The sequence below is a fragment of the Nelumbo lutea genome, chromosome 2 (genome assembly GCF_056320005.1).
Source record: "Nelumbo lutea isolate HS-2025 chromosome 2, American lotus-T2T, whole genome shotgun sequence".
Classification (NCBI taxonomy): Eukaryota; Viridiplantae; Streptophyta; class Magnoliopsida; order Proteales; family Nelumbonaceae; genus Nelumbo; species Nelumbo lutea.
This window is the reverse complement of record NC_142685.1, coordinates 76,686,538-76,758,626: the sequence shown is the minus strand read 5'-3', so window position 1 is coordinate 76,758,626 and position 72,089 is coordinate 76,686,538. Positions and strand designations below refer to the sequence as shown.

The 72,089-nt window shown below is 39.6% G+C and overlaps 1 protein-coding gene across 1 annotated transcript; it reads right to left on the bottom strand.

Annotated features, from left to right (window-relative positions):
- Positions 1-19,103: 19,103 nt before the first annotated feature.
- EMB1241 (Co-chaperone GrpE family protein) lies at positions 19,104-65,184 on the bottom strand. Its single transcript, XM_088971010.1, has 3 exons — positions 64,296-65,184; positions 36,870-37,385; positions 19,104-19,565 (listed from the first exon to the last, which is right to left on the bottom strand). The coding sequence occupies exons 1-3, from the start codon at positions 64,533-64,535 to the stop codon at positions 19,338-19,340; spliced, it is 984 nt and encodes a 327-aa protein (XP_088827136.1). The 5' UTR covers positions 64,536-65,184; the 3' UTR covers positions 19,104-19,337.
- Positions 65,185-72,089: the final 6,905 nt, after the last annotated feature.

Genomic DNA, 72,089 nt, shown 5'->3' with positions numbered 1-72,089 from the left:
CTTCAGACTAAATTGTATACTCATAGAAGAAATTGCAATCCCCACATATGTGCTTGGTAGCACTAGTGTCCAATACCCACTCCTTCGTCTTATCAACTAAGTTTACCTCAGTTATCATTACTGCGATAACATCCTCAATCAAATTGACTTTCGGTTTCCCAGTGTCCTTCTTTCAGTACCGGCAGTCCTTCTTGTAATGCCTGGGTTTCCCACATACATAGCAGTTTCCTTTCTTTTGTTGCTTCTTGAATTTCTTATCATTTTAAACATTCAAGTTCTTTTTTAATTTTGCAATATTTTCCTCCACCAAATTGGTTTTGGAAAATTGGTCATCATCTTTCTTTCTGTTCTTTTCTTTTATCTTAATTCGGACCACTACTTGGTCTAAAGTAGTGTCCTTTCTCTTATGCTTCATACTGTTCTTGAAATCATTCAACGTATGTGGCAGTTTCTCTATGAGAGAACTAGCAATTAATTCATCTGGCAATACCATGTCTTCTTTCATAAGCATAATTATAGGAAGAATAAACATTGTACAGTTTATTGGACAAGTAGTTTAGGATATGGTTGGTGCAGAGGTGATCGACTGTAGTCCAGTGTTCTGCAACAACAAAATGGGTTGGTTCTTCCATGTTTAGTGGGTTCGGTTCGGTCAAGGCAAAAGCTACCCCTAATTGCTCTAAGCCAAACAGTAGGCGTTGTTTCCAACGCTTATAATCGGTTCAATCTTATAGAAATCGGGAACTATTGACAGTATTCGGTTCCTCATGAAAGGGTTAGCAGAGATAGGTTCCATAAATTCGGTTTTAAAATTGTTGTAAAAATAGTAAAGAAGGCAGAATGGAACTTATCAGTATTCACTTTCCAAACTAAACTTGTAAAGATGTGATGATGCAGAATCTCGAAACCAGGAATTGTAGGAAGAAGGAGGGCTGAGTCGTGCCACTTGGTCACTCTCCTTAAAACCGCATTTGCCCCCTACGGTGCAACTGGGTGACCACAAATCGGTCACCAAGATAAAATAGCCCATAGGATTTTGGTAGGCGTGCACTCGCTTACTAGACCTCTGTGAACCACAGAAATGATGATGCTCAGATTACAGAGAGAGAGAAGAAGACTGTCAAAAGAGAATGTTGTGTGTAGACTGGGTCAACCAACACTCTTCTTATAGAGTGCTCTCAAACCCGAATAGACGCAAATGTGTCCTTTCAAACAAGAGCCTCTTCAAAACAGTGCACTTGTTCGAAGAGGCACAAGGAGGAAGAAGAGACACAAAAAAGAAAATGTTTTAATTTAAAATTAAATTCAAAAATTGAAGAGACACATTTTAAATTAAAAAGTTGTAATTTGGTTAAACCAAAAAAGATCCAGTGCATCGTGTGTACACATTCACGTACATGCACCCACACCCGCACCCGTGCCCTCGCCCTTGCCCACGCCCCGACCCGGCCCGGCTCGACGTGCGCATGTGAAAAGCACTCCCAACCCCCCCCCCCCCCTCACATGCATGGAATATCTATAGTGCTCTCCCCCTTATTTGTGCAAAGCTACAAATATACTCAATTTCACTCCTTTCCCAAGCAATGTGGGACAAGGAGTCTTTCCATGCACTCAAGGGTGGGAAGAGGAAAAGACAAAAAACAAGAGAGAGGAGAGAGATTCTTGAAATTTTGAATCTCCCTCCAGTAGGTTTTCCAAATTCAAAAAATGGAAAATCCAAGAGGGATTGTGGGACCAGTTAAAAATGTTTTTTTTTTCATACAAAAGAGCACTCATCTTCTTGCTTCTCCATATCTGCTTATAGTCAGTTAACACAAATACAAAAACAAAAAATGCATGAAATTAGCAGAAGGGACACAAACCCAACACTACTGAACTACCTTGACTTCTAGTTTTCAATAGTTTGTATAATGAAATATGAAAAAAAAAATCTTTAGAATCCATTAGAATGGACAGATGAATCATTTACCGTAAGCATGGAGGGAGAAGATGGAGATGAAAAGAAAAAAGCAATAGTCTAAAGGTGCCCTTAACTTGTTGCTGAAATATCTATTGAGTGCTATCAACGAGGTAAATCACAGTTATGAGTGAACATACACTAATGTGCCAAAGGCTATGTTTGGAAACGATGCAAATATGTAGAGTGTAAAATGGTTCATATAAATTGCAAAATTGGGTTAGTTTTGTACTGACAAACTTACTTTCTTACCAAACAGGCTTTTAGCTATAATGGATGCAAACATGAATTCCAATAAGGCATATGCTTTCTTTAATCAAAAACCCACTTGAATGCAAATTTACTTCTTCTTTATTGATGTACTTTTACATCTTATTATCAATGTAAATATGCATTGGTTTGTCATTTGTCAATGCATAAATGTAATATTGCCAAACACAGGCAAAAGTGAACCAGAGTACAAATTTACCCTGAACCGGGATTTACACTCCATTTACATCATTTCCAAACACAACCAAACTTGCAATACAGATGAATTAAAATACAAATATGAACAAATAAATTAATAAGAGACCAGACAATGAAAAGAAAACCGGTTAGGCTTTATAAAACAAAAAGGAAAATCATTTAAAAAATAGAGAAGGAAGTGATGGATATGATTTAACTGGAAGGCACTCATTAAAGAAATGTTAAAAAATGTTTAAAACTCAAAAAAGTAACTATAATACTAACAATCTCCCACTTGGTTTGTTGCTTTAATTGTTATTATAAATACGTATTTTTATATAAGGAAAATATTTTCCACGAATATAGTAAAACTCTTCTAATGAGTAGTCACTCTAATTTGACGATAAAACAAGAGTTGTGATTGTTAATTGAAGCAAATATAAATGATATTAACAAACTTGATTTTAATGATTCTAATAAATACTTAAGCATGAAGGGTTCCCTGCTGGATTAATGCAAGCAAACATTTTCCATGTCAAAGTACTTAAAATCACACCATTTCCAAGTATCAAATGCAAATTGGTCATAATACAATGAGCTATATAAAAAACCCAGTAATAGTCAACAAACCATAATAATATGGGATAAGTGGACTGCAATCCACCTCAGAAATCCACTTAAATGCACCATCTAAATGACGAAGGACAACTAGCAGTGATCAACAACTCGAATCCAATGTGCACATGGTAATAAAATTAGAGTCAATTTAGCAAAATCATAAATTGCCAAGACAAGCTCCCACTAATTAAATAAATCCATTTACGTTATGGACTCCCATATCACTAACATGTTATTTGAATATTTTAATTGGAAATCCTTTAGACATTGGGTATACTAAATTAAATGACCTTTTGAGGCAATATAAGATACAATTATTCACCCATTATGCACTTTTTAACAAACAAAATGATATTGGGCACTAATATGTTTAGCTTTGTGATATCTTGAGACCTTCAAAAGTGCAATTACAGTGGAATTATCACAATAAAGTTATAAGGGTCTAGATATAGAATCAACAACTAATAATTCTCTTAGAAAGTTTTTCACCTACATGACATACCTTGTAGCCTTAAAACAAGAGATGTATTTTGCCTCCATGGTAGATAGAACTATGCATGTCTATTTCTTGCTCCTTCGGGAAATAGCTCCCTCAGCCATCATAAAGACATATCTAGAAATAGATTTTTTGGAGTTTGTACATCTCTTGTAATCAAATGCAACGTATTCGATAAAGGTATTTAATTACACTTTTAGCTATTTTTTAATGTTTTTATCTCGAATTGCTTTGGTATCTCCTTAGCATTCACACCTCAAAACTCAAGTTTAGCTGGGTGCAAATTATGACATACATTAGGCTTCCAACTATATTTATGCGTAAGGAATATTCTTCATTTTTCCCATTTTAGATTATTCTTAATACATTGATAAAGATTTGAAGTGTCCCCTTTAACAAAGAGAGACTCCCTAGGAGAACAAAAGTCCATGTCAAATTTCTTTAACATCTTCATTATGTAAATTGCTATCTTAATAGCTTTAGCACAAAAAGATGTGGGTAAAATGGCATTACTCATCATATTATGCACAATATCCATTAATGTTTTATTTCTTCTCTCTACAACACCATTTTGTTTTGGTGTCTAGGCTATTAAGGTTTGATGAATAATCCTATTTCTTCTCAAACTGACCACCTTTATTAGACCTTATAATTTTGATTCTTTTATCTACATGATTTTACACCTCAACCTTATAAGCCAATGTTCAAAGAACTGAACCGGGCATAGAACTGGAGAAAGGAGAGGCTCATAGGTTAAAGGTTCAATTGAAATCAAATCGGAGGTCGAACTGTAAAGACGTAGCATATACATATATATAATATGAGTCATATAATACTATATAATAATATATTTTACAATTTTTAATATATTTGAATATGATAGATGGATGGTAAGTTCTTTAAATTTTAAAGGAAATGACTAGGGTTCAAGTCTCGTAATGTACATTTTCTTTGAAAAACGTGAGTAATAAAGTAATATGTAAAACAATAAGTCATTAGTTAGCATAAGTAAAGAGGTGGATTAGTAGTAATTAAGCAATATATAACAAAAGAGGTCATGGGTTCAAGCCTTGTTAATAACATTTTAAATTTCAATTGTTTAAGGACCTTGGTAGTTTCATGAAACTAGGACCAGTTCACCGGTTTTTAACAAAAATAAGGTCACGGATTACATTGATACCGATTTAGTACAACTTTCTAAAAACTATTGTAAACTTTAAATATTTGTAAGGCATTTGTTTTGTTCTTAATCAGATTAGGATAACCAAATCTAGAACAATCACCAAGATTATTAAAATTTACACCTAAAAGTATTTCATCTCTTATTAGTCTATTAAGATGGTTTTAGGTTGTGTGCCCTACTAACCTTTAATGCTAAAGCATGGATGAAGATTTCATGTCTTTTCTTTTAAGGAGTAAATTATCAACAAGATAGGATTCAACATTCACATGTAATAAAGATTTTACGTATAGTTTATCAATATTCAATTTATAAAGCCCATTGTAAACACCCCATTTTTGTACCCTTTAGTCTTTCTGTAATACTTCAAGCTTCAAGCATAAGCTACCCTCTTAACCGACTTGGGGGCATTTTTATAATTTTATAAAATTTTGGACTTTTAGAATCTGATACCATACATACGTAGAGCCTAAACTTACAAATCCGACAACACCAAGATCATCGAAATCTGGCACCATTTACCCCTTCATCTTAAGACCCAAAGTCAGAACCAATTACAATCATCTGATAAGGATCATTTCAATCCTGAACCTTATCTCACATCAAATCAGAAATCCAATACCATAGGTACATAGATCCTAAAATACCAAATTCAATGGCACCAAAATCACCCAAATCCAATAATATTGTTTGCCCCTTCATTTTAATACTCGAAGTCAAAACCAATTCTGATTATCCGATCGAGATCATTTTAACCCTGAACCTTATCTCACATCAAATCATAAATCCAATACCATAGGTACATATATTTCAAAATTATAATCCAACGACACCAAGATCACCCAAATCTAACACTATTTATGCATTCATCATAAGACCCAAAGCCAAAATTGATTCTCGTAGTTCGATCAAGATCATTTTGATCCTAAACCATATCTAACATAAAATAAAAGATCCAACATTTTAGATGCATAGAGCTCGAAATTCTAAATCCAACAATACCAAGATCATCCAATTCTAACGTAGTTAACCCCTCTATCTTGAAACTCTATCTTTCTCCCAACCTCTAGAATCATCTTTAAATTTAAATTTAACTAGGTAAGTAATCAAGCCAATCACCTAAATTTGAAATGTTCATTTTAGGCAAATTTCTAAGACATTCCATCTATTGTCTTGATTAATTAAGGAGATCTCTCACATAGTGTCATGCCAGCCCTTTCCCACATTTAATTTCCCTCCAAAAATATTTAAACATCAGCCATTGATCTCTGAAAGCACAAATCTCAGCCATCCATTACTTTTTAGAATTCTCTCCAAAATTCTATAAATACCCATGCTTTCTCACACATTGGGTACATTCTAACCAAGGGAGAGAACTCTACAACTATTAACCTAGCTAACACCCCCTTCACGATAAAAGCAACTCTAGCTCTCTATCTCCAATGTCCTTAGCCTCATAGAACGCATATCCAACATCCATGGAGTCCTCCCAATGCCCAGTGAAGCCCAAAGAACATTCCTAAGCCCTCTAATGATGTTGTTATAGTTTATAGTACACTGGTGATTATTTGCAGCCTCTTTGTCACCTCTCAAGCCTTAGAAAACCCCCTACCATAGCTCTCTAGGCTACTCATCCTAGATTTGAAGTCCAAGAACCCCCTAGGTTGAGCCTACATTGAACAAGAAAACTTTGAAACACTCTTAAATCCATGAACGGTGTAAGAGAAAGAAGGGTAGGATCCATCTAATGGACGCCATGAAGGGTGCGGAATGGGTGGGCAAATTTCAAAAATTTTTCTACCTTTTCCCAACTGGAAATCATATTCCCTAAATTTAGAATAAATATTCAAGGATTCTACTTGAACCATAATCAAACCATATCTGAACCAAAAGGAAATAGGAAGGATTATACCTGATCCGGAGAAACAATATCCCCCAAAGTTGGTGTTCACACCCAAAGAAGATACCAAGAACCGCTCCTACTGAAGATGACACAGCTGTGAATGGAACGAAATCAATAGGGTGCATCCCACACACTGGATCCTTTGCAAGAACCCACTGGAAACTCTGAACACTGAATCCTTTTTCAGTCCTTTCTGCATGACTGATGTCAAGAACTGATTTCTTGACTTCTTTCTCCTACAAAGATCGAATCTTGCAAGAGGGGTTGGTGGCGGCTGGAGGAGAACTCCTGGGACGAAGATGGCTGAACAGTTTTTCTTCTCTCTGGAGTTCTTGAGATCTGATCTCTGTTGCAGAAGACTTTCTTCTCTCTTGAAAAACTTGGTTCGAATTCTGGTATATTCGAATTAGCTTTCTCCTCCTTTCTTCTTGATTAAGAAATCCTCCCAATTAGGAGTTATCCCAATCCAAATCAATATTTGGATAGGGGATAATCTTAATCCTATCTGCAGATTAAGTTAGTTTACTCCTGATCTTATCAGGAGGTTACCAGATTCAAATTTGATTTGAATTTGGTCTCCCAGAGTGGATAAGGTCATAAGCCCAATCCTTTTTATTAACATTAATCTCAGATTCGCCCCATGGATGGGTGATCATATCAGCCCAGCTCGTAATGGGCTTTTGGCCCATTAAGTATTCAATGTTTAATTAGTTTCCAATCTGCTGCCCAGTTGGGCTTCTTTGTATGGCGTGGGACCCAAGCATTGATCTACACACTAGCTACATGGGTTCGGCTCAACCTTTATTACAAGGCCCAGCCGAATTCACTGAAAAACTCAGTGACCCCCTTGAGCCCCTCACATGGATCCTATGGGCCCAACACTTACATTAAGTGGTCCTTAGGCCAAGCCATCTTATAAAAACCCAGGGACTGTGGGCAGGTGCAAGATTAGCCCATCAGGTATTATCCTAAATGGTCTTACACTTAACCTCTTAGCCCTTAATGATCAAGCACTGCCCGACAAGAGAAGGCATCTCTCTCGGCTGCAAAGAACAGTGCCGCACTCTCTACTCACAAGGATCCCGGGAATTAAAACCTTTTGCAAATGTTTTTGAAACCATACATATACATATATATATATATATATATATATATATATATATATATATATATTAATTTTGCAAAACAAAATTCCAACGATTGAAATCAACTGCCAGCAGTTTGGTTTCCATCAGAGAGAATGCATTCCCGATCATTACCATTGTCCGACGAAGGGGCTGATTCTGTCACTATGGTCACTCACTTAGATGAATTCTCAGACTACCCCAACATGTCCAGGTTTTGACCCCCACTAAAGATCTCATTGATTGACATATCAAAGACAGCCCGATCCGACACCTAGTGAAGTGCCATAATCGAGTCTAGGGGTCAGGTGTAACTTTCCAGTTTTGCCCATCTATCTCCAAGGTCTAGGGCAATACTGGAAATCTGGTCTTGTTCAAGGCTTCAAGCAATCCCATACTGCATGCGCCTTGGGTCTTACCCTGATGGCCAAGACAAGCCATCCCAACACTTGGTGGCACATCAGTATCAGCCTTGGCAGGATAAATCTCCCCAGAATTATCCAATGGCTATGAACATTTAAAACTAACACCAGTCTCTATAAGTGTCCAGTTTTAGGGTCTTACGCAAAAATATACCAAACAACATGAATCAAACATGTACTTTATTTATTTACACTAAATGTCAAAAGTACATCAAATTGGATTGAAGCTAAGGGCATACAAAACTGTCTAACAATTGTTATAGTTTATAGTACACTGGTGATTATTTGCAGCTCTTTGTCACCTCTCAAGCCTTAGAAAACCCCCTACCATAGCTCTCTAGGCTACTCATCCTAGATTTAAAGTCCAAGAACCCCCTAGGTTGAGCCTACATTGAACAAGAAAACTTTGAAACACTCTTAAATCCATGAATGGTGTAAGAGAAGTTCTCAAACATACAACAACATTCTTAAGTCATTTGGGCTACGTACTTCTTATCTTTGGCCCCTTAAAATGATCTTGTGCTCAATAATTTCTTTGAGGCACAAGAGGTGCTCAACGGGGTGCATTTGAGGAAGTTACCTAGGTTGAAACTGTTGGTTCAAAATTCAAGGGTTGCTGAACATATGGTTGAAGGAATGAGGTTAGCCTGTGGTAGGAATTGTTCTTGAGGTATGATTTTTTTAGCTTACCAATCAGCATATCTGTCATTTTGTTCATCATTTTAAATTCAGGCATCTTTTCAATAGTCTGGTAGGATTGGCCCAGCAGAGACCTAAAGACACACTATTGTTAGATCGTGCTTACTTTTTCCTTGCATGAGTATTCTTAGTCTTTATACTTCATTCATTTAGTTTATTCAAAAAAAATCATTCGAAACTTCATTCTAAAATTAACTTTTTCATTTTTTCAATAATCCATTCTAAAATTAGCTTTTTCATTTTTTCAATAATCCATGCATTAAAGTCATTGAAAGCATTACATGTTTAGGAAATGTTTAATATCATTTTAGAAAGTTGAATTAGAGAAAAAATGGATTATGACATTTTTTAAAATCAAAACCCAGTCTTTTATTAGTCATTGCATCCCTCAAGTTACAACAATCCCCCATTAAGAGACTCATCTTGTTTTTAGATATATTGGCCTGACCTATAGCCTCCATTAACTTGGTTCTTTTATATCTACATGCACAAGTTTTTGTTTTTACTTGTTTGCATTTTTTTTTCTGGGCATTAATAAAGTAGCTCATTTTAATCATCTAGTTTTTTTCTTAATTTAATTTTTTAGTTGTTCAATAGTTAATTAGATTCTTGTCTTTTCCTACTATAGTTCACCTCATCACTTGCTCACAAGTTTGTATAATTAGATTCTTATTTCTTCTTGTCATAGTTCAGCTCATCACTTAGTTAGTCCATTAATTCTTTACTTTTTTTCAAGTTTGTTTCATTTAGTTTGTCAATTACATCTTTGCATAAAATATTCTATCACTGCATTTAAATGCTAGACAATCATCTAATTATTTGTCTCAAATGTTTTATTCTTGTTCATTTTCATTTAACTTTGCTTCCCTTATTCCTTTCATCAGGTTTAGTGAGTGTTTGTTAAATTCAACAAATAATTCAAGCCCTATAAATTATTAAATATTCTTTGGAACATTGGTGAAGTAGATGTTAGTTTAACCAGGCATGTGTGGGGTGCCTAACACCTTCCCACCCCATACCTTGGATCCTGAACCCTAAGAATCCCTTATCTCCATAGGGTAACAAATCACCAAGAATATTTGTAACCCTATTCCCTTATCTCCATAGGGTAACAAATCACCAAGATAAGGGTAACAAATCCCTTATCTCCATAGGAAAACTTGGGATTTCTTGAAAAATCCCAAGTTTTCCTAAATTCCCATTTCCCAAAACATTTAGGTGGAAACTCTGTATCCCTTTGGTTCGAGTATCTACACCAATCTAAACAAGTTGTAGAGAATAATTAATAGTAACAATTCCATCAAAAAATAAAATGAGTATCCACAAGCATCTAACTTTGAAACTAAAATTAAGTTTATTTTAATAAATGGAATATAATATGTGTCAAGAAGATCAAATGTGACTCTAGATTTTAGAACAAGTATATGAGTGCCAAATCCTAATGTTCCCATGTGCTCTGCATTCCCCATATAGATGTAAATTCCCTTGAAATCAACCCTGCTTACATTCAGGAACCCATGTAAGTTATTAGAAACATGAACAATACACTCATAATCAATCCATCATGTATTCAAGGGTATATGACAATACTTAATTCTAAGCACCCTAGCTAAAGAGTTACCTTGCTTGTTTTCCTTTCGCTTTAACTTCCAACAATTAAATTTGTAGTGCCTTGGTTTCTTGCAATAAGTAATTCCTTTCACCTTCTTCTGCTTCAGCTTTCGTGAGCTTAAACATGTTATAAAAGTTAGGAAAATACTTAATGAAAGCCAAGGGAAGTGTTTCCAAACCTCTAGGCAAAATGAGCTTAACTCTTTTATTTAATGCTACATTTAAACAATATTCAAATTCAAATTTATCATATGACAATAAATATGCCTTAAATTAATCCCTTTATTTAATGCTACATTTAAACAATATTCAAATTCAAATCCGAATTTATCATATGCATTAAGCACACCTTAAATTAGTTGTAAAAACTATAAGTGATAGGATTCAAACCCTAGTCATTAGTTTGTAATGACCATAAGTCTACCATTAAGCCATATTATAGCTAATTGTTATAAAATATGCACATTAATTATTAAGTAAATTTTCCCTTCTTGAGGAATGTTGGGTATTGAATGCTAGAATTAATTATTAAAATTTATATACTAATAAAAATAAATACAAATTATATTGATTTTATGAAAATTAATAAATTAAAATTTATTTCTTTCATAATTTTTTAATAGTCATCAAATGTATTCCAATGTGTCACAATGTATATAAGCCATTAAAGTATGATTTTGTTATGTTTAAATAACTCATTTATTGCCATATAAAACATATATTTATTATTGTTATTATTAACATATTTTTTATGATTTATTTAATCCATGTGTATCCAAAGAGTACCTGATATGTCTCTTAAAATTTATCTACCGATACATCTTGCATTTCCAATACTTTAATCATTGGCTAAGGTTGTTTGACAGACCTAACTATGAGAAGTAATCAACTATCCAATCAAGGCATGCAAAATGCCCAATCTAAAAAGATGTGTCCACTACTCAATAAAAATGAGTTGACAATTTAGATTTATTGAAATCATAGGCCCACTAATTGATTGATAAGGAGGAACCAGTTGACTTGAAGAGAAAAAAATTCTTCCATTCGTGTTGCAGTCACCTGTCAGAAATGCATAACCATCTACCATGATGAAATTTGACCATTTAAAGGCTTCAAAGGGTACTATAATCTTGGAAAACCTTTTAACAAGTTGGAGGAAATTTGAACCAATTCTTAAAAGAGTAAAATCCTTCCAACGGATAAAAAATGGCCACTTGCTTTCAAATCTTCTATAAATAGAGGTTCTCAACTTGGTTCAAAAATAAGATAGCAAGAGCCAAGTTTTGAATTAAAGCTTGTGAAAAACAACTTATGCATATCTGCACATATTGCATATAGTTATTTTTCAAAGAAAGCAAGCTAGAGCTAAAGTCTATTAGGAGGAAGAGGTCCCTAAGCTTCATATATGTTAGAGTAGAGCTTTGTTTGAAAAGGCTTTGATCTTTTTTCTCACCCATCAATTGGGATCTTGTAATTAAGATAGGTTGAGTTGTAATCATTTATATTTGCTTATTAAGAAGCTTTTCTTGCTATAAACCTACTTCTTTGCTTAAAAAGTGAAGATCTTTGAGCAGGTAGGCGTTTACTATTTTGAACATAAGTTAAGGTCTTGTTTAGAGTTGTAAATGAAGGAATGTAAAAATCCATCATATGGATGACCAAACCATGTTGGATGGTTGGGCGAAATTTCAAAAATTTTCTTTCAACCTTCTAGGAATCACATTCCAGTTTTAGAAAAATTGCATTTTTCTAGGATTGATCTTGCACTGAAACTGGATCAGATTTGAAACAAAACAAGAGGGAGATGTAAACCTGATACGGATTCCACAAATTTAGCTCCTAAAGTGGTAATTCATGCACAAATAAAATCCCAAAACCAGCTTCCACAAAAGATGGCACAACTTTCAATGGAAGTTGGTTCAGCAAAATTGCAATCCAACACCTTGGATCGAATTGGGGAGGTGAGCACGGATTTCTCTATATTTTTCTTGAAAAAATCAAAGAGAGAACTAATCAAGATCAGTCCCAAAAATCAGAGATCGAATTAGGGTTTCTAGGGTTGCAAGAGTAGAAGAGAGAAGGCTAAATTGCAGAGAGACAATAAGCAGTTTGAACTCTTCTTTTCTTTATCCTTTAAGCAGCACCACTCCTAATCGAATTAGGAGGTTTGGTCCAAATCTTTATTTGGATCTAAACTCTATCAATAGATAGGTCTTATCCTCTTATGAGAATGGGTTCTCCAAACCCATATTCAAACCCAACAATGACCTCACATAAGCCCATGTAGGTTCGGCCCAGCCTCTGCAAAAAGGCCTGGCCGAATTCACTACTAAATGTAGTGAGCCCTTGAGCTCATCAATATGGGCTCAAAATGGACCCACCATTGACAACTAAATGATCATTGAGTCCAGCCATCCTATGAAGGCCCAAGGATAATTAACTTAACTAAGACATAGCCCATCAGGTAATCAGTCTTTAATGGTCTCTTACACTTAACATCTCAATCCACAATGATCAAACACTACTCGACAGGGAAGGACCTCTCCCCTAACTACAAGGTGCAGTCTCACACTCTCTGCTCAGATGGGTCTCGAGAATTAAAACCTTTTGCAAACACTTTTTCTTAAAACATAATATATATATATATATATATATATATATATATATGTATATATATATCATATAAATATATTTTGCAAAACAAATCTCAAACACGATTAAAATCCACTGCCGGCAGTTTTTGGTTTCCATTAGAGAGAGTGCAGTCTCGATCATTCACTTTGTCTAACAAAGGGGCCAATCCTATCACTATGATTACCCACTCGAGTGAATTCTCAGACTGCCCCAACATACCCAGGTTTTTACCCCCAAAGGATCTCACTGATTGGCATATCAAAAACAGTCTGACCCGACACGCAGTGTAGTACCATAATCATGTCTAAGGGTTATGTGTAACTTTTCAATTTTTCCCATGAGTCTACAAGGTCCAAGGCATAACTGAAAAATGGTACGGGTCCAAGGCATAACCCGTACCATAACTGGAAAATGGTACGGGTTCAATGCTAAGACAAGTTGCTCCAACTTCTTTGGCAGCACATCAGTGTCACCTTGGTAGGATAAACTCCCCAAGTCTATCCAATGGCTGAGAACATTCTAAACTAACATGAGTCTCTTAAGTGTTCAGTTTAAGGGGTATTTCATAGAAACATACCAATGGCAACATGAAACAATTATGTACTTTTATTCATTTACAATAAATGTATTTGTACATCAATCTGATTGGAGCTAAGGGCATAAACTATCTAACAGTAAAACAGGTTGTGTCACCCGTAGCCCGGCACGACCTGGAACAACAAAATGAGGGTTGTATCAAACATGACACAATCATGCGAGCCATGCCAGGTTGGGGGTTTCATGTCCATGGGTCGGCATGGCATGACACGATTGTACGTGTTGTGCCACCCATAGCCCGTGTGCCGATACGACCTAGCACATGGCACAGCATGACACAGCTCGCACTTCCCAATGGTCATTTTTATGTATTTTGGGTTTTTTTACAAAAAATACCCCCTCAATAGCTATATAGGGGGTATTTATGTATTTTGGCTTTGGAGGGAGAAAAAATGATAATGTCCTCCCCCCACCCCAATAGCTATATAACAACTAGTTTGCGGAATTTGGGTAAAGTGATAAATAACTTTATAATGACTAAAATACCACACTCGACAACTAAAAAATGGCTAATTTTTAGGGTATTTTGGGCAATTGAATTATTTTCAATTCCTATAAATAGCCCTATCCATCATCATTCTCATCACACCAATTCAACAATTCTATTCTCATACTCTCTCAATCTCTCATACATTCTCATACTCTCTCTCTACTCTCCAATTCTCAACTTCATCGAAGTTTCAACAAGAAGAAAGCTTGCTCAAGTATCTCAAAGTTAGCAATTTGGGAGGCTTAAAGGTTTTAACAGTTGAAATCAAGTTGAGTTTCCGAACCAGCAATCTGGGTAAGTGTAATTAAATTAATTTTTATTTTTTTAGAATTTAAAAAACGGTTGGCTCCTCTTGAAACAAATCCCCTAACATCAACATGTTCAATGTCGACAATATTCAATCGCAACATGATAGTGTTAGTACCGATTTGGATGCTATTGATATTGACGGAATTCCCGCTCCTAGTACTGATACTAGGGGAAAGAAAAAGAAGGCCACTAAGTTGATTAGCCCGGTTTGGAAAATATTTAAAGTGGAGTTGAGGGGAAGGTAAAAATAGTCATTTGCCAAAATTGTAGGAAATACTTTTGCTACTATAGTAAGGGTGGTATTGGCCACTTAGGCAGACATTTGCTCTCCCATGAGAAAGAAGAAAGAAACAACACAAACACAAATTGGGTGTGGGGTTTTTAGTACTTTTAAATATTCTCAAGAAAAAATGAGGCAAGAGTTAGCAAAATATATTGTACTAGCTAAATTGCACATGTTGAACAACCATTTTTGTTAGCTGAAGATACTAAACTTGAAAGATTTTTACATAATTCTGTAAATTCACAATTTAAAAAAGTTTCTAGGAATTTAAAAATTATTTATTCATATAAACAAAATTTAATTTGTATTTTGTCAAATCTTAATTCCAAAGTTGAATTACTTCTGATATTTGGACCTCTAAATTTAATATAAGTTATATTTGTGTTATCGGTCATTTTATTGATGAAAACTAGCTTTTACAAAAAATAATTTAAAGTTTTACTAGGCTTAAATGGCCACATATAGGCCCAACTATTACTGCAAGTATTTTAAATACTTTGCATGCTTACGGAATTGACAATAAACTATCTTTTGTTAGTTTTGATAATGCTAATAATAATGATTCGTTAATAAATATTTTAAAATATCAATTGAAATCATGTTTAAATGGTAAATTATTTCATATCAGATGTGCATGTCACATCTTAAATTTATGTATTCAAGATTCTTTAAATATTACTTCTAATCATGTTTCTAAAATTAGAAATTGTATTATATATATATATTAAAAGTTCTAGAGAAAGAAAACAAGAATTTAAATATTTATTCAAAATTATGGTTTAAAATATAAACATTTTGTATTAGACATTAAACATAGATGGAATTCTACCTATGCTATGTTAGAAAGTTGTATTTCTTACAAACAAATTCTTAGTGATTTTTATAATGCAAAAATACCACATGATATTATACTTAAGGAAGACTAGGAAATGACAATTTTTATGATACAATTAATGAATTATTGGGTGTTTATTACCCAACTAGTTATAATTTAACTTATCAATTAATGATGATTAGTGATTGCTTTGCAAAATATAGAAACAATTCACAATTTAAAAGTATTGTTGAAATAATGGAAAATAAATTTTAAAAATATTGGGAAAATATTTCTCCTCTTTATTGCTTAGCTACAACATTAGATCCTAGGATTAGGAAACATGATTTAGATATTTTACTTGAAACATATTGTGAAAATATGAATATTGAAATTGGAAATAAAAAAAGAAATTAATAGTTTATTATTTGAAACGTATAGTTTATTTGAATCTGAAATAATAGGGCATACTAAATCTACAACTTGTACAAGTGCATCTTCCTCTTCTGAAACTAATTCCAATAGTGGAAAAGAAAAATTTTGGTCTCTAATAAGTAGGAGGCAGAAATCTACAATATTTTCATCAACAAATTCATTTATTGAACTTAATTTTTATTTACAAGCAATTTTTTCTAGTTTAGGTGATTCCTTCGCCTCAAAGAAATGAATAATTTTAATGTTTTAGCTTGGTGGAGTGGATGTAAAAAAAAAAAATTATCCAGTACTTGCCGCCATGGCACGTGATCTACTAACCCCTCTGGTGTATATAGTTCCATTGGAGTCTTGTTTTAATATAGGTATTAAGGTGTTGGACGACAAGAGAAACTACATGAGTGATGAAAGTTTGGAGATGTGCATTTGCTTTAAAGATTGACTGGATGCTAAAGATAGATTACAAGACAAAAGACGGCATGACACTACACCTGATGTTTCACCTAAAGCAAATTATCAAAGTCAAGGAGATGGAGGTGCATGTGGAATTTAAAGAAAATGATGAAGTCAATAATTTTTTGTATACTCAATAGTTATATAGCATTTTTTCAACAATGTAATTTTTATTTTGAATTCGTATATATTGTATGTTTTATATTTTATTAATTTGTTACATTTTCTATTTCATTCATTTGACCATTGTATTGTTCAAATTTAAATGAAATAAAATTCCTTTTTTTTCCAATTTGTTGTCCACTTTGAGTCTTTGGCTTTGTATTTGGTTAAGTATTTTTTCATTTCTTTGTTAGATTTCTTGTTTTTCAATTAGTTCCCAAAGTAAAGTTAAGTATTTTAGTTTTAGTAAGAAAAAAAATCAAAAATGTCACAAAAACAAAAAAAAAAATTACAATTTGGCCAGGTTCAACCCAGGCCTACAGTATGGTCTACAACCCGCCCCACCCAAGCCCGCGACACAACATGACACGGGCTGCACGGGCTTGGGTCATGAGCCATGCCAGGCTGACCCCCAAATTATCCCAAGGGAGGGAAGCATAACCCGAGACGACCCGCGGGCCATGACATGCCAGCCCAACATGGCTCATTTTATAGCTCTGGTCTTGTTAGCACCCGTGTAAGTCCAATTTGTTAAGGTATTACAAGCACCCATGAAGTCATGTTGGTTGTAAAGGCTTGGTTGGCACCCAATAGAAATTAGTGTTGGTCTAGGGTAGAGGACGTAGGCAAGGTTGGCTAAACCTTTGTAAGAATCTTGTGTGCCTTTTGTGTTTTTATTCTTTTCCTTTTAAGTTTGTAGTTTATTTTATTTCTGCTAATTAATTCAACACTACAATACTTGAAACCTTGAAATCTTGCAGATCTACACTTTATTTTCTTTGTTTTTTTTTTTTTTAACTACAAGATACAAAGAAGGCTGGTGTAGTTTGAGCTCATGTATCTAATTTTGTTAGATGGCCAACTTTGGGCATTTCTCAAAAAATAAAAATAAAAATAACTTTGAAGCTTGATAATGATATAGCAACCACAAATCCATTAATCTCATGTACAAATCATATGCTAAATGGAATTCATAAAATTTTGTTATTAAAATAATTATTTTTCACTTATTTTTGTGTTGGTAGATTACTAAAATATTAATAAATTTTATTTTTTAAAAATAAAATTTTAACGGATTCATGGGTCTGACAAATCATCCACAGATCCATTTATAGTTCCTCCCTATGATTGGATAATGAAAACATAGACAGATATTAATTGTTATGTTCTCACTTTTTCAAGAAATCACAGATCCACTTGTAAAAGGAAAAGGCATCAACTTATGAAGCACATGAACACATTAGCGGATCCATACATTCCAGGAATCAAAATATGTAAACTTACCGAAGTATATGAATTTGAACACAAAAAGATAAATTTTTCCTCAAATTCGACCTAAATCCACTTTGAGGAAATAAATATCAAATTTTGATTTTTTTTGTTTTTTTTGGCTCTTTAGATCTTGCATCCTCAAGTAAAACGATGAATGTGGAAAGTGTTGACGGGATAAAGCATCGTCAAAAATTCTACCATCATGGTTCAACACATGCAATACACACCAATACTCCTTGATATTCCATCAATACACACCGGATACACATTGATACATATTTTTCTGCATTGGTGGATAAGTATCATATTATAAACCTTGGTTATCACATAATTTTGATTTTTTTTGTTTTTTTGGCTCTTGAGATCTTGCATCCTCAAGTAAAACGATGAATGTGGAAAGTGTTGACGGGATAAAGCATCGTCAAAAATTCTACCATCATGGTTCAACACATGCAATACACACCAATGCTCCTTGATATTCCATCAATACACACCGGATACACATTGATACATATTTTTCTGCATTGGTAGATAAGTATCATATTATAAACCTTGGTTATCACGTGAATCAATGGGTTTTTTTAAGTATATTATAAAACCAAAAGCAAACTTCTCTATCCACTTCATAATCATAAACGTGCAAGACCTTAAATTGCCCTTAAAAATGTTCTAAAACCAACCCAAACCCAAAGTTCATGGTAAGTTCACACCACTCTTAAACGGTTTCAAAGAGTGCAAAATATAACCATTGATTAATATCCCTAAAGAATGATTTGTTTTAACCATTCCAAAGATCGACCCCAAATCAGTTCATAATAGCTTCAAAAAGAAAAAAAAAAAAAAGAAAAAGAAAACCTGAATTAGTCCATATTGTTCGTAAATGGCCACCTTAAAGATTTGACTGAGTCCAAAATTAATGAACTACTTTGGGCCCACAAGAATCTTGAACCAAACTAAAAGGTATCACAGAACTGCCTCAACCAGTCTGAAGAATAGCCTTACAAGGCCTTTAATGGAGCTTACAAGTATGGCATTCAACTACCTTTAAAAACCCAAGAACCCCTGAAGAAAAATAACTAATATGGTCCAACTCTGTAGACTGGCCTTGGACTGACCTAGGCCCATCACAACCAAGCCCATGGCCACCCTACTAGAAGAGGAGTGCTAAAAAGGTTGTAGGTTTGTAGCCTAAGGCATCAATTCAACAGAAGAAAAGATGGATCATATTAATTAAAGTGAAAGAAAAAAAGAAGAGAAATGTTCCGCCCAAGTGCATTCCTCTAATCAATCTATTCTTTTCTCGGAGATAAAAGACCTACTCCAGGATCCAATATGCAGTTCTTACCAACAAAAACCTTAAATAACTGCTTTTACAAAATTGAATATAAAAATTTTCTTTTTTGTAACTGAATCTAAGACTTGAGTCACCAAGAATCATTGATCAGATTCTCCTTGCATTCTGCCTTCCTCTGTTCTTTCACTGCTACCATCATCATCCTCCAATGGCCCTTCTTGAGGCTTTGCTGGGCCTGGGCCAGCTGAAACCTTCACCATTGAAGGACGCAAGAGCCTGTCTCCTAGTTTGAAGCCCTTTCGGAATTCTTGAATTATAATACCTTCTTCAAACTCTGTAGAATCTTCACGCATTATTGCTTCATGCAGCTTTTGTAATTCAAAGAAAAAAGAAAAATAAGGTCTAGTCAAAAACAGATTGTAGAAGTAAATATTTTTAAAGCACACTTGCTAATTTAGCACAAACACATGGGCTTAATAGCATATATTATACTGATGAAAAAACAAACGTCTATAACATGGCAAGTTTTTAGAAATAGACGCCTCCCTATTACTCTACAGATCGCGATCTAATGGTCAGTAGTTGGGGTTTAGTTAAAAACAATTTTGTAGCTACTTAATACTTCACAAACACCTCCCTTTAAAATATGTATAAAATGAATGAATGGATGAAAATGGCTGTGGCGTTGTGCAAACCCCTAGTAGCAGAATTTGTATTCAAATTTTCAGATTAACAAAGTCCTTACCAGATTGAGTGAACTCAATTCAATCAAGACCTGGGCTGAGTTAACAAACCTGAACAAACTCAACTGAGTACTCAAAATGTCATCAAGTACTCAACCAAGTTGGAGTTGACTTGGTCTTGCACCTACATTTATTTGGGTTGATCAATAAAGGCAGTAACTTTAAGGATGTAGTTTACAGGTTCTCCATTGAATTTGGTTAACTGGTTAGGTGAAAGAAATAACAAAGAATAAAAATAATAGTAATAATAACAGATGCACTTTCATGTTTTGAAAAGAAGAAAGAAGAAAGGAGAGAGACATAAAGGGGGCAAATAACTATGGATCACTGTGTCAAAATACTTTCTAAGGAATTAAAACACTTGATCAAAGGGAAAGAAGCAGAGCTGCTCAGTGAAAAAATAAAAACGAAGCATTTAATTCAAGAAAGAAAAGAATTGCGTTAAATAACCATGTACCACTTTACTTAAGCCCAGCAAAGACTGGGTCCTGTCATCATAGGGGAAGAGCCTGCTTTTCATTATGGGAAAAACAACTATGGACCACTTCACCCAGCCCCCAGGTCTTTGTCACATGCTTATGAAAGAAAAGCTTTTTTTTTTTTAATTCAACATAGAAAAACAGTAACTTAAAACAACTATTAGAGAATAATCTTGTCAACTAAAAGTTCTAGGGTTTCTTCCAAGGTAAACTAAAAACAGAGTTTCACATTATGCCATGAAATACCAGAAAAAAGCCATCCTACTTCAACAAGTTCTTTTCTCTGGTAATTTTACAGGTTATGCTGAATAAGTATTAAAATGTCAAAAGAAAGAACATGTCAGAAAAAGGAACTCTACTTGTCTCTAGCCAAAATGTAAAATTTGCATATCAGGACTAGTACCAGCATTTTTGTATATCATGGGGAGATCAATTACTACAATACAACAGCAAATGAGTTGGACTAGGGATATTTTGAATTTGTTTTTTTTTATTCTTTTGTATATTTTTATAGTAGAGTTACCATCATAATTTGTCAGTAGTTATTTTCTGATCATTTGAGTTATTTTTACTTTTCCCAGTTGCATTAGGAGTTGGCTTTCCCAATTGTACTGGGAGTTAGCTTTCCCAATTGTACTAGGAGTTAGCTTTACTAAATAGATTAGCTGTGTTAGTGAGTAAGACTTACAAGTACAGCAGAGTTATAGTTCTAAGTAGGAAAAAAGGTGAAACATTAAGGGTCTATTTGATTGCTGAGAAAGGGATGAGAAAAGGGATTATTCCCAAATTATTCTCCCTTTCTTGTGTTTGTTTACTAGTAAACAGTGTTTTGGGATGAGAAACAAGAGGGACGCGGGATCCCAAAATTAAGTGAGCAGGGTCGCACCAAAACAGTGTGACACCGGTGAGAAAAAAAAAACGCTAAGAAAATTGCTCGGGCTTTGTCAGAGCAAGAAGTCGACCATCTCCTCTCTCTCTCTCCACCACTAACCATCTTCTTCCTGTTATCAGCACCTCCACCACCGCCGCCGATCATCACCACATCCTCCTCCAGCATCCCAACCATAATCTCCTCTCTGTTCGCTCATTCGCCTACTCCTCATCAGCGGTAGAAATTGAGGACTCGTAGCGACCAAAATCTTTGTTGGCGACGGAAAGCTCCTCTTCACTCTCGTGCTAAAGGTCGTCGTCGGCAGAAATCGAGAACTCGCAGCGGCCAAAATCGCCGTTGGCGACAGAAAGCTCCTCTTCACTTTTGCGCTAAACGTTGTCGTCGGTAGAAATCGAGGACTCGCAACGGACAAAATTGTCATCAGCAACGGAAAGCTCCTCCTCATTCTCACGCTAAAGGTCGTCGGCAACGAAAAGAGGGAGACGGAGAGGAGGGATCTCTGCAACCAAACCAAAATTACCTTGAACTGCGTCAGACCCTGCAACTCATGGCGTGAACGAACCCTTCCTCTTCTTCTCTTCACCTCGTCTGCCGATGCCAAAATGTCTCCAATGCGTCCTCTTCTTCTCTTCACCTCATCTGCCAATGCCAGAATGTCTCCAATGCCTCCAATTCGTCCTCAATAAATGCCCTTAAAGTGCCCAAGGTGGGAACTCGGTTTTTGCATTTGCCATGGCCATGAATAACTATGGCGCTCAGCTGAACCTAATTGCATATGGGAACTTGGTTGCCGTGATTCCATTCTCATCAGTAAATAAATCAAAAGCTTCGAGCAAGTAAACAATTATCTAGAAATTTCTTCCCACAATGGACCTTTGAGAGTGGAATCATAGAAAGCAACATCCATTTTCAGACTATATCTTCAAAAAGACCAATGTTTCTTGAAGAGACATTTGATGATAAGAGTAGTCGGTGGTAGTGGAGAACCAAATAGGAGTGATGAGATGTTTTGTTTGCATAAGAACAAGGGATTATCCACTGGGTGATAAGGAACCGATAGGGATTGTAGGAAAATGAATGGGGATATAAAACGGTGGCCAAGATGGTAGGATTTACATCAAGATTGGGTGGAAAATAGGATTTTACATCAGAAAGTAGGGAAAGAGATTACCCTTCTGCAAGAAGCCCAGGCAACCACTGCCAATCCTCAGCGGGTGTGAAGGCATTTTGAAGAGGTTTCATTGCTGGAGGGATTGTTGTTCAAGTAGAAGAAAAAGAGACAGATTGTTGGTCCATGACAACTTGGTCTGTGATTGTGCAAACCTTGTTTTTGACGACCGAGTTCCCATTTATCAAAACAAAGAAGATTGCTGGAACAAGGTTCGCAACATCATGAAACGACCCTATTGACCAAAATCAGATTCTCCATAGGAATCAATGCTTCAACCGTTCTCAAAGTCCTGTTATTCTTTCTCTGTGAAGCTCTCTGCAACTAATCTTCTAATCAGCTTTTCCTAGGTTTCATCTGATTTTTCTTTTTTACTAACTTCAATTTTGTGTCTTTGACAAGAATCTCGATCTCAGTGAGTCAAAAATCATTGAGAACAATGGAGTTTTTGTGTACTTTTCAGTGATTTTCTTTGAAAACCTAAAAGTACTTTTCTGTTCTTCTTCGTTGCTGACTGAAACTTGAAAGACTCAAGGAGTTCTTCTGTGCTAAGTTAGATGGAGTAGATGAAACATGGATGAAGGATTTGGGTGGTTTTGAGCAACATTTCTAGTGCGGAAGCAATTGCGAAGGATAAATGGAGTGATCCGAGTGGAAATTTTATCAAAGTTGGTTGATTTGATTTCCATCGAACAATTGTGAGCTATTTTTTACCAGATTCTATTCCTTGCAAAACAAACACTAGAAAGTGGATTTTCTCACAAAAAAATTATCAGCAAACAAACACATTATAACTAACTGAGAAAATAAATTTTCCTTTTCTCATCCCATCCTTTCTCAGTCCAATTTTCTCAGCAATCAAACAGACCCTAAAGGTGGCATCTGAGACAATGGAGGAGTGCATGGCAGCAGGACAATGGAGGAGAGCTATGAAGCTTGAAGTTAAGGAGTTTTTGTTTGAAGAACCGAGGATCAAGGGAGTGCTGACCCTCAAATTCAGAGAAGTAAAGAAGGCTACAGTGCTATTGCAAGGTCCATAAGTATGGCTTAGGGACTTTGTGAAGGGAGATAGCTCCAATGGAAGCTATATAGTGCTAGTTGAATTCTTTGGGAAAGGTAGGAAGCAGTTAGTCTGCTTTGCTGAAGGAAGACAGGGACTGGGTTGGAAGGAAGTAACCAGAGTGTTGAATGAGTTTCCCGAATGCCTGGTGATGTGGACACATATTGGGAGCAGTAGCAGCAATGATCCGGTGTTCTCATCCTATCCAATTCGGCAGCAATAGTCTTATCCATTCAGCATATTAGATTAGACTATTTTGTTATTCTTATCTTATTAAGTTAGTAGATTAGATTATCTTATCTTATTAGATTATGATTAAGAGAGACTTATCTTATTAAATTAGGATTAAGAGAGAGTATTTTATCTTATTAGATTAGGATTAAGAGAGACTTATCTTATCTTATCAGTCTTATCTTATCAAGATAGAGTTGGAGGTCTCCCTATTCAGCAAGGAGTCTCCCTAAGAACAAGACTTTTGTAATCTCCTATTTAAGGAGCCACTAATATTGAATAAAGGCATCCAGAATTTCAGTCAAAGAGAAGAGTAAAGGAGAGTTAGGGTGATCTCTTGGACAAATCATCCCTTAGGTCGCCACGATAGGGTCAGCACGCAAAGGGAGGAGCAAGGGGAAACTAGAGGTTCTCCCCGTGGACCAACCCATGACGAGATCCTACGCCCGGGCCCATAACACCTGGTAACAACACAAGGGGAGACCTCAATGGAGGAGGAAAGATTGAACAAAAACTCCAGCAAACATGAGGTCATCGAACAGGAGGTGGTGGTTATGACCATAGTTTTCAAGGCACCAAGGCGAGGCTAGGCGTCAGGGGGGCGCCCTGTCGCCTAGGTGCCTAGGTGGGCGCCTAGGCATCATCTAGGTGATGGACTATTTTATATAGAAAATATAGATCCTAGGGTAGTTCCCTAGGTACCATAGCCATATTTCCTTAGTAATTATTCATAATTTTCATAAGATAAGTATAGAGTCCATGTTAAAGTATAGAAAATCAACATATTCATGAGAAGAACAAAAAAAGAAGGAAAAGAAAATTCAAAAAATGTAGTAGAAAATGTGTTGATTAGACAAAATTTTAAGTTCTTCCTTACTTATTGGTTCGGATTTTAAAGTCTTTGAGGGTTCAATACAGCATTTAGCGATGTTTGTATTGATTTTTTTTTTTTTGATAATTGCAATGTTTGTATTAATCAATACAAACGTTGATTTAAATCCTAACAAATAAGAAAATAATAAAAACAAATTAGTATATAAACACACAAAATGAGTCTTTTAGTTTAATAGTGCCTATTTTATAATTATAATGTCAAAAAATAAAGAATAAAAAAGTATTTTACAATACAGTACAAAACTGCTAGGCGATTAGGCGAGGTGAGCCTCAAAGGGCGCCTTGTTTCCTAGGCGCCCGCCTAGGCATCACCTTGACAACTATAATTATGACAAATAGCAAGGGACAGTGCAGGATGACTGGATACACCATGAGGGAAAATGGGATAACAAGCTTGTAAACCAAACAAGTTCCAAGTTGATGACTAGAGGAAAATTGCAAATCCGCTAATATTGCATCTGAAGTTAAAGGGAATGTTTATCATAACACCCTTTGAGAGCAGTAAGGCCGTGCTTGACTTGGTTGAAGATAGATTAGTACTTTCCGGAAGTCAGTCTTCAATCTGATTATGGAGAGTTCACAATCTTCAAATGGTGTCCATCATTGAACTCCAAGGAATTTTTTATTGAAGATGGGGTTTGCCCTTTCACTTGTGGAAGCAAAATGTTGGAGAATCCATCGCTCAGTTGTGGAAGGTGTCTGGTAGGGGCCTTCTGGGGGCACCTACGCTCAGCAGCTCTCATTGAATGGAGTAAATACAGAAGAAATTCCAAGGAAAGTGGAGAAAAGTGTGGGAGGCTACTCTACTCAGTATGGTTGGCCTCTTCCATAGAAGCAGGTCCATGGAAGGAGGCTCATCTGGAGGGGGACGAGAGGGTGGAAGAAGAAGCACTACATGGCTGGTGAATTCAAATGCTGATAGACCTTTCACTAATATGGGTAAGCAACCTTTAGAAAACTTGAAAGAGTCGGTGCAGGGGGAAGGTCAAATGCGTGAAGGGCAAGGCTACAGACTGGAGTGTAGAAGATCTTACACTCAAGTGGTAAAAACTCTGCCTTATCAGCTGTAAATGAAGGGGAAATGAAGGACTTAAGAAGGTTTGATTTAACCAAAGGGGGGCTAGAACTGGGCTCAACAGGAGTTGTGTGTGATACTTTAAAATCTCACATGCCAGCACAGATGGTGTTGAATGGGCAAACAAAACCATCTACGCCCATTGCATCTAATAGTGGTGGGTCAAGACTTGAACTGGCCCATCCAACAACCTATGGCCTAGCTAAAAGGCCCACGATTGAAGACCCAAGAGGCTTAGCATGTGACTCACTTAAAGGGCACATGACCGGAGGGGGGGAGCTCTAATAGATGGAAAGATCCATCTATCTTCGTTTTCTTCGAGTTCAGCCTCTCGACTTCCAGGTGCAGGTCCGAACTCAAGCAGCTCCTTGCAGTGGGTCCCGACCAAGAAAGCGAAGGTCCTCTCCCCGGACAGATGTAACCCAAGGTGCATTAAACGGTGAGATCTGGATTCACTAGAAGATCGTGACTGGTCTAGCAAAGAGGGTAGCAATAACTTGGATTCCACTGACACAGTGAGTTTGGGAAGCACCGATCTGCAAGGAAATGTGGACTTACTACAGGAAGAGAGTTTCAAAACGGAAATATTATTTCTAGAAGAAGGAAGCTTTGATGGGGAGTCTAGTAAGGGGCAAAAGACCAAAAGGGCAATGGATGCCGAGCTTACTACATCTCCCCTCTTCGAAGGAGCCGCTACATCTCTTTAGTTTGGAAATGATTCTAGTACAGAGGGAATGGACTCTCCGGCAGTTTGTGAATATAGACTAAGAAGGAACGTACAAGGACAGAATTCTCCAGTGATGAGAATAGACAAGGGTTTTTTTTTTTTTGATAAGTAAAAAGAAAAGGCAAATACAACCTAGATAGGTGTCGAGAGAACACCTCCACATAAAGCTGACAACTTCCAAAGCACTTTCCTATGAAAGACTTTTTCACCCAAATCCCAGCACAACACCCCTCAAATATCTTACAAAAGCCAACCACCCCAAAAGAAACATAAAGACAAGACCCAAAATTGCAACATCCGCAAGAGCACACAAACTAAGCCCGGGAACCAAAAGCAAAACAACCACAGATACACAAGCCTCACCCTTTCACCTGCGTCATACCAGAAAACACTTCATTCTTCATCAATGATGTCGATCTCCTCTCCTTTGCCCTCCTCCCATTTCGCACCCCCTCCTCAACTACAATCTTCTTATTACTTTCTTGCCTTTATTCTGTTCGAATTGTTCAATTGCCTTCCTCACCACAGCTTCTCCCCCCAAAGAGAAAAGACCAAGAGATTTACCAACTACCAACTGTCTATCTACTAGTTGATCAATGCTGACTTTTTCTATTTCCGTTATATTTGCCTAAGGAATTTCTTCAGCTTTATTCCTTCCTATTGCTTTTTCCCCCTCACTATTTTCATTATTTTTCTCCTCAGCCTCCTTCCTGCTATCTCTCTCTTCCTCCAGATTCCTCTCATAATCCTTTAACCTATACTTATCCTCCTTTTCCCCTGTGAGAGCCTCCCCTCTTTGATAATTTAAATCAGTGTTCTGAGCCTTCTTATCTGAATCCACAGAAAACCGTTTTCATCATCTTTGTTTGTCAGACAGCTCTGATTTCTAGCTGTGAGCTTACATCCTCTCCTTCTGTATTTTCTCTTAAATCTGCCATATCTTGTACCGTAATCTCCTCAACACAAAAGCCTGATAAGAGGAAGAACCTTACATCAGCTGTAAATTCCCAGTTGCAACACCCCAGTTCTCCACGTCCAAGTATGGGTGTCCATTTGGTTTTTGTTACCAACCCGTATACTCGGCCTACTGCAGATACTCTAGCATCTCACCCTGAAGGAGCAGTTTTGGCAGCCAAGGGAGGGTTTGAGGATGGTAGCCAAGAGATTAAAGAGAATGATGACCTAAAACTCTTAGAGGGGCCAAGAGAGGAGGTGGAGAGAATCTGGAGTTTAATCTGTACAGAGTTTGAGGAATTTAGGCAGAAGGAAGGTTGTATGGAAGAAAACCTCCAAAAGGAGGGATTGGCTAGTGAGGAAGGTGAGGCTGTTGAAGAGGATGGTTATAAAAGGATAGAATTGACCCCTAGATCTGAAACAGATAATCCAAAGGTGGGATCAGATGTGAGCAAGACAGCAGTTAAACTTACAATAGGAAATCTGGAGGGAAAAAAAAAAAAAGAAAAAGAAAGGAAGAAAAGAATTGAGGTACAAAGACTAATCTCTGACATTAAGGGAGACCTAGAGTACAGTGGGAGGGGAGAGAGGAGAAAGCACTCCAGGTGAGAAGTTTGGTTAAGGAGGGCTGATCTGTCAAGTCTAGCTATGAAAATTATCAGTTGGAATGTGAGAGGAATGGGAAGTGCTAGGAAAAGGAGGGTAATTAAGGATTTACTGAAGAGGGAAAAACCGGACATAGTGATGGTGCAAGAGACAAAGCTCCCTAATCTTGAAGGAAGATGGATTAGAAGCTTTTGGAGGTCCAAGGGAGTAAGTTGGTCCTTGGCTCCGTCTTGGGGAGCCTCTAGGGGAATTATTACAGTTTGGAGGGGTGAGGTAATGGAAACAGTGGAGGAATTAATATGGAGATTCTTAAATTCAAAAACGTGGAAGATGGCTTTTGTTGGGTGCTTACTTTTTTTTTATAACAAAATCAATTCATTAATGAGAAAAGCAAAGGTACAAGGCAGGGGAGATAAACTCTCTCAACTCCCCCAAAATTAAAAAGTAAGAATTACATGTAAGCTCAGAACAATTGATTTCTTCCCACCCCTTGTTTGGCTAGTGCATCTGCAACCGAATTAGCACACCTCTTTACCCATTGAAACCTCACTGTCATGTCTCGGGTCCACCTGTTGGGTGCTTACTAATGTGTATAGACCTAACACCTCTAGGGAAAGGAATGAATTGTGGGAGGAACTGTATGCAATTCAAGGCTTATGGGATGGGCCTTGGTGCCTAGGAGGGGACTTTAATGTCATAAGATACTCAAGAGGAAACTAGTAACCTCGTACAGTCAATTACAACAAGCATGAGGAAATTTAATGGCTATATAAAAGATTGTGAGTTGAAGGAGATCCCTTTGCTGCAAACTAGATTTACCTGGTCCAATCTCCAAGAGAACCTGCAGTGCTCAAAGCTGGATAGATTCCTTTTCAACCTATACTGGGAGACCCATTGGGGAAACTTGGCTTCTCAAGCTCTTCCTAGGGTCACTTCTGACAATTGCCCCATTATGATTGCTTTGGAATCCTTGATTAGTGGACCTAGACCGTTCAGGTTTGAAAATATGTGGTTAACTCACCCAAACTTTGGGAGTTTAGTGAAGGAGTGGTGGAATGAGGAGCTAGGGGGGATAGGATGGAAAGGGGTTAGATTTCATAAGAAGTTGAAGAGATTAAGAGCAAGGTTGAAGGAATGGAATAGGGATCATTTTGGCAGGGTTGAGGAACAAAAAATCAATCTGATCACGCAAACTGAAACGTTGGATGAGAAGGAATCCCAAGGGCTATCGAATGAACATGATACAGAAGCAAGAAGGCAGTTGAAAAAGGAACTATAAGATGTGCTTCTCAAAGAAGAGATTTTCTGGAGGCAAAAATCAAGGCATAAGTGGATTAAGAAAGGCGATGGAAATACTAGGTTTTTCCATGATCTGGCAAATAGCAGGAGGAAGAACTTAGTGGCCAAGCTAGAATCAGAAGGACAGGTGATTACCATCTAGGAAGAAATTACTAAATTATTTGTGGACCATTTTAAATCTATTTTTAGAAGACCAGTGAATGAGAGGTCATCTTTGGAAGGATTGGAGTGGCCGAGTTTGGGAGAGGAAAAAATAGCGGGGCTAGAAAGGAATCTTGAAGATGAGGAGATTAAGAGAAGAGTATTCATGATGGATAGATCTAAGGCGTCAGGCCTAGATGGTTTTACCATGGCTTTCTACCAAGACTGCTGGGATATTTTGAAAGATGATCTTTGTGACACCCTTAAGGAATTCGTAGATAACCATGTAGTGATGTCCGGAGTTGATGCCACATTCTTAGCTTTAATTCCTAAGAAGCCCAATGCAGTTAACCCTAAGGACTTTAGGCCAATCAGTTTGGTGACTATCATTCACAAAATCTTAGCTAAGGTTTTGTCCTTGAGGCTCAAAGCAGTTCTGTTGTGCTTAATACGTCAAGCCCAAGGAGCTTTTGTACAAGGGAGACAAATAACAGACTAGATTCTGATTGCTAATGAGTGTGTTGAGGAAATGAGAAGATCCAAAAGAAAAGTCTTTGTGTGTAAGTTGGACTTAGAGAAGGCATAAGATTTGGTGGACTAGCATTCTCATACAAGTTTTGAGAAATTGTGGCTTTGGGGACAAGTGGTGTAAATGGATATTTGGATACGTTAGCTCCTATCACTACTCTATCTTGGTCAATGGAGGGGTGAAGGATTTCTTCCTAGCATGCCGAGGAATTAGACAAGGGGACCCTCTTTCACCTTTCCTCTCATATTAATAGCAGATGTACTTAGCAGAATGATATCAAAGGTTGATAGGGAGGGTCTAGTACAAGGTTGGAGTGTAGGCAGAGATGGCACCCCAATTACCCATCTCCAATTTGTAGATGATTTGTTGATTTTCTGTGATGGGGGTGAAGCTGAGAAGGTAAACAATCTCAAGGAGTTGGTCAGAGAGGTGAATGCCACCCTTATCACTTTAATCCCAAAGAGGAGGGAGGCCAGAACTCCTAAAGACTATAGGCCAATTAGTCTTGTTGGGAATTTATATAAAATTATTGCAAAGGTTCTCTCAGAAAGGATAAAAAAAGTACTTCCATCGACCATTTCACCATTCCAAGGTGCCTTTGTGGAAGGTAGGCAGATTGTGGATCAAATCTTAGTAGCCAATGAGTGTGTTGCAGAAAAAAGATAGGGTAGAGGAAAAGGGTTGGCGTGTAAGGTGGACCTAGAGAAAGCTTATGATATGATTAATTGGGAAGTGCTACTTCGAATGTTAGAAAGGTTGGGCTTTGGAACCAAGTGGAGATCTTGGGTCAGAGGATGTCTAAGCTCTGCCCACTATTCAATTCTTATTAACGGAGTAGCAAAGGATTTATTTCCGGCTGAGAAAGGAATTAGGCAAGGAGACCCCTTATCCTCTTTTCTCTTCACTTTAGTGGCTGAGGTGTTAAGCAGAATGGTGGCAAAAGCCAACTTCCAAGGTTTGTTTAGGGGGTGGAGGATTGGTAGAAATCAAGAGGTTGTTACCCACCTTCAATTTGCAAATGACACAATCTTCTTTTGTGAGGGAGGTAACGAGAAAGGTGTGGTTAATCTAAAGATGCTATCGGATAACTTTGTGGGGATAACAGGTTTAAGGATAAATTGGACCAAAACAGGCATTGTAGGGATCAATCTGGAGGAAGGGGAATTTAATAGATTTGCAGAGATTTTGGGGTGAGATTAGAAGTTGGCCAATTAGCTATTTGGGGTTACCTTTAGGTGGTAACCCTAGGTCAAAAGGTTATTGGAAGCCAGTCATTGAAAGATTTGCTAGGAAACTAGCTCTGTGGAGGAGGAATGACATCTCTCTTGGTGGAAGGATAACACTGATTAGAGCCACGTTGGCAAACCTCCCTATTTACTTCCTCTCAACCTTTAGAATACTCTGTAGAGTGGCAAGGAGGTTAGAAAAATACATGAGAGATTTCCTTTGGGACCTAGGAGAGGAGAGGAAGGATCACCTAATTAATTGGGATCAAGTTAGAAAGCCCAAGGATAAAGGGGGTTTGGGAATAGGAAATATTTCACTTAGGAACTCAGCTCTGTTAGGAATAGGGTTGTTCACGGGTCGGGTTGGGTCGGTTTACTGGCGTTTTTCCAACCGGCCCGACCTAGTCAGTTTACCTAGAAATGAAACCGAAACCGACCCAGTACTAAGTAAAACCGACCTGGTCGGTTTGAATCGGGTTGGGTCGGTTTTGTGAATGATTCTCTCAGTATGAACGGTAAAGGATTCAAGTCTAAGGAAACAAAGGCTGGATGCCTAAAAATTAAAAATGATTTGATGGATTAAAACTGATATTTTATATATCAGAAATTTTATATATAATATGTATATTTCTGAAATAAAGCTGAATATATATATATATGTATATATATATATATATATATATATATATATGTATATATATATATATATTTCCTCAAATATATATTTGAAATATATATTAAAACTGAAATATATATAGTAAAACTGAAATATATCAGATATATATATAATATCTGAAATATATTATATATATAATATATATCTAAGTCGGTTTGGGTTGGTTCAATTTCGGTTTTCACACATGAAAACCAAAACCGAACCGAACCATCGGTTTATGTTTTTTTTAACCCGAAACCGACCGATGCTGAAGAAAAACCGGCCAACTCGGATTGGATCGGACTGAGTTGGTCGATTTGGTCGGTTTGGGTCTCATTTCAGAGAGAGAGGTTGTGGCACAAAGTCATTGTGAGTATTCATGGTTTGGATGGAAATGGTTGGAATGCAAAAGTTGCCCCTCGTGTTTCCTCATCTTCTCCTTGGAAAGCAATTTATGAAATTTACCCAAGATTCCTTAATTCCATTCGGTTTGATGTGGGCCAGGGTAATAAAGTTCGTTTCTGGGAAGACCTCTGGGTGGGAGATAGTCCACTCAAAGACATCTTCCTTGACCTATCAAACTTCAAAGGGGAAACAATAAGCTTTCTGGGTAATCCTGGCCCAGGTGGGGTCAAGTGGAATCTGGGTTTCAGGAGGGGCCTTAGGGAAAATGAATGTGCCTCTTTAATTCAATTGCTAGATCTAATAGGACAAGTTCATTTGGACCCTTCCTTGGAAGATTCCAGAATTTGTAAAGGCTCTGTAGATGGCCTCTTCTCTTGTTCCTCTTTCTTTAATGTTCTTGCCACACCTAGCAACCCGGTTGGGGACTTCCCTGTAAAAGAAATTTGGAGTAAGCCTATCCCCTCAAAAATTCAAGCCTTCTGTTGGGAAATTTTCCTTGGCAAGGTTAATACGTGTGATAGGATGCAAAAAAGAAGGCCTTATGCTTGCCTTTCTCCTCACATGTGCTCCCTTTGTAAGGAAAGTGGTGAGACCTTGAAACATCTATTATTATCTTGTTCCTTTGTGCATCATATTTGGGAATCTTTTTGTCTTCTCTTTGGTTGCAAGTGGGTTTGCCCTCAAGATGTGGCAGGACTTTTCAACCAAGACTTTTTGAGGCAATCAAAGAAAAGAGGGAAGGTTATTTGGAAAGCTACAAAGGCAGCTATTTGTTGGGTGATATGGGAAGAAACGAATAACAGAATATTCTTTGACAAGAGTAGAACAATGGAGGAGGTAATTGACACAATCAAAGTTAAAGTAGCTCATTGGGTAAGTTCTTTGCAAATTTTCCAAGAGTTCTCAGTCACAAACATTATAAGATCCTGGACAGAAGTAGCACAATCTTCAAGAGTGAAAGAATAAGGACGGAATGGAAACCTCCAGATGGTAACAGAATTAAATTGAATTTTGATGGAAGTTCATTTGGAAATCCGGGATTGCCAGGTATCGAGGGAGTAATCAGAAATTCTGAAAGGAGAATATTAGCATTATTCTCTAGACCTATTGACATGGGCAACTCTCTAGAAGCTGAGGTAATGGCACTGTTACAAGGATTGAAGATAGCCAAGCAACTAGGGATGAGGCATATTGAGGTTGAAGGGGATTCCAAGGTGATCGTCTCTTGGGCTAAAAACAATAGAACTACTCCGTGGACTTTCAAACAAGTGATGAGGGAAGTGGAAAAAGTTGCAAGGGAGGTAGAGGCAGAATTCAAATGGGTTAGAAGGAGTGCAAATGGGCTAGCTGATTATCTTGCTAAACAAGGTGTTTTGAGGCAACAATTGTTTTGGGCTACATTGTAAAAAGGGACAGAAATATGTAATAGTGTGGGACTTCTAGTCCCATACACAAAGTTGTAAAACTTTTTAACTTTAATTTCAAATAAAAGTCTCCTTTGATGATCAAAAAATAGGAGTTGGTCAGAAACTTTGAGGGTCTGCCTAACTTGAGAATCAACCTTGGAAAGAGTTATGTAGCTGGTATCAACATGAGGGCTAGCAAAGTGGAGGCTAATTGCTAGAAGCCTAGAGTGTTCTATCTCTTCTTATCCCATGACTTATTTGGGGCTTCCATTAGGGGCAAACCCTAGGGAGAGTAGCTTTTGGTGTCCAGTGGTAGAGAGGTTTCAAAAAAAAAGCTTGCCTCATGGAAGAAGAATTACATCTCTTTGGGGGGTAGAATAAATTTGATAAGAGCCACGCTTGCTAATCTACTAACCTACTTTCTATTCGTCTTTAGAATCCCACCTAGGGGAGCCACCAAACTAGAGAAATTGATGAGGGATTTTCGATGGAACCAGGGGAAAGCAAGAAGGGTCATCTGATAAAGTGGGAAGTCGTATGTCAAAACAAAGAGAAAGGAGGGTTGGTTTAGGAAATTCGATTCAAAAGAACACAGCGTTACTAGGGAAGTGGTTGTGGAGACGGCCCCTGGAGAGAAAGATTATGGCAACTCTGTGGAGTATCTGAGTGAGCTACATCAGCAACTCCATGGAAAGTGATTCATGGTACTCTTCCTCAATTTCTCAGGTTTATCAGGTTTGATGTTTGTGATAGCAACTCTGTTCTTTTTTGGGAGGATACTTGGGTAGGAGAGGCTCCTCTAAAGGATCTCTCCCCCTCTCTATTCTCTGTTTCTCAACATAAAAAAGATATTGTCTCTAAATTTGTCTCCCCCCTGGAAAATCCGTTGGTACCTAACTAGGATTTTGGGTTTCGTAGAAGCTTAAGGGAGGAAGAAATTTATTGCCTACCTAGTCTGTTAAGCCTCCTTGACAAAGTTTGCTTGGACCCTTCAGATCTAGATAAATGTGTTTGGACACCTCGGCCAACTGGGTCTTTTTCGTGTGCTTCTTTTTTACGATCCCTTTCTCAGTCCCCTTCTATCTAGCCCTTCCCCATTAGGGAAATATGGTGCAAACCTATTCCCCCTAACATTTTGGCTTTTCGTTGGGAAGTGTATTATGGGTAAATAAACACCTTGTATACTCTTCAAAAGAGAAAACATTTCCTTTGTATCACCTAACTGGTGTATCCTTTGCAGATCTCATGGAGAGGATTGTTACCATGTACTAATATCTTGTTCCTTTACTGCAGAATTATGGGAGTGGCTCTTGTTGTTTGGGTGCAGGTGGAATAGGCCAGCAGAAGTAAGCTTGACCTTTCATCCTTCTACCTTCCCACGGCGTCAAAAAAGAGGAAGAATCATGTGGAGGTGTGCTAGAGCTGCACTGATTTGAACAGTGTGGGAGGAAAGAAATGCTAGAATCTTCCAGGAGGAGAGGAAAATGCAAGAATTGAAGGAGTGCATTCTGCATAAGGTAATATGGTGGCTGTAATCCCTGGATCCATTCAACCAATTCTCCTTTAATGATATATGGAAGAATTGATCAGCAGTAGCAAGCAGCTCCTATTTAAAGATTAGAATTGGTATGAGTTGGGACCCCCCTCCCGAAGGTTTCTTGAAGCTAAATTTCAATGGTGCAGTCAAGGTAATCCAGGCCCCTCTAGAATGGGAGGGGTACTGAGGAATGATATTCTCCTCTACTTGGGTCCCCTATGGATTGGGAACTCTACAAGGGAAGAATTGCTAACTGTCATCCAGGGAGTACAGCTTGTAGTTCAGCTAGGTGTGCAATAACTACTAATAGAAGGGGACTCCAAGGTGATAGTGGGCTAGCTACAGAACCTTCAGCCTATTGTGTGGAGCTTTAAGAATGAAATTAAAAAATTTAGATGGCTGATAAAGAGCTTGGCTGTTAACATTAAGCGGGTGGGGAGATCAGCTAATGCTTTGGCTGACTGTCTAGCAAAGCAAGGGCATGGGAACAATTGTATTGGGCTCATCTGTAGTCTGAATTTGTTTTTTCTGATTTCTTTTTCCTCTTGTTCTTTGGAGAGGACGCAGCTCGTGCCTCCTCACGGGAAGTTTGTATTTCCAGCTCTTTTCTTAATGAAATCTTAAATTATTTATAAAAAAAAGGCGAAAAATTAACCTTCCTCTCTTTGATTATAAATATATGTAAGGTCCTCCTTTTCAACATAAGATGATAAAATGTGAGTTTTTCACTTTAATGTTTGACCGGTTTCAAATATTTAACTTAAATTCTGACACAACATCAGTTTCAACATTTGTGTCAGTATTTATCATTACATATCCAAACCATAACTAGCCCAAGCAATAGAAAGGCTGAAAAATTAATAACAATTTTGAAAAACGTTAAAACATTCAAAAATATATATATAATGTAAATCCACTCTGTAGATTATTGGAAATTTGGAATATATATAAAAAGACCACTACCCAGTGTCAGTCCCAGCTTCTGGGTCATGGGAGGGGTAGAGCCCAGAACTAATGGAAAATATACCAATCAAAGAAGTTAGACATGCACATGTTATTTTGGTAAAATATAATCTTTCCCATGCTTTGCTACTTCTCAAGTTATCAATATATTTATTTCACATGACAATGTTGATAGTTCATATCTTTCAAACCATAGATAAACTTCATTTTCATTATTTTTGTATCTTAATTGCTTCATCTGCAATTTTAACACTTCTCATCTTTTCAAGTAAAAAATTGTGAAATTGTTACTGATTTCCGACAGAGTACATTTTTAAAAGTATGGTAACAAAAGAAATGAAAACATATTTTTAAAAAGTATGTCTATTGTACATCCAATATTTTTCATGGTCTCTGCTAGAGGCATAATTCAAATAGGATTCACAACAACAATAAAAAGCAGAAATAGCTACAACAATAACAATAACAAAGTCCTAAGAATGAAGACAGGAAGAAAAACATAATGGACCATCTAGACAACAAATAACAACAACATCATCATCATCATTTCAGATAAGGATATATTCTCTATCAGAACCATTGTGTTTGAATCTCAGACAAATGAGATATGTTCCACAAATATGACACAGATAGGAGAAACATATCACCATTCAACTAACCATAAGACAAGTGAAGAACTTACCAATGGATCAAAATTGTTTCCTACTGTCTCCACAGGAACAACACCTAATGATCCCAGAATCTCGATGAACTGTTTACATATGCTTTGATAGCTGTTGTTGATCTTTTCCTCTCCCTCGGTCTCCACCTTGATTTGGGATTTTGCTCGCTCAAAGTTATCCAAAACAGGCAAAAGACTCTCCACAACTTCTCCTTGCGCATTTGTCACCAAGGAAAGTCGTTCTCTCTCCGTCCTCTTCCGAAAATTATCAAAGTCAGCACTGATCCTAAGAATTCGATCTTTCTCCATAGACAGCTCTTCAGACAAAGTGGCTACTTTGTTTGCAAGAGATATTTTCTCGTCTTCAATGGATTGAAGCAAGGCTTCTATTTCTGCAACCTTGGGTTCATCATTACCTACCAAAGCTTCTTTATATGTTTCTAACAATGGCAAAATGGCTGATGTTGGTTTTTCTTCAGCAGTGATGCCACCATCGCTTGCACCATTCTCAACCAGAACTTCATCATCGAAGTTTTCCTGTAAAATGGATCTATTAGCAATGAAATTTTTACAAGAAAAATCCACCTAGGAAATAATAGGACACTGGATAGCAATTTAATTTTTCTATTGCATATCAGAATTTGCAAGAAAAGCTTGGATGTATGGAAAAAGCAACCTGGGCTCTTTTGAATCTTCCTGCACTTTAAAAATTCCATGCTAACATGTCATGCACATGAAGCTTCAAAACAGCCTTGGCTGTTTTTTTCTAATGTTTTCGACCCATTGTTTACCCAAACAATTTAACTGTTTGAACCGTCGTCCAGTCTCAATTCTGGGTTTGGTTCTCCTAAAACCCAGAATTTCTTCAAAAACCTATTGACTTGGTTAATATCTGTCCAACCCAGGTCATTGAACCATTGACCTGTTCAACCCGGTCATCGGGTTACACACTAAAACTTCCAGAGGCCATAACTTTGCACTCAGTTGTCCAATTGGGGTGATTTTATATTGATTTGGACGAACTTTTCAAGATCTCTTTGTCCCAATGTGCCAAAAGGCATCTTGCCCTGTTATTTTTGCCAAAAATAGCATTTTTTATAAATAAAACTTAAAAAATGAAATAAAAAATATAAATTATATATAAAATAATACATATATGTACATATATTATATGTAGAATATAATTATACACTATTTTATTGATAAAATACATGTTTATATATATAAATAAATATATATATATATATATATATATATATATATGTGTGTGAAACTGTGAATAGGTGTCCCTGGCTTCTGGAATTTTCATTGGACAACAAATGCACCCTCTCTAAAGTTTGAATTGGAAAACAAGCAAAGGAAAATTGTTGTTTTACATCTTCACATAGCACTTGTTTGATAAAAAGAACAAAATTACCTCTTTTCAATAAATTTTTTGATAAACAAATTGATTTATTATTATAATAAGGAGAATACTGATACAAGTTTTTTCTTGGAGAGGCATGAGCTGCGTACTCTCCTTAGTTAACAAAAACAAACTACAATTGTGACCAATATAAATGATCTCTTGCTGCCCCTTGCTTGGCTGAAAAATCTGCCAGAGCATTGGCTGGTCTCACAACCCATTGTATTCTCACAGTCCAACCCCTTGTATGCCATTTAAACCTCTTAATTTTGTAGTTATAACACCACACTACAGAATCTGGATTTTGTAGCCAACCGACTTCCACCTTGGAGTCACCCTTTTTTTAAAGCGCAAGGGCCAATTTGCACCTGAGGCGCAAGGCACAAGGCGAAGTGCGTGCCTTTTTAAGCAAGGTGCAAAATTACAAAAAAAAAAAGGTCAAAATTTTCAAAAAATGCCAAAAAATTTTAAAAATTTCAAACATTATTAAAATACATAAACATAACATGTAAAGCATATTCAAATGAAAATTTAAAACTAAAAGCAAACATATAAAGCATTTTCAAACATGTAAAACCCACAATCTCTCTTTTTCCTTAATTGCATTCCTTCAAGTAGCTAATGTGATGTAAAACATATTGCATTCTTGATTCTATGAGTCGCCTTTGTACCATGCCCCTCGAGGTAAGCCCGAACAAGTCTATGTTAGGGACTGAAATTCTTATTTCTCACATAAAAATAATGATATTATAACTTCCATTGCCTTTTAAGAAAATATTTTATTGCAATGAATGAATGAACAACAGCAAATAGGGGGTTCTCAGAGCTTCGGTGAGCGAGCGACCCGGCCCAGCTGTTAGAGTCAAAAACAAAAGCAAAAGGCGCAAAATTTTAAAAAGGTGCACGTCTGGGCTAAGGCGCAATGCACATCAGGCGCATCAAGGTGTGCACCTTTTGAAAGGGGTGCACCTAGGACCTGGGCGAGGCGCATACCCCAAAATGCACCTCACCTATGCACCTAGGCGCCCCTTTTAAATCACTTGTTAGGTTAGGTTTGAGACCAATGTTTTAAAGCGTGGAGGCGTGACGCGAGGCATTCCACTACCTAGAGGCCTGAGGCATAGTTCAGAACGTAAGAGGAATAAGCCTCCCGAACATAAGGAGGCATAAGCCTCCTTAAGAGGAGGGGGAGGAAGAGGAAGGAGAAAGCGTAAACCTTCTTTTCTTTTCTTTCATTTTCTCTTTTTTTTCTTTTCTTTCATTTTCTTTTTTTTTTCTTTTCTTTCTTTTCCTTTCCCTTCTATTTCCTTTTTTTCTTTTTTCCTTTTTTTTTGTCCTTTTATATGAGGTGCATGAGGCGTACGCCTCAAGCACACCTCATGAAAAAGTGTATTTGGCATACGCCTCAGGGCATTTTGGAGGCGCCTCACCTGGAGGCACACCTCCAAGCGTACACCTCTCACAACTTTTAAAACACTACTCCGGACCAACCCATCCAAAGTTGCAACCTTAGTCGTCACCCTAGGGAAAACTTCATCACTCTGTACATGTAGCATGCTATGGTACCCAGACCTTGTACAAGTCTGACATATCAGTGTCAACAAGATATGTACCAGCATGACATCTAATGTTGCATGTACACTTCTTGAATATACTTTACAACATTCACACTAAAATATGTAGAGTGTCATATTTTAACAAGTACTATTAAAATCTATATTATAAGTTTAATTAAATTTCACAAGATAAAAGAATTCATGTAGCCGACCCAATATGGTTGGGAGCTGCTTGATAACAGATGAAATGGCTGCACTGAATGACTTATTGCATTGTTTTATAGTGGATAAAATAATTAAATAAAAAAATATTCAAACACATAATCACCAGCCTAACTACGGCTTCAACAATTAACTCAGATCTCCAGAATCTACACAATAACTTATTCACTAAAAGACAAAAAACTAGCCATTCAGTTCAGCCACTTCAGATATTAGAGTGGGCCTTGGCGTAACGGTTGGGTTGCTCCATTGTGACCTGGTGACCAACGTTCAAATCTTGGAAACAACCTCTTTGTGTCTACAAGGGTAAGGTTGCACACATCTGCCCCTCTTTGTGTCTATTCCGCTTGCCTCCTTATTCCCCCCTACCCGCCATGCTACTTTCAATGTTAATCCTAGATCTCCTCCATAAACCTTAAAAATTTCCATTTTGATTTTTTTCACTTTCTTTAATCCCTCCAACTCCCCCAACATTACAGACTAGATTATTGTCAACATGATTCTCCAATTTCCTTCTTTCATCATCGTCATCGTCCATGCCTTGTCCCAACTATATGGGCTCAACTGCATGAATCTGGTTTCAATCCATTCTATTTAAAGCATATATCCACTGTTAAGTTTTTAGTTGTTAAATCGTTTCTTACCACTTCTACTTGTGTCCTTTTTGGTCTACCCTAAGCTCTTCTAGCCCCTTCAATGTGTAACAAATCACTTCTTCCAACTGGCACAGTTGATGGTCTTCTATGCACCTGCCCAATTTTGATTCAGTGGATGTTTCTCCTTCTGCTATGAAGGATCTTCTTGTTCTCTTGTAAGTAGCTACGTGCTCCAAACCTTACACCTACATCAAAGGTTCAAAATTTCGATATGTATCGGTGGCCTCCCGATATGTCCCTACAGGGGGTGTTCTGGGGTCTGACCTGGTTTAGGGGGTAAACAGGCCTTAAAATGACCTCTATGAACTAGTTTGAGAAAAAAAAAAGAAAAAGAAAAAGCAAGCCAATATACAATCTGATACACCCCAACCAACATATCGGCCTATATCAATATTTTGAACCTTGATTACAACCCCCTTCCTCCCAGTCCAGAACATCATCCTTTTGTTCCTCCTACAAATGGCATTCCTCTTTGTTGTTCTACTCATATTTCTCAACCACCTAACCACTATGATTTTCCTTCAAACAATAGCTCTCTCTGTTGTCTTATCTTCACAAGTATTCCTTGTTCATACCAGCAAGCCATTAGTAGTCCACACTGGAAAGAAGCCATAGATGCAGAGATTCACTTTATATGAAAATGATACTTGGGATCTTGTGCTTGTCCCTCTAGATGTCTCTATTGTTGGGAGTCGTTGGGTTTATACTATCAAATTGAAGTCGAATGGTTCTCTTGACTGGTATAAGGTTTAGATGCTTGCTCAGGGATATAGTCAAGAGAATGGAATTGATTATAAAGAGATGTTTGCTCCACTTGCTATGATTACCACAGTCCCTATCCTCTTAGCCCTGTTCATTGTATGGTCTTGGTCCATTTACAAGTTGGACGTGAAGAATGCCTTTCTTCATGGTCAATAAGGAAATTGTTTATATGAAGCCCCCTCTTGGATATTGTAGTGATCCTTCTCTAGTTTGTTGGCTAAAGAAGTCCTCATATGGGTTGAAGTAAGCTCCTCAAGCATAGTTTGAAAGGTTCCGTGCTCATGTAGTCACTCTATTCATAGGAGACCTTAGGGTATTAATCCCCTCTTATTATATGTTAATGATATGCTATTGACTAGGGGTGATCATGGGCCAAGCTGGCCCGAGCTAGGTTTAGAACTAATGATAAGGGATTTAACCTAGGCCTAAGCCCAGCCTGGCCCACACCCAGGGCCTGCAAGCCCAAGATCGGCCCTACAAGGCACAACCCGAGCTTATAGGCTTTCGGGCCTAATGAGTAATGAGTTTAGGCCTATGACATCCACTAGTAAAAATTTAATTTTTTTAATTTTTAAATTAAATAAAATGTAATACATGCAAAAAATATGGGACAAGCCAAAGTTAAATTGGGCTTGGCTCAACTTTGGGCCTACACACAAAAAAAGGTATGGGCCACATTTAATTCTTAGAGTTGGTTTGGCTTGACTTACCTATCCTTTTATAGATGAAGGTAAGACCTTCTGGTAGGAATCAATCAACACCCTTGAAGACTTATTCTAGAAAGAAGGCCTTACAACAGGTCATGATATGGCATAGTGATGGTACTTGGGATTTGGATTGAATTGAACACCAAGGGTATTTTTGCCATTTTATAATTTTTTCTGTAGGGTCCAATAATAGGGTTTGATTGTCTAGTTATATACATGCAAAAAATATGGGACAAGCCAAAGTTAAATTGGGCTTGGCTCAACTTTGGGCCTACACACAAAAAAAGGTATGGGCCACATTTAATTCTTAGAGTTGGTTTGGCTTGACTTACCTATCCTTTTATAGATGAAGGTAAGACCTTCTGGTAGGAATCAATCAACACCCTTGAAGACTTATTCTAGAAAGAAGGCCTTACAACAGGTCATGATATGGCATAGTGATGGTACTTGGGATTTGGATTGAATTGAACACCAAGGGTATTTTTGCCATTTTATAATTTTTTCTGTAGGGTCCAATAATAGGGTTTGATTGTCTAGTTATAGTTTGTTTATGTTTAAAATTTCAGAGTCATTGCATAAGTATGATTAGAGTTATTGAGTCTTCTTTGAATTGAAATAGGATATGACAACTTAGTTTGAGTCCTATTAGGATTATTAAGTCTAACAGTTTGACTCCTAAGACTATTATGAGTCTAACAATTTGACTCCTAGGATTATTATGAGTTTAGAGTCTATGGACGTTTTACTCAAAGGCAATGAATCATATTGAGTTTTCTTCAGCTTATGCTAGCTATAGTGAGTGATTCCCATGCCCTAGAGTGATTCTAGGTACCCTATGAGTGATTCCAGGTATTTTCTACCTTCTTTCTATCCCTATTTTCTCTCTTATTCCTTCAAGAAGCCATTACAGCCATAAAATTCTGATCAAAGAAGACCATTCAACATTCTTTAAGGACTAGAACTGAGCTGGTCCTACATCACCTTCATTCCCATTCTTTAGCAATGTGGGACTTCAAACAATACTAAATAGTGAGTGCTACCATTGAGTTTTTTTTCCAAGTCCCACATTGCTTAGGCAATGAGAATGAAGGCCTTTGCCTAAAAGGACAATTCACATACTTGAGTTGGCACAAGTGTTCACACAAGTATTGATTTGTCAACTTATTAATATTTATTTATATGCCAAAACTTAAAATTTTTATATCTTATATAAAATAATAAACATTTAGTATAAACTAAAATATACTTGAATATATATAATAACATATATAATATCATAGTTGTCAAGGCAACGCGTAGGCGGCAAGGCGCCTTTTCGCCCAGTCGCCAAACAATTTTGCATACTGTGTAATAAAATACTTTTATATTGTTATTTTTTTTAGATTATAATTATAAAATAGACATTATTAAAGAAAAATATTCATTTTTTGTGTTTATAAACTAATTTCTTTTTATTATTTTTTTATTTGTTAGGATTTAATCAACACAAACATTGCTAACTGCCGTATTGAACCCTCGATTACTTCAAAATCCGAACCAATAAGGGAAGAACTTAAAATTTTGTCCATTCAACACATTTCTTCTTCCACCTTTTCTTTTCTTCTTTTCTTATAACAAAAATAGGGGTTCAGCCCCTATATTTTTTGAATTTTCTTTCCTTTCTTCTTTTTCTTCTCATAAATATGTTGATTTTCTAGACTTAAACATAAAGTTCATAATTTTCTTATGAAAATTATGGATAGTTATTAAAGAAAGTTGGTTATGGAACCTAAGGAACTACCCTAGGATATGTGACTTTTACATAAAAAAAAATTCATCGCCTAGGCACCCCCTTGTCGCCCGCCTTGGCGCCTTGAAAACTATGTAATAATATAATGTAATATATATATACATATTATGTGTATGTATTTAACTATTTATTACATGATGTATATTTAAAAATATATATTATATTATATTGCAGGTTGGATCGTGCCCAAGCCCAGCCCAGAACTTCCTGGGCTTAATGCGGACCCGGGTTGGGTCAGGCTTGCACACAAAAACCTGGGCCTAGGCCTGGACATTTGCAGACTGGGCTGGGTTGGGTTTCTAGGTCAGGCCAAGAATGATCACCCCTACTATTAACTAGAAATGATGATGAAGGAATTCATGAGCTAAAATCCCTTCATAATTCTTTTCATATGAAGGGCTTAGGTCCTCTCACTTATTTCTTAGGTTTGGAAGTTTGGTGTAGTGATCGAGGATATTTCCTCTGTCAACAAAAATGTCATTGATCTTGTCAAACTAGTCAACATTATAGATGATAAGCATGTTGTAAGTTGATTCTTTTTTTTTTTAGCAAAGAGAAATTTTATTATAAGATTAGGGATAAAAAGTAATACAAAGAGGAAAGACTGCCACCCCAAAAAGCTAAACTCAATATTACATAGCAGCCCAGAACAAATGCTGCCTCGTAACACCTTGATTAGCAAGGGAATCAGCTAACCAGTTTCCAGTCCTTCTCACCCATTTAAACTTGGCAATTATGTTCTTGGCAATACTTTCCACATCCCTAAAAGCATGTCTAAGAGTCCACGGAGTATAAATGCTACCATTAGCCCATGAAACAATTAAGTTTGAATCTCCTTTCCACCTCCACCTGTTTGTACCCCAGTTGTTTTACTAACTGAAGACCTTGTATCTAAGCTAACAATTCAGCTTTCAATGAGTTTGCCACTCCAATGGGACCTGAATAAAGATCCAATATCCTCAACCTTACGGCACAAAGGTTGCAAAGATTAAAAGCAACTAAATCACCTCCACAGATTGCTGCAACTTTGTCCAAAACTTGGATTGTCAAATGGTTGAAGGGGAGACCAAAAATTCTTATCTCCACTTATCCTCCTTCCAGCACCTTTTCATTACAGGATGGATTTCAGTTTTTGATCACCATCCAGCCCTCTCTAGTTTCAAGCTTTGTTGTTTCGGTAACAGCTTTACTGAAGTCGGCAATAGCTTTCTTCTCGTCAAATGGCATTAACCACGGTGAGTTCTCACATCAGAGTGCAGTTGAGAGATCCGCCAGGACTCCTTTCTAGTCCACTATTTTCTTTGCTGCAGTAACAACCCATCTCTTCTTCCAACCTTCCATCGTGCCCTCCAATATTTTTGGTAAAATCAGATCATTACACACTATTTCCTCCTCTGTATCTTCTTGTTTCCTTCCAACTAGCCTTTCAGACAACCTATAACCTTGTTTAGTTGGCACAACCTCTCCTAACTTGTTCTTCCACCTCCTCTGTGCCAAGTCACCTAATGCCTCTATGATCTTGGCCCAGCCTTGTTTCCTTTACCTTCTGGGAAACAAATGAGTTGTCTTCCATTGTTTCCAAAAATTTCTGTCAACAAAATGAAAGAACCCCTGTTGTTGTTCTTTACCATTGCAAGGAATCTTCTCCCTTCCAGATTTTTCTCATTCACCCAACCTGGTGGAGTGACTGTAAAAACTGACTCATCAATGAAACCTTTGAGCCAGTCCACAGAATTCTTGATAAAAATCAACATAGATTGCCCGTTCTCTCTAATTTTTACCGTCGAGCCTCCATTCGTCTCCTCAAATAGAAATTTTTTCTTCTCTACCGTCACCACATTTCTCCACTTTGGTGTTGGAGTAAAGCCTTTGGCTCCTTCTGGGAGTTGCACGTCGCCAGCTTTCCTCACCTCCATCCTATATTTTTATTGGATCCTTCTAGTCCATATTGATTTTGTCCTTGGACAACGACATAGCAGCTTTTGGTGATTTTGGCATTGGCAAGATGTAAAGTTTCATGGCACAAAACTCGGTATCTTCTTCTCCTCTTCACCTATACAGCTGAGAGCATATGCAACTGCAGACTAGGCTGGTTGCCCAAACACCTGTCGTTCCACTACTAAGTGGTGTGTGTTTATGGATGATTCTCTTATCTCTTGGAAGTGCAAGAAACAATAGACTATTTCCAAGTCTTATATTCAAGCAAAGTATAGGGTGATGTCTTCTATGTGCAATGAGATAGTCTAGCTACAATTACTTTTTATGGATCTTGGTATTAAGATTCCTACACCCACTCATGTTGATAATACTAGTGCAATCAAGATTGCATTAAATCTTGTATTTCATGAGAGGACTAAACATATTGAGGTGGCTAGTCATTTTATCATAGACATGTTTCTTGTTGGGTCTATTTCTCTTCCTCATGTAGCCTACAACATGCAGATTTATTTTCTTTAAGCCTTACAAGGACACTTTCGTAATTGTTCATAACATATTCTCTTTAATATGTGTTTGGGTGGGGTTGATTGACTCATTTTACACCCCTGAAACTATGTTCTCTCTATTCGAACTAGGAGATTGACAACATTGTCCTCCCCTACATTATTTGTTGTATCTAGTTCGACTTCCTCGGATTTTGGACTACCACACTTTCCTTTTCACTAGAAAAAAGTGTGTTGCTTACTTCTTCATGTTGTTCCTTTGAAGTCAATGCCATGTTCTTTTCTAGTTCTCCACCCTTCTCGACTGGTAGCTTAAAATCGCTTTGCCTCAAGACTGTATTCCTTCCTTTCTCCTCAGGCTCTTTACCTTCGTAAACATGTTTCGTTACACACCACATACCACACGTACTCCTTTCTTCCCCTTTTGTTATTGTCTTTCCTACTCGATTTCAACGCAACCTTGCAAATATTTTCTCTAGAACCAAAATTTGGTCCAAAACTATCATACGACCAACTCCTAAAGTCCTTTTTCCCCACTCCACCTTTTGCTCATCTCAACATCAATTTGGATAGTATTGTAAAGTGGACCATGCTGCATACGGGCCAGCATGGCCAGGCACGATATGAATCGTGCTGGGCACAACCCAGTCAATGTAGCAATCAGGTCTTGCTGCAGCCCGACCCATACCCCTGAGCTGTGCTAGGCTTGGGTTTTAAGAACCACAAGCCAACACAGCACAGAAAGAAAAAGAGGACAATGCTAGCACGGACCGGCAACCTGGTAGGGGAGTTTACATAAATACCCCCCAATAGCTAGTTAGAGGGATATTTGTGTATTTGGCTTTAGGGGAGGAAAATGACAATAATGCCCTCCAATATCTATATAACAGCTAGTTTGGGGGGATTTTGGTGAAGTAATAATTAACTTTTTGAAAACCAAAATACCCCTCCTAACAACTATAAAATGGCTAGTTTTTAAGGATATTTTGGTCAATTGAATTAATTCCAACTGCTATAAACACCCTTACCCCTTACTCATCACACCAATTCTTTTTTTTTGGAAAAACGTAAAGTAATAATTATTGAATCAAAAGATACACAAGCAAGCTGAGATTAGTCCTAGAAAGGCCGACTGACCAAATCAGCAATTACATATTCCACCAAGAACTCTCATACTCTCACACCAATTCTCATACTCATACTCTCATACACTCTCTTATACACACTATAATACTCTCTTAATATCTTGCTCCCTAGTCTCTAATTCTTAACATTATTCAAGTTTTGATGAGAAAAATATAAGAGCTAAATAGTCCTTCCTGTGACCATTCATGGAGAGAAAGAGATGAGAGAGAGAAAGAGAAGAAGAGGAAGATATGATTGAGAGAAAAGGAATGGAAATTACAAGTACGCCCCTTGGCGGCACTCCCTAGAAACAAACTAATAAGAAAGAAAGAAAATAACTAACTGACAGCATCTTAAGAGGACAACCCACTAACAGCAACTATAAAATAACAATTAAATAATCCTCACAACACTCCCCCTCAAGTTGGGCTGAATATGTCTATCATACCCGGCTTGTCACATAACTCATTGTGCCGCGAGTATGGAAGCCGGAGGACATCAGAAAGTTGTTCCTTGGAGTTGACATAAGGGATGCAGATTTCCCTTTTTTCCAATTTTTCCCTTATGAAGTGTTTGTCCACCTCAATGTGCTTGGTCCTCTCATGTAGGACAGGGTTACTGGCGATGTTTATGACTGCCTTATTGTCACAGTAAAGAGACATAGGATTATGAACAACAACTCCAAACTACCCTAGAAGATTTTTTAGCCAAAGGACTTCAGCCACCCCATGTTCCATAGCTCTATATTCAGCTTTGGCACTTGACCTTGCTACCACACTTTGTTTCTTGTTTTTCCAGGTCACTAGGTTTCCTCCCTCAAATGTGCAATACCCACTCGTGGACTTTCTGTCATCCACAACACCTGCCCAATCAGCATCTGTAAAGACTTCCACCTTTAGGTGATTATGTTTACTGAATAGTAGACATGTTCCGAGATACTTTTTCAAGTATCTAAGAACTCTCTCTGTTGCTTCCATGTGTGGTTTCTTAGGAGTGCATGAATTGGCTTAGAACCCCAACTGAATAGGCAATGTCTAGATGGGTCAAGAACAAATAAATCAACTTTCCCACTAACCTTTGGAACTGTTTCACATCTTTCAGAGGTTCACCATCACAGTCACCCAACTTGTGGTCAACATCCATGGGAGTATTTGCTGGCCTTGCACCTAATTTGCTTGTGTCCTGTAATAGATCAAGGGTGTATTTCCTTTGAGAAATGAAGATACCCTTTTCTAAGCGGGCGACTTCAATTCCAAAGAAATACTTCAAGGGACCTAAATCTTTCACTTCAAATTTAGATGCAAGGAATTGTTTCAATTTTTATATTTCTGAACTCCAACTTCCTATAATGATGATATCATCCACATACACTATCAATACAGCAACATGTTCCTGACATCTCTTCACAAAGAGTGTGTGATCAGACTGACATTGTTTGAAGCCCACCTGCTGAACTGCCATGTGAAACTTACTGAACCAAGCTCTAGGAGATTGTTTTAAACCATAAAGAGACTTTCTCAGCTTGCACACTTTATTTTCACTTCCCTTGGCACAGAATCCAGGGGATTGAACCATGTATACTTCCTCCTCTAAGTCACCATTCATAAAAGCATTCTTTATGTCCAGTTGATGCAATTCCCAGTCAAAATTAGCAGCTAATGACAAGAGAACCCTAATTGAGTTCATCTTAGCTACTAGAGCAAAAGTCTCATCATAGCCAACTGTTAGACAGTGTATGCCTTTAACTCCAATCAGAATGATATACCTTATGACATTTAATGTAAATGAATAACGTACATATTTGATTCATGTTATTATGGTGTGTTTCTGTGTAATACCCTTAAACTGGACACATATGAGACTCGTGTGTCAGCTGCCAGGATGAGACTTGAGGTACATGTAGTGTGGGTTTTCTTGAAACCCTGAACCGAACCAGAATTCCAATATTGCCCTGGACCTTGGAGATAGATGGGCAAAAATGAAATGTTACACCTGACCCCTAAACTCGATTATGATACTGCACTAGGTGTCGGATTGGGCTGCCTTTGATATGTCAATCAGTGAGATCCTTAGAGGGGGTCAAAACCTGACTATGTTGGGACAGTCTGAGAATTCATCTGAGTGGGTGATCATAGTGATAAGATCAACCCCTTTATCGGACAAAGTGAATGATCAGGGATGCACTCTCTCTGATGGAAACCAAAGCTACCGGCAGCCGATTTCAACCGTTGAAATTTGTTTTGCAAAATATATTTATATAAAGATATACATATATATATTATGGTTTCAAAATGTTTGCAAAAGGTTTTAGTTCTCGGGATCCATGTGAGTACAGAGTGCAGCACTGTTCCTTTAAGCCGAGGGAGAGGTCATCTCTTGTCGGGCAGTGTTTGATCATTATGGGCTGAGAGGTTAAGTGTAAGACCATTGAGGGTAATGCCTAATGGGCTAACCTTGCATCTGCCCACAGTCCTTGAGTTTTTATAAGGTGGCTTGAGCCAATGACCATTTAGTGTAAATGTTGGGCCCATTAAGAGCCCATGGTGATGGACTCAGAGGTTCACTGTCTCGTACAGTAAATTCGGCCAAGCCTTGTAACAGAGGCTGGGCTGAACCCATGTGGTTGATATGTAGATAAATGTTTGGGTCCCACGCCATGCAAGGATACCCAACTGGGCAGCAGTTTGGAGGAAAAGTGAGCACATGGACTTAATGAGCCTAAAGCCCAATTCGAACTGGTTTAATATGATTAATTAAAGAGGGGCGGTTCTGGGATTTAAATCAGCAGATAGGATAAGGGATTGTTCCTATCCACTCAAAGAGTCCAGATCCAAATCTCTATTTGGATCAGGAAACTCCTAATTAGATTAGGAGGGTTGATCTTTATCTACGGATAAGATAAGGAATTATCCTTATCTCTTAGAGAGAGTCCAGATCCAAATACAAGATTTGGATTAGGAAACTCCTAATGGGATTAGGAGAACCTCTTTTAAGGCTATAAATAGAGGAGGAGGGTGAACCCTAATTAATCCATCAGATTACTGATACAAGAGAGAAGACAGTTGTAGTTGGACTGACGCCATCTTCTGCTCTTGCCTTCTCCTTTTGTTGCCACGATTGCCAGTTCGATCTCCACCTGTAGGAGCGATCAAGAAAGGTTCTTGATATCATTTTTTGGAAGAAAAACTTATTTGAAGTCGTGCTCACTCGCCCTCCATCAGATTCTTGGTGAAGAATCAGGTTCTTGTTGAAGAACCACCCTGCTGATTCTGCTCCACCCTACACTGTGTCATCTTCAGTGGAAGCAGTCTTTGGTGATCTCCTTGGGCATGAACACCTTCATTGGGAGTTACTACTACTCTGTATCAGGTATTTCCCTTCCTACCTTTTGGTTTCAGATCTGGTCTAGTTTAGGGTTCAAGATTAATCCTTGAAAATGCAGTTTTCTAAAATAGGGAATGTGATTCCCACATGGGAGAGAAATTTTTGAAATTTCGCCCAACCTTCCTACAGGGTTCGGCCATCCATATGATGGATCTCTCATCCCTTCATCAACCCTGTACACTTGAGTGTACCCTTTGGCTACTAATCTTGCTTTGTACCTTTCAACTGTTCAGTCTGCCTTGTGTTTAACTGTAAACACCCACTTACACCCCACGGGGTCTTTCCCCTTTGGAAGATCCACCAATTCCAAAGTTTGATTTTTATGAAGAGCATTAATCTCCTCCTTCATGGCATCTGTCCATTCGGGGCATTTTAAAGCTTCTGCAACATTTCTGGGAACATGGATGCAATCAACTGCGAATAGAAAGGCTCAGTATGAGGGGGAAATGTGAGCATAGGAGACAAACTGGGTAATGGGGTGCTTGGTAGTGCATGACCTGACTCCCTTTCTTTGAGCAATAGGAATGTCAAGGTCATCCACAGTAGGAGTAGGGGTATCAATAGGTGCAGCAGGGATTGGACTTACCTCCTGGGAGTCTAACGGTGTTAGTTGCTCAATGTTTGGCTGCTCCACATCTCTATCACATTGTTGATTGTTAGACAGTTTTGTATGCCCTTAGCTTCAATTTGATTTGATGTACTTTTGTTATTTAGTGGAAATAAATAAAGTGCATGTTTGATTCATATTGTTTGGTTTAATTCTATGTAAAACCCTAAAACTGGACATTTATAGAGACTCGTGTTAGTTTTAAATGTTCACAGCCGTTGGATAAGTCTGGGGAGATTTATCCTGCCAAGGCTGATGCTGGTGTGCCACCAAGTGTTGGGATGGCTTGTCTCAGCCATCAGGGTAAGACCCGAGGCACATGCAGTATGGGATTACTTGAATCCTTGAACCGGACCAGATTTCCAGTATTGCCCTGGACCTTGGAGATAGATGGGCAAAACTGGAAAGTTACACCTGACCCCTAGACTCGATTATGACATTTCACTAGGTGTTGGATCAGGCTGCCTTTGATATGCCAATCAGTGAGATCCTTAGCGGGGATCAAAACCTGGGTATGTTGGGGCAGTTTGAGAATTCATCTGAGTGGGTGATCATAGTGACAGAATCAGCCACTTTGTCGGACAAAGGGTAATGATCGGGAATGCACTCTCTCTGATGGAAACCAAACTGCCGGCAATTGATTTCAATCGTTGGAATTTTGTTTTGCAAAATTAATATATTTATATATATATGTACAGTTTCGAATTGTTTGCAAATGGTTTTAATTCCCGGGATCCATGTGAGAGGAGAGTGCGGCACTGTTCCTTGCAGCCGAGGGAGAGGTCATCTCTTGTCGGGCAGTGCTTGATCATTATGGGCTGAGAGGTTAAGTGTAAGACCATTAAGGATAATACCTGATGGGCTAATCTTGCATCTGCCCACAGTCCCTGGGTTTTTATAAGATGGCTTGGCCCAGGGACCACTTAATGTAAGTGTTGGGCCCATATGATCCATATGATGGACTCAAGGGGTTCATTGAGTTTTTCAGTGAATTCGGCTGGGCCTTGTATTAAAGGCTGGGCCGAACCCATGTGGCTGGTGTGTAGATCAATGCTTGGGTCCCACGCCATACAAAGAAGCCCAACTGGGCAGCAGATTGGAAAGTAATTAGACACTGAACACTTAATGGGCCAGAAGCCCATTTCGAGGTGGCTGATATGATCACCCATCCTTGGGGCGAATCTGAGATTAATGTTAGTAAAAGGATTGGGCCTTTAGCCTTATCCACTCTTGGAGACCAAATTCAAATTAGATTTGAATCTGGTAACCTCCTGATAAGATCAGGAGTAAGCTAACTTTATCTGCAGATAGGATTAAGATTATCCCCTATCCAAATACTGATTTGGATTGGGATAACTCCTAATTAGGAGGATTCTTAATCAAGAAGAAAGGAGGAAAAACCCTAACCAAAAAAGAGAAAATATCAGATTTCAAACCACCTTGAAGAGATATAGGATATCTCCTGCGAATTGAGATAGGATCTCATTCATACTCCAGAAAAGAGAAAGGCAGTTCAGCCTTTTCGCCTTTAGAGTTCTCCTCCTGCCGCTGCCATCTGTTTTTGCAAGATTAGATCTTTGCAGAAAAAGAAAGTCAAGAAATCTGTTCTTGACATTAGTCTTGCAACAAAGACTAAAAGGATTCAGTGTTTAGTGTTTCCAGAGGATTCTTGTGAAGGATCCAGTGTGTAGGACGCACCCTGCTGGTTCTGTTCCATCCACAACTGTGTCATCTTCAGCAGGAACGGATCTTGGAGCATTCTTTGGGCGTGAACACCAACTTTGGGAGATACTGCTTCTCCGGATCAGGTATATTCCTCCCATTTATCTTTTGGTACAGATCTGGTTTGATTATGGTTCAAGTAGGATCCTTGAATATTGTATTCTAAATTTAGGGAATATGATTCCCAGTTGGGAGAAGGTAGGAAATTTTTGAAATTCGCCCACCCATTCCGCAATCTTTATGGCGTCCATTAGATGGATCCTACCATTCCTTCATTGATCTCTACGACGTGTAAGTTGGAAGACACGAAAGGGAGCAAGGTCCGGAATAGAAGGAAGAGAGACTTGGCGGACCTGAACCTGCTTCCCCTCTTCCACACTACTACTCTCCCCCTGAGGAGAAGCAGGGAAGAATGGCTCAAACTCAAAGGACACATCCATAGACACAAAAAACTTATGACTAACGAGATCAAAGCACCGATACCCTTTTTGAGAGGAGGGATACCCCAAAAAGATACAAGGAATGGACCGAGGGTCTAACTTACCTCGAGACGGAGACAAATCATGGACAAAGGCACAACAACCAAAAACTCTCATGGGAATGGAAAATAAAGGGGACTGAGAGAACAACAACTGATGAGGGGTCATGTAGTTCAGCACTTTGGAGGGCATGTGATTGATGACATAAGCAGTTGCAAGTATAGCATCCATCCAAAACCCTTTTTGAACATCCATGTGTAACATCATCCCACGAGCTACCTCAAGGAGGTGTCTGTTTTTTCTTTCTGCAACATTTTGTTGTGGTGTTCTGGCGCATGAGCTCCTATGAATAGATCCGTGGGAGGCAAAGAACTCATTGAGCTCACCATGAAAGTATTCTTTTGCATTGTCGGATTGGAAGATTTGTATTTCAACATGGAATTGCGTAAATACCATCCTCTGAAAGTCTTTCACAATCTTCGGAACTTCGTCTCTACTACGCATAGGGAATACCCATGTATAGCGAGAGTAGTCATCAATCAATGTTATAAAGTACTTATATCCGCCCTCAGAGATTACAGTAGTAGGCCCCCATATATCAGAATACACAACATGAAAAGGAACACTTGATCTTTTATTATTTGAGTGAAAAGTTGTTCTACATTATTTGCTCAACCGATACGTTTGACACTAGAACTCTGACACTGAACATGACTTAAATAAAACCGGAAACAAAGACTTTACTATTTCAAAAGAAACATGACCTAACCGACTATGCCACAAAAAAATTTGACTCTTATTTGACTGACTATGTGACTCTCAGGATGACACCGAGAGACCAGCTTTGTTGTCGAGAATGTAGAGACCATCCACTAGGATCCCTCTACCAATCGTCCTCCCATAAGTTAGATCTTGAAAAACACATGAGCCAGGAAAAAAGGTTACACTACAGTTTAAAGAGCTTGTGATACTACTAATTGAAAGCAAATTTATAAGAAATTGAGGGACATGCAATACACAATTTAGGTTAAGGCCATGGGGAAGAGATATTGATCCTTGGCCTACAATGGAGGAGAATGAACCATCTGCAAGCCTCACTGTATCCCTTCCTGACAAAAGGCTATAAGTCTTAAACAAGTTCGGCTTACCGGTCATGTGGTTAGAGGCCCCTGAGTCAATGATCCAAGGGGAACCAGTGGGAGTGACATGGAATGCATACGCTGTATTACCTGATGTAGATGCAAATGAAGTAGGAGTACCAGTGACTGAGCTATCCATCTGTCGCAAAGCCCTACCATAAGACTCCAAGTGGTCTCTGAAGGAATTCATTATATCTTCCTTGGGGTCAGAATTATTAAGGCGGTCCCGGGTAGTACCGATAACCTGAGTATCTTGGGTTGCCACATGTGCTACATTATGTGATGTGCTCATCTTCTTCTGACCATGCCCTTTACCCTGTTCTTGGTTCTTCACTACCCATTTGGGTTTCCCGTGAATGTCCCAACAAGTGTCACGTGTATGCCGTGAGTGCCGACAGTGGGTACAAAACAACTTGTCTTTATCATCAGCCTTCTTGGGGTCACTTTTCTTCCCCATGTTGTTATTACTCATTGCAGCCAAAGCAACTTGTTGCTCCCCCTCGGCTGTAACCATCGTACTCCGCCTACTTTCTTCCGATTGAACAAGGGAGTATACCTCGTGAACCGACGACAACTCTTTGCTTTCTAGGATCTGAACTCTCAAGGGATCATAGGCAGGGTTCAGTCCCAACAAGAAGGCAAACACACGCTGCTGAGGAACCAGCTTCCTGTAGGCCTTAGCATCGTAATCATGTTTCCACTCTATAGTCTGATAATGATCCAATTCTTTCCATATGGAAGTAAGGGCTGAATAATAGGAAGTCAAGCTACGACTTCCCTGTTCACAGATTGAAAATTCAGCTTGCAACTGCTAAACTTTGGCATAATGCCTTTGCTCAGAATAGGTAGTTTTGGTCTGTTACAAATCTCACTAGCGGCGTCTGCCCACATAAAGTTCTTCTTCACATCAGGTTCCATGGCTGCAAGGAGCCAAGACATCACCATACTGTTTTCTTGGTCCCACCTATCATGTTCAGCTGTCTCACTCTTGGGTTCTTTCACCCTTCCATTTATGTAACCAGCTTTTCCCTTGTCGTTACATAAAGTTTTACACTTTTAGCCCACTCCAGGTAGTTTAGACCATTTAAAGGGGTAATGGGCATGGGAAACATCATGTTTTCACCTCCCATACCAGCTGTGCTGCGGGTCGGTGTAACCCCTGATGCAGTTAAATCATAGTTTGCCATAGAGTACTGCTGAAATCAGTCCAAATCCCACACAACTATGCAATAGCCACAAACAGAATAACAACCCTCAAGAAATTTACTTCTGGGGTGTGGAAAAGAAAACAAAAAACTGTTGAAATCAACTCTGTGATGGTTCAGTCATTAAACCAGCCCGGTAATCAATCCAACACCAGCCAAGGCAGACATTAGAATAGTATACTATCAGTCCGACTACAGCCCATACAGTCTAACAATCCAGCATCCAAATGAATGTATAGAACCAAGGAATAAGGCCTTCACACCATTGACCAAAAACAAAAAAACAAGAACACATACCCTGTCCAGCACCTATACGGAGGTGCCAACCAGAAACTGACTTCACAGCATCGAATAGAGAAGAAAGGTATACTATCAATCCGACTACAACCCATACAGTCTAACAATCCAGCATCCAAAGGAATGTATAGAACCAAGGAATAAGGCCTTCACACCATTGGCCAAAAACAAATAAACAAGAACACATACCCTGTTCAGCACCTATATGGAGGTGCCAACCAGAAACTGACTTCACAGTACCGAACAGAGAAGAAAGGGAGTCTCTATCTGCATCGCCCTTCTTCGACTAGGATTTCCTTGATATTACGACCAAGGAAGAACCCATATGTTATGCTAGTTACATGAAAGGACATATCTGCCCTTGGTGTTTACATCATAACACTTAACAATATAAAAAACTGAAACGTAAATAACAGAACTAGAATAACAGAATAACATAACAAATAGACTAGGTATATTCTACCCTATGGACAGAGTGGCCCCACAGCCTCTACAATCAAAATTCACCTCATAATCTTCCCCACATACTGCAGTAAGCTCCTCATCTTCCTCAGTCTTTTTTTTTTATCTTCTACAACCACCAAAGCATCTTTGAAATTGATCTCCAAAGAGGCATGCCTCGCCAACGGAGTGTCGTCTAGTGTGTCTTGGGTGGGGCAACTTGTGTACTTTGTATGGGGGGATTGCCGATGGCATTGTTGTAACTATGTAGTATGATTTTCCAGTATTTCCATGTAATCTTTTGTCAAAGCACCAAAAACTTAAGCTACTCTTTGAGGGGAGGTGAGTAGTTGAGAGGTGCCAAGACCGTGTAAAGGTTAAGCACGAGGTCCCCTTGACACAGACTTGTGTGCTTGTGCTTGCCATCTATTGCAATATAAAATGCCTTTTTACTAATTCCTGTGCCATCTTTGTTGCCTTTTGTGTGTGTTTGCTTGCTTTCTTAGGCTTACTCGACCCACTCGAGTGCCGCACAGGGCCTCGCTGATTAGCCCCATGACAGTTGGTATCAGAGCAGGAGCTCCTTCCTAGATATTCGACCCGTGACACGAGCGACAGCATGAAGCACAACAGGGACATCATGGAGGAGATTGAGCATGGACTCTCCACATCCCATGAGCCCGACGATGCACCCGCCGACGACATCGGCAAGGACAAGGCACCGAAGCCCAGCAAACGTGAGAAACCTTCCAACAAGCATGCAGCCATTGACTTGCGCATGGTACGTTGCGAAACCACCGTAGGTGAGATGCGAGACTCAATAGACGGGTTGCATCAAAACATGAAAGCCATGGACACTACATTGGTCGAGATGGATAGTCGCCTGAGTGGAGTCATGGACGAGGTCCGTGACATAATCAATGGCACGCTCAAGGAAATTTGCAGCAATGCGCGCCAACAAGAAGCAAGCTCATCCAATTCGCAGATCCAAGACAGGCTTGACAGTTTTCAAGCCCAACTCGATGAGATGAAGAAAGAATGGGCAACGTGGAGAAGAACCATCTCCACATCAATGGCCGTCAAGGCCCAATTAGATGAAATGAAAGCGGAGTGGGCCTCAATGAAGTCAGCCACGTGTGCCTCCTCCGACATCCAAGCTCAATTAGAGGAACTCAAAGCTGAACGCGCAATCCTGAAGAGGGCCGTCGCCAATCCAGCCAACACCTCATTGGCACATACTCCCTCCCACATCAAGATTAGGGAGCCAACACCCTATTCGGGTACCCGCAACGCACGAGAGCTTGACAACTTCCTGTGGAAAATGGAACAGTACCTTGCCGCCGCTAATGTGATTGATGAAACGACTCAGGTGCGTACTGCTACTATGTATTTGACTGATGTCGCTATGTTGTGGTGGTGCAGAAGGTGTGTTGACATAGAACGTGGTACATGTGTTATTCGTACCTAGGCTAACTTTAAACGAGAGCTAAAAAGACAATTCTACCCAGAGAACGTGGAGTACATCGCTCGTCGCAAGATGAAGACTCTCAAGCATGGCAACTCGCTCCATGAATACGTCAAAGAGTTTTCAGCCCTCACATTAGAAGTCATCGTTATGTCAAACAAGGACTTATTGTTCAACTTCATGGATGGCCTAAAGCCTTGGGCTGAGCTCGAGCTCCAACGACGTAATGTTCAGGACCTTGCCTCCGCTATGGCCGTGGCTAAACAACTTAGTGAACGGAGATTGTCGGATGATGAAGGAAGCAGACCAACTAGCCCGCGTACCACACATTCGAATGGGGGAGATAGACAACCAAGTCCCCCAAAGGAGAAGCAGCCCTTCAACCACAAACCAGTCGAGCACCACAAAGGGAAGCAGCCGCAAGGAAGTCGAAGCTACTACAACAACAGATATCAAGGGAGACCCAGCCGTCCTCCCACTTGCTACATTTGTGGGGGGAGCACTTGACCAAGAATTGCCCAAAGCGAGTGAAGTTGAATGCCCTCATTGCCAAACTAAGTGATAATGAGCAGAGTGATGGGGAACGGAGTACCCAGGCGCCAAGAGTGGGCGCCCTACAACTTTTCAATGCCATGGTGAAAAAAGGGGCTACCTCCAAACAGCCCGCCTCAGTCAAGAGAGGACTGAGGTACGTTGACATATACCTTGGCAGGAAGCCAACCCGGGCCCTAGTTGACACAGGGACCACTCACAATTTTATATCCTTTGCAGAGGCCAAGAGACTTAATTTGGCCATCTCAAGAGAGACAGGCTGGCTCAAAGCTGTTAACACAGGTGCAAAACCAATCGAAGGCATGGCTCGTCGAGTTGGACTCCGAGTTGGCACCTGGAACCAGGAGATTGACCTCTCTGTAGCACAACTGGATGACTTTGCTATCGTCCTTGGTATGGACTTCCTGACCCAGGCAAAAGCTGCACCAACGCCTCACCTCAACACCTTGTTGATCATGGATGAGCAGACACCTTGCATGGTCGACCTGATTACCATTGGTGATTTGAAGAAGCAAGTTTCAACCTTGCAACTCCAACTTCCACCTCCACATCAAGGGACACCAAAGTGCTCAACAGCAGCAACCACCATCACCGTAGTCAGAAGTGATCGTGACATCTCTTACAAGAAGACAGTGCCATCATCGCCACAGCATCAGCAGAAGCTTCATCCGCAGCAAAAGACGCCAGCGCCCTCAACCAACGGGCCCAATAGAAGACCCAAGGCCAACTCCAACATCAGCCGTACCTATCACAAGGGGAAGAGAGAGCCATCCATTTGCTCTAGGAGCCATTCCAGCATTTGGCCTCCATCTAACCTACATAGTAGTCTGGTGAGGAGAGAACCTTGGGGGACACCCCTCAGTATCCAACACCCTTTTGACCAAAATTCATCTTTTGCACAAATCCCTACCTTAGCTAGTAGCGTAAAACAATCTAAGCCATGCATGACTTATCTCCAAGCCGCTAGCCAAGGACTTAACTTAGGACTTGGCCATAGGTTTCCCCATCATCCTAATTGTCCTCAAACCTATTACCCAAGCACCTGTTGAGGCCTTGGAAGAGAATAAGTTCGTGGAGCAGCAGAAGAACCTTCCTTCACCAACATCAGACTCAAGTCACAAGCTGAAGCTGGTCTTCGAGGACGAAGACTAAATTGAGTGGGGGAGACTGTCACAAGTGACAATTTTTCCGCACCATCAAGTGCCTTCATTGCGCCCATGCCTCACCAACGGAGTGTCGTCTAGTGTGTCTTGGGTGGGGCAACTTGTGTACTTTGTATGGGGGGATTGCCGATGGCATTATTGTAATTATGTAGTATGATTTTCCAGTATTTCCATGTAATCTTTTGTCAGAGCACCAAAAGCTTAAGCTACTCTTTGAGGGGAGGGGAGTAGTTGAGAGGTGCCAAGACCGTGTAAAGGTTAAGCACGAGGTCCCCTCGACATAGACTTGTGTGCTTGTGCTTGCCATCTATTGCAATATAAAGTGCCTTTTTACCAATTCCTGTGCCATCTTTGTTGCTTTTTGTGTGTGTTTGCTTGCTTTCTTAGGCTTACTCGACCCACTCGAGTGTCGCACGGGGCCTCGCCGATTAGCCCCGTGACAAGGGGTCATCCTTCTCACCCTTCCACTGATATATACCCTTTTGAACTTGTTAAACTGACCTGCCACATATAAACCATCCTTCAAATGAAATAAAGCCTTGTCTACATGAACCAAATGAATAATTTTTTTATCCTTTTAGTCTGATTGAATATATTCTCCAAGCAAAGGTGTCTGTTCTTGTATCTTTTTGGTTTCTTCACCACTCCTTATTCCAATGGTCATGTGCTTTTCTCCTTGGCCCTCTCTTTTAAGCCTTGGATTTTTTTCTCTTTACAAGTGAAAGAACTTATTGATTAAGGAACAGGAACCAAGATATTTGGAAGTGGCAAGGCACCAAAGATAAAGATGAACTGACATCATCTCAAATCACCCCCATTAATTTCTACCTAAGTTCACCCCATTCCCAAAAATAAGCTTTCTATAATCACACCTAAGTTTGCCAACGTATCTGGTTAATCTTCTATATGCAATACAATCTTCTAGTTATTGAAAAAAGAAAATAATAGATAACAAGAATTTATTTCTTATTAAAAAAATATATCATGAAAATTTATGGATCTACAAAAAACATATATTCAAAGTTAAAGAAGCTATTCAAAATTTTGACAGTTGACCTTGCTCATTTCATATTCATGACACCATATTGCGCATCATACAATCAACAGAATCTAATGGTATCAATAGATCCTTGGCAATACATGATAACCTATCACTTCTTATGGATAGCTCTACAAGGTAATAAAACTCAAAAGCTTCTAACCATACCACACCTATGAAATCAAAGGAATGTCTCTAAATTGGAAAAAAAAAAAAGTAAATAAAGGAACAGATTTACGAGTTTTCTGTTTCAAAGCATACATTTTTTACTGGTAACTTAAATTTTATTAATCAAGAAGATATACAAATATATACAGCTGCCAGATAGGATGACCACAATGATGGTGTCCTAAACCAATTCCCATTTACATAAATAAAACTGTATGTATCCATTTTTCTTGTCTATACCTTCTTGAACATAAAAAAAAAAAAAAAAAAAAAAAAAAAAAACTTTTTCCAAAGAATCAACAAAACCATTTGCTGATCTTGAACCAATGAATATATGATTTTCAGCTATCTTGTCACTGCAATGGACTCCCTCGGTGTATTCCTGTAGTGCCAAATTTCCATACTATTACTTTTCATCCAACCAACAACAACCTTTGAGCCCCCCTCCACAATTAAGGCTGTGATGTTTGGCAACCTGCTCAATCTTATTACTTGATTACTAGTAGTTCTACTCTTGTAGAGTTGCTAATACCTATTAGGCCTGAGAATATGGCTTTGATGTAGCCGTTGAAGTCTCTAATAACTGCTGCTATACAAGAAGGTTCAGGATTCCCTAAACTGCAACCACCACAGTTTAATTTGTAGGTGTTATTGTAGAGTGGTTGTCATTATAAGGATCTTTTTAGGCTTTAGAATAGATTATTCTTGCCATCTTCTCGTAACATCCTCCAAAGGGAAAGGATCAAAATGCTTTGAAGTTTCAACCCAATGCCATACTTAAGAAAATGTTTTTCAAGATCTCTTCTTTAAGCCCTGACTTGATCAGAAAAAATCCACTTTCCCTTTTACTCCCAAATGAACTAAGTAGTAGCCACCTTAGTGCATCCCGGATAGAAGTCTCCCACTCTTTCTTGGTGGAGAGAAAAATTAGGCTTCAATTGGCTCTATAAATTGGGAGAAGAGTCCACCTCCAACTAAACAAAGAGAAAATCTTTTCCCCAATCTAAGTAGCAAAGGAACAGGAGTAGGGTGCTGAACTGTTGGCCTTTTTTTCAAACCGAACCAGTGGTACCGGTTTTTCGAAAACTGGTAACCGAAACCGAACCGGAGCCAACCGGTAACCAGTCAATCGGTTCAGTTCATCAGTTTTTCGATTTTCATAGTATTATATATAATAAATATAAAATATTATAGTATATTATATTATAAAAAGACTAGAAATATATATTATAAATAATAAATAATATATTATATATTATAAATATATATTTATAATATATAACACATATATATCCATTTATAATATAATATATAGGTAATATAAAATACATGAAAAATATATATAATATATATAAATATATGTACCAGTCAGTTCGGTTAACCATTGGTTTTTTATATTGGTTAACCAAAACCAAATCGGTACCTTCTGTTTTTCCAAAATACCAAACCGATTGGTTCGGTTAACCGGAATTTTTGGTTTGGTTTCATCAGTCAATTCAGTTTTTCGGTTTTTTCTTACTCACCCCTATATAGGAGATAAGTATGTGAAAGAAGACTCAGCAACAAAAGCTCTCCTCTTTTTTTATGCAAATGTTCACAAGCATTTAATTTTTGATAGTACACCTCCCAACAAAAAGCCGTATTTTTTGGCCACATAGGTTGGCTCCAAATTTCCTTTTCTAGAAGGGACAGTGAGCCAAAGGATTGGCTGGGTAAAACCTTGAAAAAAGATTCACAAGAGAAATAGCCAAAGGAATTGGTATCCAAATTCTGGAGTCAAAAGAGAAATGGCCCAGAAGGATACCACCAAGGAGGGCAAGAAAATCCACCACTTAGAGAACTTTAAGAGTCTCTGAGACCCCAAGAAACAGTAGTACCCAGAAAGAAGGCAAGAGAAGAAATTGATTTGTCATAATTATTGGATAATGAAAACATTGTAGAAAATATTTCTTTAGAAGAGAGATATCTTCAAGTAACAGAACCATACTTTATTAATATACTAATTTATTTTTCTAGTATGGTCCTACTACAAATATCTAGTTCAGATCGAATTTATGTACACGAGTAGCTACCACTTCACAAAAGGGAAATGGAACAAGAATAAAAAAGGCCATTACCAAACGCTTGTCCCAGACTCCCGGTTATCAAGGGTCTTGGTAGGGGTAGATTGGGTATAGTCCTAACCTTTGCATTTTTTTTCACACAAAGTTGCCGTCCTCCAACTAGAACTCAAGTTCTCATGCTTGCAATCCAGAGATTTTACAATTACAACAAGCGATAGCCCCCAATACAAGAACTATAGATACAAAGAAAAAGAAAGCAACAAAAAGCTATTTTACCAAAAAAAATCAAATCTTTAATTCAGGAAGAAAGGCAACATTCATGTGAAATCTCAGAAAAGAAAGTTAAAGGGACATAAAAATCTATATTCTCAAACAATCATTCAGTTCTACGCAATTGTATATACTCTAATATACAGTCGTTTACCTCATTAATACAATTCAATCTCCTTTGCCTCTTTAGAAACTAAAGATAAATAGATAAGGATATGAGGCAAAACATTTCCAAAAGCAATAAACATTAAGGTTCGTATTAAGGTTTTTTTTCTTTTTATTGGTGGTACCGTATTGAGTTTATAAGAATAATACAACTTCCGTTGCACCCAAAAGCCATAAACATTGCTCGTACATTTCCAATGAAGCTACTCATATAAAAAGAACCCAAAATAAAAATAACGGCAATAATAGAAATGTTCATGAAAAAAAAACAGATAACAACCCCTAGTTCTCTCGAGACTAAAAGAAAATTCCAAAGAACAATAACCTCCAACATAAAACCACTTATGTTTAAAATGGGAAAATCTATGATATGGAAAAGATATGGTATGGAAAGAGTTTTGACCAATCAAAACCCACCCATGAATTTTGATAAATCACACCATGTTCCTAACCACGTTTAAGATTCTGTGTTATTGGTCAGTAGTTTTTCAGTTATCATATCTTTTCCATATCATAGTCGAACTACTCTTGACGTTCAATGCTGCCAGTTAAGCGCTTGCCAAACTTCAAATCTTAACCATAAAGCTAAAGAATATATATAAACAAGAATGCTAAGACTCATTACCTCTGTTTCAATTTCTTCAAATTGGTCGGTCTCCGTAGCTTCTCCAGAGGCAGCAAAAGGTAGCAATTTTGGAAAATGAAGTGAAAATTTATTGGAGAAACGAGAAATGTTTGGTTGGACAAGTCTTCTACTTCTCTGTTTAGAAGAAAAACGTAAGAATCTCGGGGTTTCCAAGGATGTGGTGCTTAGATCAGACAGAGGCACGAAGAAGGCAGGGGTTCTAAAGATTGCGTTAGCCATTGGGAAGAGAGATGGAAGGAAAGAACGAGCAAGGACGAATGGCTAATTGGTTATATGTCCATACGCAGGGGAAGACGAAGCTAGAAAAGTTACAAGGTGTGGGGGAGTACTGAATAGTGGAGATTAGAATTGATTGGATTATCGGAGCTTGGAAGCTTCTTGAAGATGAAAACGTTTTCTCCGGAAAGTGTTTTCTGGATGTGTGCATTTGCACGCTTGAAAGTGCGTTTCTACTAAAAATCCAGCCGCAAGAACCAGCCGATCCGGGGTGTGAATTAGGGGTGCAATTTGAGCGGATTAGGATTAAAATTTCATTGGATCCGACCCAAAACCCGACCATAAGAACCATTTTGCAACCTACGGACAAGCAACCATATCCCAAGACTTGTTTAACTAATCTCTCTTCTCGAATTAATAGTAGGTGCTTGGTATTACGTCCGGAAATGACTAGAAAACACCTTTTTTTTTGTTGTTTCACACTGTTGCTGCCATATATTTCAAGTGTTTGTTTTTTTGGAATAAGACCAAAGAACACTACACAAAACGGGGGTAATGCAACCCATAAGTCAACAAGACAAACAAGAAGAAGAGAATGAGGGAGAGGAGAAAAGCTATAAGATAAGAAATCCGAAGTAGCAACCTGAGCTTCGCAAGCTAGCCAATTCTCAAGTGGCTTTTGATAAATCTGAAATCTGAATTCTGAAAAGTTAAAAAGATAATAAAAATGTCTAAAATCTAAAAAGAATGCATAAATGCTTTTCTACTTTTTAGAGGCTTTGAATCCACAAGTTTGTTTGTATTCAATCAATTCTTTATCATCTGAAATTTACTGATTTTACTATTTTACCCCTAAAATATATTAGTTGGAAATATTGAATTCAATTTTTATTAACTCATAAAAAATAATTTTCAACCTCAAAATAATATTGTAACAATACAAATAATGAATAATGATGGAGCGCGATCCGGCTGGTCTTAGCTGTCCGCTGCCTTGCTTCCGAACGAGGTAGTAGGGAACCTGAAACGGAGGAGATGGGAAAGCTCCGGGGGGAACCCGGTGTAGAGGCTCCGAAGCTCAAGTTAGAATCCTTCAAAAGCAAGGTAGTACCAGATAGCACAAAGTTTGCATACCTCCGTTGTCGGGGGGCAGGGGGCTCTTATAGTCACTTCGTGTACTCGTCCCGAGGCCCTTGTCAGATCGGGTATGATTACCCTTGTGCTTGTCAATTCGGCCGTCATCCTTTCTGCTAAGACAGAACCGTCACTGCCTAACCGTCTAACTGGAGATGGCGGTGTCAGTGGCGGTGGCAGGTGGCCGTTTAGAGTGCTGCTGCCAAACGTCAGATCCCAAGTCAGTCAGGCGTGGTGCCCTCGGGCACGGACTTCCCTAGTGTCAGGCATGGTACGACTTGTTTGGTTTTGGTGCCCAGAGGGTGATGCGAAGTAATGAGCGAGGCGGTCTTGAGCTCGGAGGTATCTATAGGGCAGGTCAGTTCAGTGAGGTGTATCCCGAGCTGTTACAAGGTGGGTCAGTTCGACGAAGTGTATCCCGAGCTGTTACAAGGGTCAGTTCGGCGAAGTGTGTCCCCTTGTTCCCGCCTAGGCTTGGCCCCTTTTGCCGAGCTGTTGTTTCTGCCACGTGTCACATAATGGAGAGGTCGGGCCAAATCTTCCTTCATCAATTGCCCCCCACTCCTTGCGCCGGGGGTCTTGCCATGGTGCGGGGAGTTTTCGCGAGGTAGCTGGTGGATTTGTCCCGTCCTTCGAACCTTCACTGCACGAGATGCTTTTGCTAGGGTTCTTTCGGTTTCCGAAAAGGCTGGAAACGTGCTTACTCAAGAATGCTGGTGGTTGTGACCGCGCGTTTTAAATTTCAAACCAATTCGCGCCGCTGGGACGTGACAGCGGGTCATTTCAAAAAGGCGCGCCACTGCTATACGTGTGTGGGCGACTGTCAGGGAGACGTGCGGCGCGTCAATTTCGAAAAGACGCGTGTCGAAGTGACGTCGGTTTCAAAAAGACGTGCGTTGACGTTTCGCTTTTTTCGGAAAGACGTGCGCCAATCTAGTCTCGACCTTAAGAGTTGTGCGGTCGGTAAGAACGTGGGCCGTCGGATCGTCTTCGGTCTGCACGGTCGATGCTTGGTTACTATAGCTATAAATAGTGGGGGACCGCGGTTGTTTTGTCACTTCTGCAGTTTGTCTACTGAGTTCGTGTCCAACCTTTCAGCTCGCGTCCAAGTCTTTTCCAACTCGCGTCAAGGCTAGTTATACAGTTCACGGTTCTTTGGTTTTTCTTCAAACTTTCCGGTGAGTACTTTCTTGAATTCGTCTTTGCCCCAATGTCTAGCTTTGATAGCTCAGACGATTCTTTGAGTAGGGCCGATGTAGGTTCCACCAACCGAGCCGTGTCCCCAGACTGCCTCAGTGATCCTGAGGTGGAGTTTGAGGACTACGAACCAGTAGGTCGAGTCGCTTCGGGCAGTTTGGCGTCTACCTCCCGCCGAGGTCGGATGCTAGACCGGTTTGGCCCTTCGACCATGATGCCTGAGGGGCTTCAATCCATACTTATGTCTTTTAATTTTCCTGGGGGGTACACATATTTTATTCCTTCGGGTAGCTTTCCTTGGGAACACGGTCCCGACGAGATCGTGATTTTTCGAGAGCAGCTTGCTACAGGGTTGCGACTTCCTTTCCATCCCCTTCTCGTCGAAGTCATAAACCACTTCGGTGTCACCATTGGCTAGCTTCATCTGAACTCTATTCGGAACCTGGTGGGGACAATTTCCCTTTTTTGCGAGCAGAACTTTCCCTTAGACTTAGAGATATTCTCCTCTATCTTGATTCTCAAGAGACAGGCGGGTTCTCTTCCTGGGGGGAGACGGGCGTATTACCTTTCTCCTCGCCAGGTTTCAAGCTTCTGCATGATCTTCCTAATAAGGTCCCGGCTTGGAAGCGAGACTACTTCGGCGTGCGAAGTGCACAAGGATGACCCTTTCAGACCGGGTGGGGTGAGGCCGCTCCCGATTTGGGCGTAACTCTTGATAAAGAGACGGTGAAGGGTCTCCGGCAATGGGCACGGCAAGGCTTAAAGTGCCACCACTACTTAACGGAGGCCAAGCTTATTGCAGCCGGCCTGAGTTCGGGTAGGTTTCTAGCTATGCGGTTTCTTGCTTGCTTTGTTCTTTCATTTTTTTTTTTTGATGTCGAACTCGTTTCTGTAGGTGTGATGGATGCGGAGAGAACTCGTGGGGGGCGTTTGTTCCAAGGTATGAAGAGGAGGAAGCGGGTCGCCAAGCGAACTCGTACCGAGCTGCCCCTGGATGAGGAGCCCCAAGCCCCAGACCATACACCAGAGGATCTGCCCAGGGAGCCCGAAGTGACTCCACCGGTGCACGAGACTGCTGGGGTGCCTTACGTTGAAACCACTCATACGGGCGCTCCTGCGTACTCAAGTGCTCCTGCTCACTCCGGGTCTGTTCATACGCGGGCTGGGCCCTCAGGCTCGAGAGCTCAAGGGGAGTTTAGGAGCGTGTTGACGCCGAACTACGCTCTTCAGAAGAGTAGGGACACTACTTTCCCCGAGGAGGTCGCGGCGTGGACCGATCTTCCCTTGAATCAGGTCGCTTGCCGCGCCGTAACACATGCCATGGTGGTAAGTTAGATTCTGTCTTCCTTTTTTATTCTGTTGCTTCTGCTATCATTTGCTCACTTGTTTCTTTTGGTAGGTGAATTCTTCGATTCATGCCTTGGCGGCCCAAGTGGAGAGGAGCTCGCGACAGGCGCGAGCTGCTGAGGCTGCCGCTCATGCTGCTGAAGAAGCCTTCCGTGCTGTAGAGGCAAATACCCGGGCTATTGAGGCGGCTGCTTATGCTGCTGAAGAGGTTGCTCGCGTCGCGATGGCAGACTTGAAGTTGGATTTGCAGCATCAAGTCGAATATCTTCAGGAGGACATCAGGGAGAGAACACATATTTTTTCCAAAGGCATTGAAGACGCCAAGAAGAAGGCAGTTGAAGACTACATTGCCTCCCCGCGTTTTGACGATCTGATGGTGAACTCTTACAGGAGGGGGTTCAAGTTGAGCCGGTGGATGATCCGGAATACGTACCCCGACCTCGATGTAAGTGCCACAACCGGAATACTAGGCCGAGGTAAGTCCTCTATGTACACAGTTCTCATATTGTTGTGACTCGTACTGGCTAATCGGGACAGGGCGTCGGCCTCAGTGTTTTCTGACCTCGGGATTTGCCTGATGATGTGTGACCGAAAGTTGAGCAGGGCTTCTTTTACTTTGGCCAAATATGCGATCATGGAGAGATCGCGTGCTTCGTATTCGCCGGTAACTTGGTTTACCACGAGCTAAGAATCGTTGCAGATGACCAAGTGTTTTGCCTTAACCTTTCGCGCTAGGTCCAGCCCAGCGATCAGTGCTTCATACTCTGCCTCGTTGTTGGATGCTGCGAACTCAAAGCATAGTGCGTATTCTACTTTTGTGCCGCTCGGGCCGTACAAGACTATTCCAGCTCCGCTGCCTTGCCGGTTCGAGGAACCATCCACGAGAAGGATCTAGGGCTCCTCATCCCAGTTCGCACTTCGCCTGACCAGGAGAGATGCCACACTGGCTGCTACTTCACAGGGTTCGGACTCTATGGGCTCAGGAGCTCCGGGTTCGCCGCAATTGGGGACCTCGGGCTCGACCTGTGGGGCTTCGTGGCTGAAAGTGCACTCGGCGATAAAATCTGCCAAAGCTTGGGCCTTGATAGCGGTTCTCAGTTTGTACTGGAGGTCGTACTCGCTGAGTTCGATGGCCCATTTCGTCAGTCGACCGGAGACTTCGGGTTTGAGTAAAACTTGTCTAAGAGGTTTGTCAGTTAGGACGACGACGGTGTGAGCCTAGAAGTACGGGCGGAGTTTCTGAGCTGCTATTACTAGGGCGTATGCTAGTTTTTCTATCTCCGGGTACCTTGCCTCTGCTCCCTGCAAAATTTTACTAACATAATATCTGTTTCCTTTATCAGTACCGAACTGACCGCCTCGTCGCTCGCCGAGAGGTACAGTTCTAAGACCTCACCCACCTCGGGCCGGGCTAAGGTTGGCACACTAGCGAGGTAACCTTTTAGTTCATCGAACGCGAACTGGCAGTCCTGGGTCCACTTGAACCCTTTGCCTTTGACTGCCTTGAAGAAGGGTAGGCAGCGGTCTGCTGACTTAGACAAGAAGCGGCTTAGAGCGGCTATGCGGCCGTTTAGCCTCTGAACCTCTTTTACTTTCCGAGGTGGTTTCATATCTAGAATGGCTTTTATTTTGTCCGGGTTGGCCTCAATACCGCGTCGATTGACAATGTAGCCTAGGAACTTGCCCGAGGTGACGCCGAAGACACACTTGTTGGGGTTCAACTTCATGCTAAAATGACGCAGGATTTGGAAAATAGAATCTAAGTCTTGTATTAACTCTTGTGAAAACTGAGTCTTGACGACCATGTCGTCTACATAGCACTCTATCTTCGTACCAATCAGGGGCCGAAATAGCTTATTTACAAGTCTTTGGAAAGTCGCCCCGGCATTTTTTAGTCCGAAGGGCATGACTTTGTAGCAATACAGGCCGAACTCGGTTATGAAGCTGGTTTTTTCCTCATCGGATGGGTCCATCCTAACTTGGTTGTAGCCCGAGTAGGCGTCCAGGAAGCTTATCAACTCGTTTCCCGAGGTCGCGTCCACTAGGCGGTCAATTCTGGGGAGGGGGAAGCAATCTTTCGGGCAAGCTCGGTTCAGGTCGGTATAGTCGACGCACATGCGCCACTTGCCGCTTGCCTTTTTTACCAACACCGGGTTGGCCACCCAACTCGGGTAATGGACTTCCCTTATGAAGTTTGCTGCGAGGAGCTTTTCGACCTCCTCGTCGACCGCTCTCCAGCGTTCTGGGGCTAAGTTGCATTTCTTCTATCTAACGGGTTTGACTACAGGGTCAGTATTAAATTTGTGAGTTATCAGTCCGGGGCTAATGCCGGGCATGTCGGCCGCGGACCAGGCAAAAATATCTAAATTTTTAAGTAAAAAACTCACCAGTTCGGCTCGTAGGGGGTCTTCGATGGAAGCTCCGATGCTTAGTGTGCGAGCTGGGTCCGTGGCTGAAGTCGGGATTGCGACTGTTTCCTCCGTGGACGAAGCTCGCTCCTCACCTTGCTCCGTCGGCCGCTCCAGTTCGAGGTCGTCGGCCGCCTTGGTTTTTCCCTTCAGGGCGGCAACGTAGCACTTGCGGGACTCGAGCTGGTTGCCCCGCGCTACCCTTATACCGAAGTCCGTAGGGAACTTCATGGCCAAATAGTAGGTGGAGACCGTCGCCCGTAGGATATGCATGATCGGCCGCCCTATTATGGCATTGTATGGGGAGGGGGTCGTGACTACCAGGAAATCATGGTTGAGTCTGACCGCACAAGGCCATGTGCCGACTTCCACAGGGACAGTTACTTTTCCGAGGGGCCTGACTTCCTTTCCGCTGAAACCTACCAGGGGAGTGTTCGCAAGCTTCAGCTCACTCCTCTGTAACTGCAGCTGGTCAAATGCTGATTTGAAGAGGATGTCCGCTGAGCTGCCCGAATCTACGAGTACGCGCCTGACTTCGAAGTCGTTGATCCTTAGCTTAATGACAAGCGCGTCATCATGGGGGTAGTGGACTCCTCGCGTGTCGTCCTCCGTGAAAAAGATTGGTTCTTCGGTCTTTGGTCTCTTTGGGGGGTTCCATTCTTTGAGGGCCACTTCGCGAACTGAAGTCCGGGCTGCTGCCGAGGTACACCCCGCTACCACCGAACCTCCCACTATTACATGGATGGTTCCCCGAACTGGCCTCTCTTCCGGAGGCTGCTTCTGCAACGGTTCGGCAGGTCTGTTGCTAGACTCGGGGGCATCCTTTTCGTGCTCCCTTTGCCGACATGCTTTATTGTTATTGCTGTGTTGTACAAAGTTTCTCAAGTATCCGTGACGGATGAGTCCCTCTATCTCGTCCCGAAGGTTATTACACTGTTCGGTGCTATGACAATGGTCTCTATGGAAACTACAATACAAATTCTTGTTTCTCTCGTTCGGATTTCCCTTTAGGCGAGGTGGCCACTTAACGTACGGAGCGTCTTTGATCATCATTAAGATCTCTGTCCGCCTCGTGTTTAACGGCGTGTAGTCTGTCCTAACTACTAGGGGGGACGGAAGGACTGGTTCAGCTTCGGCTCCCGGGTTGGGTTTTTTCTATTCACCGGGTTGGAGAGCTCGCCTTCTCTCTTTCTTTTCTCATTCCCGCCTTCGGTTCGTTGGTTGATTTCTTCCTCTATCCTCATGAACTTATCCGTGTGTTTGAGGAATTCGGCCACGGTCGCGGGCTGGTTGGCCACCATGTGCCATTTGAACTCTTTGTGCGTCACCCCTCTTTTGGCTGCCACGAGCTGCACTGCGGGGTCCAATCGTGGTATCTGCAAGCATGCTTCGTTGAACCGCTTGATGTAGCCCCGAATAGATTCTCCTTCTCTTTGGACCACTCTGAAGATGCTTTCCTCTGTTCTGGGGC

Coding starts and splice junctions, on each gene's coding strand:
- EMB1241 (XM_088971010.1), bottom strand. CDS start 64,535: ATGGCTAACGCAATCTTTAGAACCCCTGCCTTCTTCGTGCCTCTGTCT. Junction 37,386..64,295: donor TTGAAGAAATTGAAACAGAG/GTAATGAGTCTT, acceptor TCCATTTTACAG/GAAAACTTCGATGATGAAGT. Junction 19,566..36,869: donor GAAACAATTTTGATCCATTG/GTAAGTTCTTCA, acceptor GAATTACAAAAG/CTGCATGAAGCAATAATGCG.